This window comes from Ananas comosus, linkage group 10 (genome assembly GCF_001540865.1).
Source record: "Ananas comosus cultivar F153 linkage group 10, ASM154086v1, whole genome shotgun sequence".
NCBI classification, from domain to species: domain Eukaryota; kingdom Viridiplantae; phylum Streptophyta; class Magnoliopsida; order Poales; family Bromeliaceae; genus Ananas; species Ananas comosus.
This window is the reverse complement of record NC_033630.1, coordinates 386,181-447,128: the sequence shown is the minus strand read 5'-3', so window position 1 is coordinate 447,128 and position 60,948 is coordinate 386,181. Positions and strand designations below refer to the sequence as shown.

Sequence of the window (60,948 nt, the reverse complement as noted above, 5' to 3'; positions counted from 1 at the left end):
TCTTGTGACTTCAATTTCAGCCAATTAATCAAAACGCAAGACATAAAAATAACAAACTTAATTTCTACAACTAGAGATTGAAGAGGAATATTATACCACCCAAAATGTACTTATATTTTCTTTTTTCATTTAGTAGGAACTTTTGGAGACTTCTCCATTCTCGATCAGCTACTTAAATTCTATTTCTATCAAGAAACAACGGGAACCTTTTATCTAATTTTTTTAAAAAAAACAAGAGAAAGTAGAAAAAGGAAACTGTTAATTACTACATCTAAAATTATCACGTGCTATTAGAAGAAATAGGCCCCCAATTTGACCCCTTTTTTTTTTTTTTTTTTGATAAAGAGGTAGATTGCTATCACTTCATTTATTAAAAAGATGGACTAAGCTACAAAGCGAGACAGTCGAGGCTTCGATCGAAAAAAAAAACACACACACACACAAAAAAAGTCCCAGAGGGCACGGAGTAATCTAGCGTTCATTAGGAGTTGCCTTAGGATGGTCTTTTTATTTTTGAAGATTCTAGTGTTACACTCTAACCAAATAGTCCACCACGAAGAAGCAATTGTAGATAACTCCCTACGCCATAGGACGCTGCTTTTGGACCTGCTTACGATCCAAAGACTATTCATCAAAGAGCTAATGTGTAAAAAATTCTTATTTGGTAGTTGACTCTCCAGTAGAAAAGTTGACTGCGTTGCACCCCACAAAAAGGTGGTCTACCGTCTCAACCTGCACCCTACAAAAAAACACGCACTCCTCTTCCCCCTAGCCAACCCCTTTTCAGCAAGTAATCCACCGTAAGCAACCTTCGTTTCAGCACCTTTCAAACGAAAATATTAACTTTCAAATTAAGGGGCTTTAATAGACCACAGCCGAGCATAACTTGTGTCTTTCCAATTTGAATTGTACATATATAGATTGTAAGGACGTATTCGTGCGTGGATGCCTACATACAGGCTTGATTAATTAAAGGAAAAACCGCTGAAAATCAAAGTGAAAGGATGAGACCAATGATTCAAACCTTGGAAAGGGTAATTGGAATTTGGTTATAGAAAATCAAGCTTCTAAATCTCCCTAAAACGTTTTTATTTTTTTAATAAAAAAAATGTCTAAATTTATTCGACGGACTTAATTAGTACTCGTTTGGTCCAAGTTCTAATGCGCCAAACAAGCTGCAATCATAAATATAATAAAAATAATTAATAAACACAAAACAACACGCAAAAGAAGGGAGGCCGAGCGGGTGCTTGCTTATAAACCTGTGTAAAAGCTTACGCATCGACGCTCACGTGCATCACGCATGCAATTGGTGGGTTATCATTAATCCTATTAATTATCAATTAAAAGACGTGCATTACGACAAACCTTTTCTTTTATATATATATACATACCTTACCACTGCACCTAGGTTTTCGCCTATGTCGGTCTCGGCCGGTGCAGCTGCGCAGTATCCAAATATAGAGTGCATGCCCCCACAGAGTGACTGCACGCCCCGGGCGTCGCACTGTAACTTGGCAACGCACCTCACTAAGGTACCAACTCTGCGCTCTCTGCATCAACGAGGCGACACCACTCTNTTAGTTATATATGGTTTTGTTTTATTTGGAAATAGATGAATGCAGGAATAAGTTAAGGAAATCTAAATTTGAAATCAAATCAAATCAAAAGAAAGAAAGTGTTAATTGCTGGGTCCCCGCTTCATCTGCAAGGCATTAATATTTTCTTCATCAAATAGAAATAAAAATAGAAATAAAAACAAAAAGAGAAAAAAAAATTAAGGATTGCTCACGATTCCCACAACACCACTGTATATTTCTTTGAAGAAGCATTCGTACAGCTAGCGCTCGATCCATATATATCCACACCGTCACATTGCTTGTGCTGCGGTACAATGTACACGCCACTTTGCGCACTCCCCCGACCCCCTCTCCCGCGATGCACGACCGTTTCTTCCTAACTGAACATTCTCCTTTCCTATTTATCCCACATATTTTGTCCTATATACCGATACTTTTTAATTAATTTAATTTAATTAATTACCCACTCCGGCTCCGGGCCTCCCCCACCCACACCACCACTAACTAAATTCAATTCAATTAATAATTTAAGCAGTGGCTACTCCCCCCCACTCCCCAGTCCACAGAATCCCGTCTATATAAACACCCAAAATCTCATTCCCCACAACCGTCCTAGCACTTCCTTTTTCTTCTTATTATCCCCGCTCTCCTGTACCGACCCAAAATGCCTGCTCTTTCACAATCCCCGCACCACTTCGACCTGGGCTCGGCCCGCGACGTTCCGGAGTCGCACTTGTGGTCCGATTCGGCCGACGACCACCCGGTGGCCGGCCCGGCCGACGACGCCGTTCCCGTCGTCGACGTGACGGCCGGCGATGCCGCGGAGGTCGTGGGCCGGGCCTGCGAGGAGTGGGGGGTGTTCCAGGCCACGGGCCACGGCCTGCCGGCCCATCTCCTCGACCGCGTGGAGGCCCAAATCCGCCGCCTCTTCGCCCTCCCGGCCCACGACAAGCTCAGGGCCGCGCGGTCCCTGGATAACGTCTCCGGCTACGGCCTCGTCCCCATCTCCTCCTTCTTCTCCAAGCTGATGTGGTCCGAGGGCTTCACCATCGCCGGCTCCCCCCTCGACCACGCCCGCAAGCTCTGGCCCCACGACCACCGCTCCTTCTGGTGCGCTAGCTCCCCATGCATGCACAGGCGCATGCTTCCCTCCCAATAACCTTGCCCTACATGATAAATAATAATAATAATATTTTTTTAAAATATATATATATATATATATATATATATGATGAGTCAGCATTTTAGTAGATAATATAATAACAGTAAAAATAAATAAATGACTCGATCGAGTGCTATTTTTTATGCAGCGACGTAATTGAGGAATACAACAAGGCAATGAGGGATCTAGCCGGGAGGCTACTGCAGCTGATGCTGCTCTCCCTGGGCCTCGCCGAAGAGGACGTCAATTGGGCCGGGGCGACGGGGGAGTTCGGTGATATGAGCACTGTGATTCAGCTCAACTCGTACCCGGCCTGCCCCGACCCAGACCGGGCCATGGGCCTCGCCGCGCACACGGACTCGAGCCTCTTCACCATCCTCTTCCAGAACCGCGTAAGCGGGCTCCAAGTCCTCCGGCCGACGGGCCGTGCCGGGCCGGCCCACTGGGTGACGGTCCGACCGATCCCCGGAGCTTTCGTCGTGAACGTCGGGGATCTGCTCCACATCCTGTCCAACGGCCGGTTCAAGAGCGTCGTCCACCGGGCCGTTGTTAACCGGACGGCCCACCGGGTGTCGGCCGGATTCTTCTGCGGCCCGCCGCATAATATTAAGGTGGCGCCGCTAGAGAAGCTAATGGAGCCCACTAAGGGCCCGGCTTACCGGGCCGTGACGTGGCACGAGTATTTGGGGCTGAGGAGGAAGCTCTTCGACAAGGCGCTGCAATCGATAAAGATATCCGAGGAGAAGTGGGAGGATCACAGTAACAGCAGCAACAACACCAACACCAACACCAACACCAACACCAACAGCAGCAAAGCTTCCTCTGTAATCACTTGTGTTTAAGGTTTTTGTATTTGAAAGGACTATAGGATTGAATATGGAACGGAATAAGATGGATCGAACATTTGATTGATACCAGCAAATGGTATTATGGTAGGTAGAGAGAGAGAGAGAGAGAGAGAGAGATAGAGAGGGGAGAAATTATTGCCTGAACCTGGTCCACCGTCGGCAGGTATATATTCTTTTAAAATGCAGTTTTAGGAGCCTCTGACCTGGTATAAGTCCCATCCCCATTTAGAAAAAGTTGCACCACCCATCATAGTATATATATATATATATATATATATATATTTTAAATGAAATAATTACACCTTTCTTTTTCCTTTCAAATGAAGCAATTAGATTGGTACAAATAGATGATATGATGCTACTACTACATTGAAGACCGTCAATTTCGATTTGAATGGAAAGAGATGAGTTGTATTACTTTGTGGTCTAAATAAATAAATAACAAAACTCTAATAGATATGATCTAAAATAACAAAACAAATCAGCTCGAATCGTACAGTACCTTCAGTATATATAAAAATTTCAGTTATGTACCAGAGATAAAACTTTGAAAATGTAAATTATACAAATTATATAAAATTTTTGAAGACTTATTTTTCATACGAAAAATAATTGCTTTCTTGTAACCCTTCAAGTTCTCAAAATTTATAGAGGTTGCAAACTACATGTAGCAAAGTTATATATAGTCAGATCTTAAGAACCTTTAACATCAAGAACTGGACTGGCTCTTGACTGATGTGGTGGACCCTGTCCAAACAATAATGTACGGAGAGGCGGGGCTACTAGGGGAGGCAATAAAAAGCTAGCCCAACAATCACCTTTTTTGTTGTAATATCACAACCCTCTTAATCAATAATCAATATTTATTTTTACTAGTTTTATCATTCGCTTCTTTTAGAATAAATTATGTGAAATAGAATCACACTTTTTTAAAAAAGATTGTAATTTTACAACTTTCTTAGATCGTGAATTTAAAATTTCTTGGTGATACCGACCGTCCCTAGAGCAAGTGGCAAAGAGCTTGCTGGTTGGTACCTGAGACTCAAGTTCGAATCCTAGTTGATTCACATTTCTAGCTAAGTTTATTTCTAAATGAAATAAACGAAGCGGATAGTGTGCTACCTATCTCTCAAAAAAAAAAAAAAGGATAACTTCAAAAATCCCTTTTGTGGTTTCGCACTTTCTCACTTTAGTACCCAGTGGTTTAAACTGTATCAATTTGCCCCCCTGTGGTTTCGTTTTCTTCTTTTTTTTTATCAATTTTATTATTTTTTTTCTTAAATCAGTGACAAAATTAAAATTAAAGGATACTAAAGTAAATATTCGATAAATCTAGATAAGTATATGAAGTTTTTTTTGTATATAATTTAACAAAATATTTTAAAAAAATTATAAAAAAGATAAAAATAAAACCATAGAGAGACAAATTAATATAATATAAATTACAGGGTAATAAAGTGAGAAAGTGCGAAATCACGTGGTGGGCTTTTGAAGTTATCTCAAAAAANATGACTGCATCAAATCAAAATGAGAGAGAGAGAGAGAGAGAGAGAAAGAGAGAGGAGGGGCGGGGACGCGGGTAAAGGGGCCGAATGCGGACAAGACGTCGTTGTCGGTACGTTGTCTTTGTTTGCGGAATAAAATAAGGGGAGGGGGTGGGGACGAGATTTGAAGGGATATCGCGTTTGAAATTGGGTGCAAATGGGACAGCAGAAGCGACGGTTCACCCATGGTCCCAGATCGCCATACAACAACGATTCTCTTCCCATCGGAAGGAGACAACAATAAATGGTCTGCAAAATATATATAAAAAAAAAAAACATTTTATGTTTTTTCCTCCCTTCTTAGACCATTCGACAAACGAAAAAGAATCCAAGGAAAAAAAAAAAAAAAACAAAGACATTCTAAGGACGAGTGTAATTAAGAACATGCACGGCGCATAAGCCCGCATTTTCTTCTCTTCTCTTCTTTCTAAAAACACACTTGCTGAAGTACTACCCACCAGCTAGATGTATCTTGAAAAGACATATCGAATAAGATATTTATATATTCAAATAAAACTTATAAAATATTTGGTAGGATAAAGAGCGGCGTACTATTATTCCATCATCATTCTTCAACCAAATGTATAGTTTCTTGATCCATGACTATATATATATATATATAAATGAAAAATCGACGGAGATGATTGCATAGTCCTTTTCGAACTTCTTTAGCTAGGGACAAGGCACTAAATAGTTAGACACTAATAATTGCCATATGAATGTGTAAGACTGATGTTGGGGAATCAGAATGTGATAATACCATAAATGCGAAGGTGCATGGTGCGAGTCACAATAATTCATGTTTGATGGATGATTAGGGCCGGGTTGGAGCGAAAGTAACAAGATGTTGGAGGTGTGATGGGATGGGTTTCAGGGGGCTGCGTGGGGCTTGTGGATGCCTTTTTGTCTTGCGCCTGTCCCGGAACTGTTCGACTCACAAAAGGGACCTCTCTCAACTCTGGCCGTCTGGCCCACAAAAAAAGAAACAAAAAAAAAAAAGATGGGGCCCCGCTTGTGTGTGCTCATTAAACATCTTAATTTCTTAAGCCGACAGTTTCATTTTAATTATTTTTACGCCCAGTTTAGCTCGTTATGTGTTGCAGTGATGCAATCTGGATATACGGTGTGAGCCAGCTGCTGGAGAAAGTAAGTATTGCCGCAAGTTTTCTCTGGACATCAAGTTAGATTTTTAGTTCAATCTTCTAGTGCAACAGAAGTTCTATAACTTTTTTCTTTGACAAACGTAGGTACGTTTAGGAGTGTAAACGAGCCGAACACGAGCTGGCTCACGAGCTGGCCAACGAACAATAAATTAAAAAGGATTAGATTATATATATAAAGTAAATTTATAAAATCTTATTCATTAGACTTTGATCTAATAGTTAAAATTTTACGTATAAATAAGTCTTTTTATAATTAAGATCGCATTTATATTTTTATTTTGCTAAAAATTAAATAATAAAAATAAATATATATAATTATTTATTTATATATATAACAATATAAATTATATAAATTATATAAATGTAAAATATATGTATTCGAGCTGTTATCGAGCCGAACACGAACGAGCCGATCACCCCAGCTCGTGTTCGGCTCGTTTATTAAACGAGCTGAAAAATCCAGCTCCTGTTCAGCTCGTTTACTAAACGAGCGAGTCGATCTCGAGCTCATTTCGAGCTAAACACGAACTGGCTCGCGAACAGAAGTTACAAAAGTTGGAAAATTAAAATTCATATATTTAGAAGCCATAAATAGTGACTGCTTGATCTCTTGGTGCGGCAGAGAGTATGCAAGAGTGAGCACACGAGCGACAATGAAAGAAAAGAAAGAAGTGGTGGCCGGTGGCAAATTAGCCACCATATCTTAGACCAGAAATTATTAAACGGCGAAGGATTATCCTTCCTACGTAAGAGATGCGGAAAAGATTGATATCATATATATCACTGCACATCAAAAGAAATAAGAAAGCAAAATTTGTGTTTGCTAATTGTCGAGCTCTCACTCTCATGGCTCTCCGCATAGCAATCCTTTCGGACTTGGTCGTATATATAGATAACCATTTGGGAGTCACCAAGGGCCAAAATTGAAAGTTGATAGCTATATCTAATCCAATGGACGGTGATGTGCGCGCAAGGACGCGTTATCCACCATCCAATTCCCCATCAAACAATTGACATGTTTTTCAGAACAACCAAAAGCAGAGGCGAAATGTCTATTAAATTTTAAAAAATGTCACCGATCGTACTTAGCAAAGTTGGCTAAGAATTTGATAGTTGTCGTCCGAAATTTCAAAGTTCTAGCTACAAGTACTTGCTCCACATTTCTATCTGTTTCCTTTTAATGTACGCTAGTAATTAGAAAAATTCAGTAGCAGCAACTAAATAGATGAAATGAATCAAGTAATAGCTTGTACTGTATTGACCTTTAGATCCTATTGATTTTGCAGCTGACCTCTGACACACTTGAGAGCTCCGAATAGTTACAATCAGGAAAACAGAACATATATACTTGTGAAATAACCATTGTATTCTCAAGTAAATAGATAATATGAATCAATATCTTAATAGCTTACTATTGAGATTAGATTCTACTGATTTGCCAGCTAATCTCTGACACACTTGGCGGCTCCAAATAGTTGCAACCGGGGATACAGAACAAATACTTGTGAAGTAATAGTTGTACTCTAATAAACTAAACGATGATATGAATCAATTAATAGCTTGTACTATACTGAGATTAGATTCTACTGATTTGCCGGCTGATCTCCAACATACTTGGGGGCTTCAAATAGTTGGGGTGAGGGATACATGACAGACACTTGTGAAATAACTATTGTACTAAAAGATTAAGCCGTTAACGAACGTGTTTAAATATTTTTATATTTAACACTCCTAGTATCTGGGCACTAGGCCCATGACATGGACTTGCATTTATTAAAAAAAATTAATAATGCTAGAATTTTGGCATCACACGAACTCAGAACGTTATATTTTGATACTGTGTGAAATAACAATTGTACTCTAATACCTTAAACTGTTAGAAAATGATGTTTAAATATTTTTATATTCAACAACACTATTAAGAAAAAAAAAAAAGAAAAAAAGCTTCATGTGTCTCTAAGTATATATATTTCCTACTATATATTTTTGGTAAAGTCAGTTTTATATGCAGGATAATTTATAATTAGCTAGTCCGACTTTTTGAATGTCGAAAATTCAAAAGCTATATAATTTAGCAGTTGTTTTGTGTACAAAAATTGGCCTACTAACTAATTATATTTTGTGTAAATTCTGAAATATATAAAGTATTAGTTTATCCAAATCTAAGTTGAGTGGCTTAATAAGATAGGAGTAGATGAATTAGTAGAAAGCTATTAGTTTAAAAAGTTGTATCTAGGTACAATTCATTCAGTGAATACAAATCATTGCGAATATGACAACGGAAGTGACAAAATATCGAATGAAACCGATTATCAAAGCGCACGTTACTAGGGAAATTAAGATATGACCAAGACCAAGCTCCGAATATAGCACTTTTTTCTATATTCCTTTTGCTATACAGACTTTTATATATATATATATATATATATATATATATATATATATATATATATATATATATATATATAGCACCTGAATCAGCTCTAAGCAACTTTTTGTTATTCTCATATGTATTATTTANATATATATATATATATATATATATATATAATCCATTAAGAAATTGTAAATTCTGCACATTGTCATCCATCCTGCTCACCGAAAACAAAAAAAAAATCGAAAATAGCTTACATCTCTGTTGGCTATCATTTCCAATTGCTTGAGGACAAGAAGAAGAAATGGAGCAAAAAGAAAGAAGAAGAATTCAGTCGTTGATCAAGTGATTATTTATTTTATAAATTTTATGCTCTCGCGCGTACCTGAATACTTATTTAGAGAGGAAGGATTAAAAAAGGAAATTTATAGAGGAATTTAAACATCATTCCTTATTCATTCTGAACGATTTCTATTCTTATCCCTATATTTCTATTTTTAAAACGGGTCCGTCGATGACAGACCGAAATTTGAAATAATTCATATATATATATATATATATATATATATATATAAAAGTAAGTATTTTGAATTTGGATTAGTTGACATATCTATTTTCTTGGCAGAAAAAATTTTAGTTTCCTTTTTTTTCCTATTTTTGGCAGAAAAAGAATNCATTATTTTGTTGTGTTTTTTTTTTTAAATCTTTGTGGTAAAAAATATATAAAATAGAAAAAATATGAAAGTTAACAAAATAATAAAAAAAAAGTAACGAAAAAAAGAAAAAAATCTGGGAAGACATTCCACTGCGTCACTTCCCAGTTATTATGTTTTCCTAAAAAAATATAAATGATTACAGAAAAAATAGAGCAAAATAGTTAAAAAATAAACTTGATAAGGGAGCCAATGGACTCCCTTCCCAAGATGTATTGTTGTTTTTTTCCCTAAAAAATGTGAATAAAAAATAAATCTAAAATATATACAAAAAATAAAAAAGCAAAAAAGTAAAAAATAAAAACCTAAGAAGGGACAAATTGTTGGTTCTTGAAAAGTGTATATATATATATATAAATAAATATTAAACAAAATAAAAATTGAAAGTTAACGAAANCTTGAAAAGTGTATATATATATATATAAATAAATATTAAACAAAATAAAAATTGAAAGTTAACGAAAAACGAAAAATTCGTAGTGATATAAATAGAAAACAGAAAATAATAGAAAAAAAGACAAAATCTCTTTCTTTTTAAAGATGGATATGGATATGAATATGGACGTGGATATGATCTGATTTTGTTGATAGGAACTATAATCTATATTATCTCATTTATCATTATTTGATACCTTTAATAGATAACAATAAGAAATGTTTTTTTTTTTTCAGTAGTACCATATACGTACATCACTTTGATATATATGTCGAAGGTAATTGAATATTATTTGATTTAATTTGTTGTATTTATTTGATTGTTGTGAGAAGTTTTACAACTTGTAGCAAATAACCCAAAGCAGAAACTGGGAAAACTGCTAAAACATTCCACTTTGGCGAAAAACTGATTGAGAAACTGAAATTGAGGTCTTGAACAATGTTACAATTGGTAGGAGCTCAAGGTATAGCAACTGTCTTAGGTGTTGTATGGATTGAAAACACTCATTTAAGATCTATTCTTCCCATATTTCATGTTTTTACCAGAATACGAAATGAGGCCCTCAGGAAATTTTACCTGAAAGCATGCTTTTGTGACATCGTTCTTTGCCTCAGAACCCAATTTGATCTAGCCTTGGAACCAAATTCTATATTTTAAGGAGTAGTTAGGCATTTGGCAGACAGAAGTTAAAGGCTTTTGCTATGCTGCGAAACTGAAATGAAATTTTGTGTCGCAAAAGCTGGAATCATGTAGCTGTTTGGTAGGTACATCATTGTTCGCCAAATTCATATGTAGTAGTCTATTCTCTATCCTGCTTTGAGTGGCTTCTTTCTTGGTTTCCTTTAATTATATACTAGTGAATTACCCGCACGATGCTGCGGATATAAAATTATTTTTATAATAAATTATATATTTTTTAATATTTTTATATAGTTTTATAAGTCTAATTATTAATTAAATAAAAAATTATATAAAAATAATTATGCGCAAAGTAAATTTATACAATAATTTATTTTATAAAATTTATATGAAAAAAATTTGAGATAAATCTATCAAAATAATTTAAGAAAACCAATAAATAAAAAAAAAAGTTGTAAAAAAATTATTTAATAAAATTAATTATATATATACACATATGCACTATATATCTAAAATTTTAGTCCTGAAATTTAAATTTTATATATTTTTTATACAGCGATATTTTATGTAATTTAAATTGTATTTATTAGGTTAGATTTTATTACGCGATTTATTACGCGTATTATTAGAATTTAGAGATTTAAAATTTTAAAATTTGAAAAGTTTAAAATTTGGAAATAAATATTATAATTTAAAATATTAAGTATTAAATTTAAAATTTAAAACTTTAAAATTTAAAAATATCAAAATTTTAAATTTTGTATTATAGTGTGTGTGTGTAGAAGGAGAGAGAAGAGGAGGGTTGGCGGGACACGTGTCACTCTAAGGTCTCCCAAACCCTCTTTTAATGTAGTTAATAATAATAAATAGATTATGGTTTTTGTTGCTAATTTACTTGGTTGTTTAGCAGGCGAAAACTAGATCGTTCGATGTGTCTTCCGAGCCTGAACAGAGCTCAGAAAATTGTGAGACTGACTGAGCTTATGTAGGATTCCGGCAGTTGTTTGTTGTGACAACTTCATGCAGGATTATGGAATAAGGAATTTCTGTGATGAACCCAATGCTTTCTATGGGGGTAAGTTCTTCAGCATGATAAAATGCCTAGGGATTTTGTGGAATGCTATGCTAGGAGAATTTTCCCTGCATATATAATTGTCTATTCACTTACGTAACATGTAAACTCTGAATTTTCATGCATACCCGAGAAACTGTAGCTTTTTATGCGCGCGCGTGCACGCACACACATGCACCCTTCTTTAAGATGGAAAGTTGTGAAATTCATGGGGAGGAACCTCTTTCATTTCCTCCTAACTTTTAGATGCATGTTTTACAAAGTTTAGCTCGGGTAAAACTGTCCCGTTCGGATTCGGGTTCGGATAATATTTCGGGTATCCATACTCATTGACATCCCTACTTCCTATCAATGAAACTTCAACTTAAATATTTTTTACATTAGGCCCTTCTAGGGGTGTAATTTGGGCCATGACCGGCCGGCACAGCCTAGATTGTTTCGAGCCAAATCATGCCACAAGGTGGCGCGGCCTAGCCCAAATTTGAATCTATGCCCGGCTGGGATGGGTTACCTTTTATTGGACCATGGCCGAGTACAGACACAACCCATGCTGGGTCGGGCCATGCTGGGCCACTGGCCGGCCCTTTACACTATTTGTTTATTTAAATTTTATTTTTTTTAAGTTTTTACCACTAATTTTATAAAAAAAATATATTAATTTTTTAATTGAATAAATAATTTTTAGATGAATTTATTTTAAAAAATTAAAATTTGATTATTTTAAATTAATATTTGAAAGAACAAATTTTAAAAATAAAAAAAATAGATAAAGAGGTCGTGCTGGCCCTTGGGCCTAGTCCTAAATGGACTGAGCCGCACCAGGCCGCATTCGGCCCTGTAGCCCGGCACTGCCGGCATCTGTATGTGGGCCAAGCTGATGGGTTACTATCGTAGTAAAATATAAAGGGCATTATTGTCTATGAGCTCAAGCTTTTTAAGGAAATGGGAACAATCACACTGCGGCAAGATTTTATGATGCATATATGCATGTTTCTACTCAAAGGACTTGGCTACTTGCCACAGCAAAAATAAAGTGGGCATATCCAGTCTCATATCTACGAAAGAAAAAAAAAGAAAAAGAAAAAGAAGGTAGTGTATCCAGTGCCACAAGGATTTTCTACAGTACCTCAACTTCTCATTTGACTCAAAGATAGGCATGGGCCACTGAGATCTTTACAGAGCTCATACAATGCAGTTCGAGGCCCTCCTTTCTTCATTTGACAGTAAATGCTCCACAAGAAAAGGCAGACCAGTTAACTTGATACAAATTACTTTTACGACGAGTAGTCCAACCAGGAAAATACAGGGTGCTATCAGTGAAACAATGTGATATCTGCACATTGTTCAAACAAACCTTATCCTGGATTGGTTGCAGCAGTTTTATGCTAGTGCAGAGGATTTGCAATCTGCTAACAAATTTTTAAAAAAATTTTAAGGAGAAGAAATATGATTGGAACAATAATTAAAGATGTAACCAACAATCTGACACTTGCTGGAAAAAGAACTATTTCGAAAGAAACATAATCTTTGTTGCTAGCATTCCATTCATGCAGTTTTAAAGTTAATCTCGAAAAGATTAAAATCCTACATTCCTTGCCATGTATCGTCCACATAGGTATACTAAGTTTTCTATAAATCCTTACTAATTCTAAGAAAAAAGAACTAAGGATACCAGGAGCACTTAGGTCAGAAGCACCCCTGGTGTTTCTTGAATCAGTCAACTCCTTCTCCCTTAGTTGTGTTGGTTAGTCTATATCCATCTCCAGACATCATTTTCTTCGGATCGCCTCTTCGACGTATACCTAGAGAGGTGTAGTTCTCTTTCCTGCCAAAAAGAGAAACTTTCTGAACTTAAGAAATCAAAATATTTAACTACAAATGACATAACTTGCAACTTCAAAAGGCTTCTAATGATAATGAACAGCAAAAAAACTGCTTGTTGTATATACATGCCAAACGGTTGAGACATAGTAGGAGAGCTGTATTATAACAATTTGCTAATTTACAAAGAAGCAGATAAAGGAAATAGACAAGCGACAAAAGATGCAAAAACTAACCTCCCAAAAGCAAAACTTGATATCTGTCGATGTTACAATAGCATCTCATACTAATCTCTGCCAACAAAAAAATTTATTATTTTTAAGGATAAAAATATTATACTTATATAGTTCAATATTCCAAGAAAAATGAAATGACATACCTTATAATAGGGTAACCGACTGCATGTAGAATTCCGCAGGCACCGCCTTTGTCATTAGTATAAAAGATTAAAATCCATTCATGCAGTTTTAAAGTTAATCTCCAAAAGATTAAAATCCTACTTTCCTTGCCATATATCGTCCACACAGGTATACTAAGTTTTCTATAAATCCTTACTAATTCTAAGAAAAAAGAACTAAGGATACCAGGAGCACTTAGGTCAGGAGCACCTAATATAAGGGTTGCTAGCGGCAGCTCCGCTAACCTAGCCATGCCGGAGGAGGAGAAGGAGGAAAGGGTTGCCAGCGGCAGCTCCGCTAACATAGCCATGCCGGAGGAGGAGGAGAAGGAGGAAAGGGTTGCCAGCGGCAGCTCCACTAACATAACCATGCCGGAGGAGAAGGAGGAGGAAAGAGTTGCCGCTGCCATGCCGGAGGAGGAGGAAAGGGTTGCCAACGGCAGCTCCACTGACATAGCCATAGCGGAGGAGGAGGAGGAGGAAATGGTTGCCAGCGGCACCTCCGCTAACCTAACCTACTAGAGGAGGACACAGGAAGTTTCAAACCCTAAGAGAAGGAAGAAGGTTCAAACCCTAAAGAGAAAGAAGAAGGTTCAAACCCTAACAAGAGAAGGAAGAAGAAAGAATCGGTTAAGGTTTTTGATATCGTTGTACAATTGCATGGCCAAAAGAGGCGCCCGTCTGGCACAGCAGCCGCGCATTAATCTGAAAATGTTTACCTGCACCCTGTCTCTTGGAATATGAAATCTGTTTCATCAATATACGGGGGATTTCAAGTGAGCCTCACATGAAGGGATGGATGAGAAAAGGTCTATCGCTAATGTGGTAAACCATGTTCAGACACCGAAAACATGGCCCTCCTGCCACCACCACCCAAGGTAAATTATTGCATGAGGTTAGTGCACACGAAAAAGTGAGTGAAGGGTAAGGATTGAGCTAAGGGTGCTGGATGGATGGGCCTCGTGCATCCATGGATACACCCGATGCACACTAATTTCTCCTGCCGGGACCACGCATCGTCTCCCGTACAACGATACGTATACGACGCCTTATTGCATGAGTTTAGTGCACACGAAAATGTGAGTGAAGGGTAAGGATTGAGCTAAGGGTGTTGGATGGATGGGCCTCGTGCATCCATAGATACACCCGATGCACACTAATTTCTCCTGCCGGGACCACGCATCGCCTCCTGTACAACAATACGCATACGACGCCTTATTGGAAAGAAAACGCGCAATTTTATATCTGCCCCCTTCTTTTAATATCATTACTTTGGGTTTTTTTGCATTTAGCCCCCTGGCAAATTTTTTTTTTTAAAATAGTTCCATCAAAATTTAATTTGTAAAAATGGTCCTAAGCCTGCCACGCAGGCGCCATGTCAGCCCCACGCGGGCGGGGCTGGGAGTGGTAGTTAAGTTAAACACGGTGAACCATTCACCATGTCTAAACACGATGAATGGTTCACCGTGTTTAGTACGTATTTTTTGTATATTGAAAAAGGAATAGAGAATTTGTATTTATTTTTTTCTCTTTTACAAAAATCCGAACTCGAACCCAAAAATTAAATTAAAATCCAAATCCGAATTCGAACCCGACGGAAATCCGAACCTGAACCCAGCGGGTTTTAAAAATCTATACCGTTGGATGAAGATTTAAGATATAAAAATTATTAAATATTTTATATATTGTATAAATAAATAAAAATATATATAGAAAATTATATATATATATATATATAATTTATTCGGATTTGGATTTGGATAATATTTCGGATGTCCATATCTATTGACATCACTACTCTTTATAAAAAAAATACGTACTAAACGCGATGAACCATTCACCGTATTCAACTTAACATACGGGTTTCGGCCCTGCCCGCGTGGCGCTGACGTGGCAGCCATTTTTGCAAATTAAATTTTGACAAGGTAAATTTTAAAATAAAAATTTGTCAGGAGGCTAAATGCAAAATAAAACTCATTACTTCTTATTACCTTAGATATAATAAATCTAGGGCCCAGATTTCTTGATAAATGCATCGTGACCGTTACTACTGCGCCAATCTCTATACGGCATCTCATATTCCGCATACACGGTCGCACCGAATATTGTAGAATCCTCCTCCTGAGTCCTAACCTAACTCCCACCGAAATCCCTCACGTTGTACATTAATGACAGTGTAACTTCCGCTGTCTAGGGCCATGTAAACTACAGCGAAAAGAACAAGTAACTAATCGAAACGTGGTTTAGTTCAAGCTCATACACCGCAAATACAAGTGTCTTCTGTTTCACTCGCTTCGAATCATCAAAGCCGTAACCCGATCTATGTTTCAAATCAATCAAGACCCCATCATACCCTAATTGCGTAATTAAGCTAATAATTAATAGTTAATTAATAATTATTAACTAATAATTAATACCGCACTTCTCCTTCCCTCTGTATTCAAGCCACTGTTCACACTAGAGCAGAGGAGTTTTTTTGCTAGCCTAGAAACCCTAGGGGTGGAGAGAGAGAGAAAGCGAAGCGAGCTTCGTCGCGGCGGGGCCTTTGCGTGCGCGACGAAGAAGACGCGCTCTCGAAGCGATTCTTCGTGTGTTGGGTTTCGGCGGGGGAGGAGCGGCGAAGCGCTTCTTCGACTTCTGCGGCGGTTTTCACTCTTTGTTGTTCTCTATTGTGCCGGCACGGGATTCGGTTTCTACGGGGCTCACGCTGTCGATCTATCGCCGATCTTTAGGGTTTTCGGAGTTGGTGGTACGCAATCTTTTTTTATTTTTGATTGGAGTGGTGAATTGGTAGGGTTTGGGGATGTGAATTGGGGAGAAATGGAGGAGGGGAGCGTGAAATGTGGAGAGAATGTGAATGAGAGCGCTAGTGGTGGGAGGCCGCCGAATCCGCTTGCCGGTAGTTTCCGGCAGACGCCGTGCAAGCCAACGCTTGTTCGCCATAGTTTTGTGAGTACTCCTTACATTTCTCTTCAATATTTTACTTTGGAGTTTGGAGGTTTTGTAGTTTATGTTTCAAATTTCACCATAAATTGTGGTTGTGGTGTTTTACAGTAGATCGTGGATGTAGGCAGTTTGTTTAAGATCATTACTTTAAGGGCATGTTTGGTTCATGATTGGAATAGGAATGAAAAATAGAATTGGATTGCTTTGGAATAAGAAATGGAATAACGAATCATTCAAAAATGTTTGATTCATTATTAGAATGAATATCGGAATGGAAATTTAGAATTTTTGAGAGAGGATTTTAGTTAAGAAATAGGAAAGTAATGAAGAGAGAGGAGGAGGTGTTGATGAAGAAAGATTTTGAGAAGTTTACTTTGGAACGGACCAATCCGAGATTCAAAGTTGGATTGGGCCATAAATGGATTTGGTCATTCCCATTCCAAAATGGAATGAGATTCGGAATCTGATTTCTATAAAGAAAACAACAACAATCGAAATCAATGAATCCCATTCCGATTCAATAGTCTAAAATAGGTGAATCAAACATGCCCTAAGTTCGTTTCACTTTGTGTTGCTTTTGTTGCTGAACTATGATTCAAGTTCATTTTTTTGTACTCTGTTTCGCGTGAGGGTCACTCATCCTGCTAGATTTAATTGCCATGATATCATTTGTTTATATTTTATACTTTATTTGCTGCTCAGTCTTGTTGTTGACGGAGAGTAGGTGCTTGCTTGTGGAAACTGTGAAGCATTTTACTTTTATTCAACAACAAAATGCAATTTAGATGAAAAGTCTCTGTTATGTTATGTAAGATATTAGTTAGAAAGATGCAAGAAGTAAGAGAGTTTGATTTTATCACTAGGGGAGTTTTTTATTTATATACAATTATTGTTGAAGTGTGGAATTGTATCTGCTTTTTAGTTCAGTTTTGAGGATTTAGACGAGCAAAATAATTTTTTAACACACAATTTTTGGGGTATGCTGCAAGTGCTGTATACGATAAGTTACAAATGATACACATCTAGTATATTAAAGGTTCTCAAACTTTTATGGCAATCTCTCCAGCTGCTTAAGCTATAATGCTCTCTTTGAACTGTGCTTCTCTCATAAATAAATTGTGCTTTTTAACGGTTATGAATTATGGCTGTAAATGGTTTGAGTCTAGGCTGAAACTCCAAACTAAAATGAAGGTCCCACACCAATCTGAACTGAAACACTCCAGTTTCAGTTACACAGAGTCCAAAGATGGTTTCTAGGAATGTTGATCCAATTTAACCGAATTAGCTTTTATGATCTAATCTTGTTATTTTTTGAATTTTCTATATTATTTCATTTATCGTTGTTTGATACCTTTAATATATGACAATACAAATCGTGTTTTTTTAACAGGTACCATAAATATCAGTTTGATATGCTGGAATGTTGGGTAGTTTAGTTTCATTTTGAGTCTGTAGATTCCTTGTATTTATTTGATTGTTTTGAGAAGTTTTACAACCTTTTGCAAATAACCAAAAGTAAAACTCAAGACTGCCAAAACTGCGGAAACATTTCATTTTGGCGAAGAACTGATGCTGAAACTGAAACCTAGTTGCTGAACCATGTTACAGTAGGTAGGAGCTCAAGATAGCGACCGTCTTAGGTGTTGTATGGATTGCAAACACTCATCAAGGACTAAGATCAAGTCTTGGCCTAGGACTTTTGGGCCCTTGCATCATGCCTGAGTTAGTAGTTTCAAGTAGTCCATTGACAATAGATTCTTAAAGATCTAATACTTCCCTTTTTAGCTGAAGTTTTATTATCTCTTACTTTTATACTACGGGTGGAGAGCAATGTGTTTTATAGGAATGATGTCAGGGACATGTATTTCATGTTTATCTGCATATGAAATGAGACCATAGGAAATTCTACCTGTGAGCGTGTTTTTGTAACATACTAACATCATACTTTGTTTAGAGTCTTATTTGGTTTGGCTTTTGGACCAGCTTATTTACTTCAAGCAGTAGTTAGGCATTTAACAAACAAAAATCAAAGCATTTACTATACGGTGAAGCTGAAATTAATTTTTGGGTCCCAAAAGCAGGAATCATGCAGCTGTTTGGTAGGTGTTTTTTGTAGAAATCTGTTTGTGCTGCTTTGAGCACCTCCACTCAAATAAGTTTTTCATAGAAGCTCCAACGTGGTTCAAACTGGCCCTGCGTTTGACGTCATTGGTTACCAAATTCATATGTAGCAGTTTATTCTTTATCCTGCTTTGGATGGCTTCTTTCATGGCTTCCTCCATGATGGTTTTTTGTTACTAATTTGGTTGTTTAGCAGGTGAAGACGAGATCAATCAATGTGTCTTCCGAGCCTGAAAACAGCTCAGAAAATTGTGAAACTGAGTTTATCCCTATTGTACGCTCTGGAGGTTGGGCTGATAAAGGATTCCGGCAGAGTATGGAGGATGTATATGTTTGTTGTGACAACTTCATGCAGGATTATGGGCTAAAGAATTTCTGTGATGGACCTCATGCTTTCTATGGGGTATGCTCTTCAGTATGATAAAATGGCAAGACATGTCTGTAGATTGATGTGCTTGGAAAATTATCCCTGCAAATTTGTCTTTCTACATATATGCCTCTGTAAAATCTAAATTTTCATACAAACCCCAAGAAACTGTAGTCTCCCCCTCCCCCTTGCACCGTCGCACACAAAACCTTACCTTAAGATGGGTAATTCTGCAGATCATGGGGTAGGATCTCTTTTCTTTCTGTTAACTTGTAGATGTATGTTTTACCAAGTTCGATGTCTACAAATGTTTCTGTTGTAGGTGTTTGATGGGCATGGTGGAAAGCATGCTGCTGACTTCGCTTGTAGCAATATACCGAAATTCATCACTGAAGATGTGGGTTTTCCTATGGAGATCGAGAGGGTGGTTTCCTCGGCATTCTTGCACACTGATACTGCTTTTGCAGAGGCTTGCTCTCTCAACTCCTCTCTTGCATCTGGTACTACTGCATTGGCTGCCCTTCTCATTGGAAGGTAGGCCTAATTCCACAAACTTAGTTGTGTAGTAGTGTTACTATTGCTCTTTACTCGTGAAATACCATGATTTTCAGGTGGTCTTTGGAGTTTGGTGTGTTCTGTCTCAACCCCTCTTTTTGGCATAAGCTAAATAAGAAGGCCTTGTGCATAGCTTGTTTTTGAGCCAATATTAGCCTGCTCTGAGTTTTAAGCTAGAAAAGACCGAGCTATCTATTATATTGTTCACTTTGGTGATCTTCCTAGCTATTTTGTGGTCATTCATTTGTTTTTAGGGAAAACTTCAAAAACCCCCCCGTGGTTCCGCACTTTCTCACTTTAGTACCATGTGGTTTAAAGTGTATCAATTTGGTGCCCAGTGGTTTCATTTTTATTTTTTCGGCAGCTTTTTCGTTAATATTTTGTTAAATTATGTACAAAAAACTTCAGATATCCACCTAGGTTTATCGAATATTCACTTTAGTACCTTTAATTTTAACTTTGTCGCTGATTTAAGGAAAAAAAAATAGTGAAATTGATAATAAAAAGAGAAAAATGAAACCACAGGGTACCAAATTGATACACTTTAAACTATAGGGTACTAAAGTGAGAAAGTGTGAAACCACAGGAAGGGTTTTTGAAGTTTTCCCTTGTTTTTAACTTTGATTCATAACTGAAGTACCCTATGGGCTCTCCAACGGTGTTTTGAGTACCCCAAAATGACTTAATTCTACCCAAAATGACTTAATTCTGGGGGCATCAGCTATTTACTTTTTTCCTGCGTCAAATATAGATTTTACTCCATGAAGTTCAACCTTGATTTCAATTTTGTCCTCATAGTTTTAATTGTAATGATGTAGTCCTAGAAGTTTGTTCTGCATCGATTGGTCTATTATCTGAAATCATGCCACGTTAGTACAATCATAAGATCTTGCTTTGTTGAAACTGCAACTCTAAGTAAGAAACAGAAACCGAGTTCAAATTCTGGGGACTAGATTGTTAAAATTGAAACTATCGAAAGCAAACTACATGAAGCAAATTGTTTTAATTGAAACTTTATAAGGATGAAAATGAAACCTGCTCACACTTTGACTTAATTTGTAACAACCCTCTTTTTTCTTCATTCAATTTTGCAGGTCTCTCGTAGTGGCGAATGCCGGTGACTGCCGTGCTGTCCTCTGCCGCAAGGGCAAGGCCATCGAGATGTCACGGGACCACAAGCCAGCCTGTAGCAAAGAAAAGAAACGCATTGAAGCTTCTGGTGGGTACGTGTATGATGGCTACCTGAATGGCCAGCTGAACGTGGCCCGAGCAATTGGTGATTGGCACATGGAAGGCCTCAAGGACTCCAATGGCCTTGGGCCCCTGAGTGCAGAGCCCGAGGTAATGGAGGTTAAGCTCATGGAAGAGGACGAGTTCTTAATAATGGGCTGTGATGGCATTTGGGATGTCTTCAGGAGCCAGAATGCTGTGGACTTCGCACGCAGGAAGCTACAAGAGCACAATGACCCAGTTGTGTGCTGTAAAGAGCTTGTCGCAGAAGCGCTTAAGAGGAGGAGCGGGGATAACTTGGCAGTGGTTGTGGTGTGCTTCCACTTGCGGCCACCGCCACCTTTGACTGCACCGAGGCCCAGGGTGCAGAGGAGCATATCTGCTGAGGGGCTTAGGGAGCTGCAGAGCTTCTTGGATAGTTTGGGTAACTAAAGTTGGAAGGAGGATTATGGGATTTAATTCGGTGGCTTTTCTTTGTTAGTCTTGATGATGTTGTGTTTCTAGGTTTAGGGGTCTAGCTGCTATCTCTTTGCTTTTCTAGTTTTCTTGCTGAGATGGTGTTGAGTAACTCAGAGAGAGGTATCTGCCAAATTGTAGCATATGCGGCCGTCGAGGTTCCTTTTGCCATTACAGTCAAATATTGCATTGGATTTTAAGTGGTGCTTTCCTTAACCAGTTCTTAAAAATAAATTACTCTTAACTCGTGTTCATGAAGCAGCAACCAAACTCATCTGATATAGCTGTAATCTTTGATATGGATGTCTGCAGCATCTACGAGTGTATAGACTGGGGCGTGTTGCATGCTGGGTACTGCAAGTTGTATAGCTGATGCAATGGTTGTGATTTGTGAACAGCAATCACGCTGAAATGGTCTCGAAGAGTTTCTCTAGCATCCGAGAAGGCGTTTGGCAACTAAAAGTAAGACACCTTTAAATTTCCTCTAAAAAATTTCTCTACTCCGAGAGGCTAGGTGTTAGGCAACTAAACTGTCTTAGTACCTTGGTCGTGGCTGGAACAAAGAATTAAGATATCAAAAATTGTCTTCCGAGAGGAAGCCCGTGGGGAGGGTTTTTGCGGTGAAAAATTATTCGCTCTTCGGACAAAGAATGACTCGAATTGCCATGGGAAAGTCGGTAAAATTGGTGACTAACGTTGAATACGAATAGAATAACTAGAAACATTGAAAGAATGACTCGAATTGCCATGGGAAAGTCGGTAAAATTGGCGACAAATGTTGAATGCAAATAAAATAACTAGAAACATTGAAATAGGCAGCAACTGAAGCAGCAGCACCAAGAGCGAGAAAATCACGGTACTGTCCACCTCGAACAAACAGAACCACCAATGAATGAAGCGGGCAACAGAGATTTACTGCAGGGTTAAGAATTCGGCGATCTAATAAGAATTCGGCGATCTAATAGTACTTCACGTCACGTCACGTCACGTCCCTTTGACTTAGGTAATAGTCGGCGACTTCAGCTTTTTCGTCGCCGACCTCACTACTCTTTTTGACCGCTCAAAAGGCCGTCTCTGCGGAGGCTGCACCCTTCATCCATCTTCCTCCCTCGATCACCCATCCTGTGAGTGCATCATCTTCGTCTTCTTCTTCTCTCTCCCCCTCTTGTGCTACACGTATCAAAATGAATCCCTACTTTCCTTGCTTTGAACCATCATGTTCCTTGCTCTGTGAGCAATGCTGCGAACCTTTTCTTCTTCTTAGGTACGTCTCGCGTTCTACATATGTTTTGTTTTCGATACCTGTTGTTGGATTAAATAGCAATATCTTTGCAATTTCAAACTGTTCTCTTAGTAATCTATATGCGCATACTGTGATTCAAAGTTGTTGTTGTTATTGTTTTTTCTCTTTTTTCTTTCCTTTCGAATTTACGGTACTGTCTTGTTCGCGAATGCTTTTAATCTAATCGATGTTCCTCTTGGAAGCAACAAAAATGAAAAGTAAAGGTTGATCTCATTTTTCCTAATGGAGGTGGCTACTTATTTTCACCTCTTTAAAGCAATCCGAAGAAGCCTATGTCGCTGACCACATAGTAAAACCTCCCAATACATTGTTTTTTTGCTTTTAGGAGATTCGGTAGTCACATTTCCTGTCTTTTAAGGAAAATGGATGTCTTTATTATTGTATATCTCATAAAACGTTTTGATGCTTCCACCATATCCGGAGAGAGCGCCTTGGTTTTTTGCCCAATCTTCATGAATTTGAAACGAAGATCTTCAATGCACCCATTTAGTAATAATGAAACTCAAGTGTATTTAGTTCTTTCCCATGAGCATTGTAATAAACTACATTGCCCTTTTTTGGGGACTCAGAAGCCTCCATAAGAGTCTTAGCCCTACCTAATGCAATTCTCCATTCTTAATAACCGTTAAAAATGCTTATTACTATGCAACAAAGGATATCACTAACCACTGCAATAAGCAATCCAAACATACTATTTAACCATTTAAAATTTAGTATAACGACTTATGAACTCCCAAAACAACATAGTAAAAAGCATAGGACTAAAGAAAGTTGGGATTCAAACGTTTTAATAGGATTGCTATGCTTAAGCAAGCTATCTCTCTTTGCTTATGGTCTTAAGTTTGTTACGACACGGTGACCCACTGTCACTGAGAAGTGAGAACCCTCATCTCTTCTGGAAGTTCAGCACCTTAATTCCAAACGCAAAAACAACGGCAAAGAGCACTGAGAACCCGACCATTGCAGCGGCAACTGCTCCCAAGAAGTCATGTTTGTATCCGAAATAGCTCCTTAGAAATTCCTTTACTGTTTCCCCACTGTCCATGATATCCTCCACATCTCCAAACTGTGAAGCCAATAGGCCATATAGTGTCCATGATACTGGGCATGCCCAAAAATACCATCTCCACCATATGGGCAACCTCTGCAACCAATTTAGATAACATTCAGTGCCTTAACTTGATAGGAAACAGAGTAGACTGTCAGTGGAGTTAAACTTACAGGACGAGGAATCACGAAGCTTGCAAAGATGTTCCATATTGCATAAAACGCGGTGGAAACTATTGAAGCGATTTGTGCGTTAGGCGTCAATGCCACTGCCATCATCCCATAGTACGTGAAGTACAGAAGTGTGAAGAACATGAAGAAAATGTACCAAAAGAACTTTGCAGCTGTCCAGTCAAACTTTATCATGCTGTACACCATGACACTGTATAGAACTGACTGGGCCAACGTATACGGTATCTCAATTGCAACCTAAATACAATGGAATCAAGTTGAACAGTGAAATAGGGTAAGGCGGCTGGTAATCTTTGCCTAGCATTAGGAAGCAAAATTAGTTTAAAGGTGAAAGGAGAATCCCTTTACTGGAATATCATATATTCAGTAGGGCCTCCTATATTTACATATATATCCCTGCAATTCATTTTTACCCCTAAAAAGTGTAGTTTCTTATAAAAGTACCTTAAGTTGGGGGATCATCCAATTCATCAGGGAAGTTGGTTCTGTATCAGGAAAATTGCTTTAAAGAGGATCCTTTCTATATGTTCAGTGATACAAATGTAAGAAACTAAGTTTTTTTAAAAAGGCATATGTGAACATTCAGATTTTGCAGGGTTATATAGGTAAGATTATTTTGAAGGGGTACACACACACACACACACACACACACACACACACACCCATTTACATGTTAATATCTATTTTCTGTGATAGAAATCTGACAATATGCTCACCTGTGCATATGCATATGGTAAAGCAGAATACATTCCTGCAGCCCTTTCTCTGTAAAATACACTCCTTTCTACATCCACAACAGGCTGGACAGTTTGAGCATTTTGAACCCCCATGAACATAACTGCTGCATACATTGAACCCATGGCATTGAATAGCTCCTGTTGAGTTGTCCTGTATATTTCACCACATGCAAGTATTATATAGTTATTTAAGAAGTGGAAGCTACTTTCTCTGAAATCAAGACAAGGGGGGGATTTTTTAATATAGCAGAGATAGACTAGGAACATACGTCTTAGAACCTAGCCGCCAGAAAATTGTCCCAAATATTAGGGCAATAAATATCGTGAAGACGAAGCGTATGGCGTTATATGATGGATTCCGCCAATATGAGTTATATTGTTTCCAGAAGCAAGCAATGCATTGAGTAAGGAAGCTCTGTGAATATTGTGTAGGGAAGTAAAGGTCCTTTGAACCTGGCGGAGGTTTACTGAGTTCGGCAATCAATGCTTTGTTTCTCCTGGAAGATTTAAAATAATTTTATTTGATGTAAAATCTCAATCAGTCGATGAAAATAGCCATGTATAAATGTACCTGTATAGATCTGAGTTCTTGTATAGTTCAGCAAAATTAACCCCCAAGACTTCTTCTTGTGCTATGGTTGTGACTTCCAACATCCACGTTGCTGGATTATAGCCATCTTTTATCTTTTGAACTCCAGGAACACGCTGATAACGAAATACATGGGAAGGAAACGCCCTAATAATGTTAGTCTAAGTGATGAGAACTATAGTTCTTATTTTTTATGGTTATGTTTCTCAGCATTACCTCAAAGTACTCAATTAGATAACAGGAGTTGCGTCCAAGAGGGCCTACATATATTTCCTCGCCGCCTCTTTTCATAAGGAAGAGCTGCATTTGAGGTAGAAAAATATTAGCACATCATTTGGTGAGAAAATTCTGCTAAATAGTTAGCGATCAAAAGGGCATCTTATTTTAATATGTAAACATTATCCAGCCTTATCAGAATTAAATTTTCTTGTGCCTTACGCCTTTTCTTACCTCATCAAATGCCTCAAAGATGTCAATGCTGGGTTGGTGAATTGTGCAGACAACTGTTCTTCCAGTGTCTACCGTGTTTCTAACTGTTCTCATCACTATTGCTGCTGCCCTAGCATCTAAACCTGAAGTAGGCTCATCCATGAATATTATTGAAGGATTTGCTACAAGCTCAACAGCAATTGTCAGTCTCTTCCTTTGTTCGGTTGAAAGTCCGTTCACACCAGGCAAACCAACTAATGCTCCACGCAGTGTCGTCAGCTCAACTAGTTCCATAACCTCTTCAATGAACATCTAAAAACCATCATATCAGCTTCTAAGAGGTTAAGCACAGAACTTAGTTATACATTGATATATCAATACAACATGATACAATTTAAATGTTCAGTTTCTCAAATTATGGTACATTTATATGCAAGACATACATGGTTGGTTAGTGGTGAGTTGTCTGTGGCATTTTATATTTTTGATTGTACAGAATCATGACAGTTACAAAAGTTGATTTCATTGAGATTGTTTGCGTCTTGTTATTATTGCATATGCGGTGGAAATCTGCACATCTCAGAATTAACAAATATGAAGTTTTATATTTTGATACATGAATGACTAAATTATATTTACCTGCTGAAAACAGTGTGCAGGAGTAAGTTATATTTGTTCATAACATGTAGGACTGTAAAATCACTAGATCAGTAAAAATTAGTACCAAGTACCAACCTTTCTTGTTTTGGAGTCTACATCACTTGGTAATCGAAGCCATGCAGAATAGACGAGGGACTCGTAGACTGTCACGTTGGGTGAGTGTATGTCATTCTGCTCGCAGTATCCCGATATCCTTGCAAAAGTTTCTTGTTTTTTTGGATAGCCAGATATAGTAATATTCCCCTCTATATATCCCCCGGTTTTTCTTCCCGCCAATACGTCCATTAGAGTTGTCTTACCCGCTCCACTTACACCCATTAGTGCAGTAAGAACACCGGGCCTGAACGCTCCACTTACACCCTTGAGAAGGAGTAACCTGTTTTCTGTAACCCCTTGAGCTTTCATTTCCTGCAAATCGGGTGCAGCAATTATTTATGGTTCCTTCTCTCGCCAATTTGAAGAAGCTTTCATATATATATTCTTCGAAATTATCTGCATTCCTATGTACCCTTGTAATAACCCAATTTTTTTGACTGTTGAAAGTGCAGCTTCTTACCAACATGCCCTTTATCTTAAGTTGGGGAGCCTTCCAATACACTGGGTGACAGAGTCAATTTTGGAATTGTGCCGGTATGTATGTAAGAAATCAAGTGTTTCAGGGATATAGATTCAATAGATACTTTTGTAGGTGTATGTATGTGAAGATCTCTAATTTAAATGAGAAAGGCTTGAATAGTAGTTACATGAACCTATAATTCATGGAAGCTAAGGTATACCTGTGGCATGTCGACGGAATACTTGACATTCTCAAAGGTTATTGAGAGTGGAGCAAAAGGAAGCACCATGCCCTTCTTTTTATTTGCACGAGGCTCATTGTCATTGCTAATTTCAGTAGTTCTCGTCATCTCACTGCTTCTTTCTGCAGTCATGCAGATTTACCAAATCATGCTATAGTCATATTGCTGGCAGGTAACTGTTCTTTGGAACTAGTTGTGTTTGCCAACATGTAATAATTTAGATCAAGTCATTTAACAGTAATAACATTTAGCCAAATTGAACCATTTGCACTTTCTAATTACAAATGAACTTGGCCTTGACAACTGCTTTTGTTTAAGTAGAATAATCTCGTGCTTCCCACTAACTTATATTGGTCAACTATTTTTGCCAATAATTTCTCGAAATCACTTTGTATCATACTGTATCTTAATTTGGAATATACATGTTGTATTATCATTATGCATTAGGTTTTCATGGTGAGATGGATATTCGACATTCTTACCATGTCGGGAGAGTTCAACATTGTCTACTCTATTTGCTTGTTTCTCCTTCAATTCCTCCATAGAAATGACTATCTGGCCTTTCCCAATTGCTGCATAATAAAAAGAAATATTAAAATAAACCCTTGAAATGTTATTTTAGGAATTTATGGCTGTGTGGGTGTAAACTCTCACGGTCAAGAAAGGTTAGTGCAGCTATATAAAAGATATTGAAAACCACAATAAATCCAAGCAGCCCTGCCACACCAATCCAAAACCATTTTGCTTGAGCAAATATACCACGGGACTCTAAAACTTGGACTCCCAAGAAATCCATGCTGGTAGTTGTATTAACAACCTGAATTTAGTAACGAGTATAGCATTAGAGGATCTATGTGTAACATATTTCATTTATTTTGAGAGATATAAACTTACATGTCTCCATTTACTGCCTAGGAACTCGTTTACAGCTATTGCGTTCTGTGCGTACATTAAGGGTGAAGACCAATAACCCCATTTCCACCACTTCTTGATATCCTCTTCAGAGATTGAAGCAAAAAAAAAAGATCATGTATATTACATTTTTGCCATAACTTTTTTTTAGGGCCTAGGGATGTAATACGGGCCGGGCGGTCTGTGGGCCGACCTGGCCCATCATTGCCGAAGGCTATGTTGGGCCATATCTAGTCGGCCCGCAGCTAGGCTCGATATAGTCTGCAACAAGGTGCAAGCCATGCTGGGCCAAGGCTTACTGGCATATGGCCTGGGACAGCTTGGCCCATATTCGGATACCGGCAGTGCCGGCCCACAGGGCCGAATACGGCCTGGTGCAGCTCAGTCCATTTTAGGACTAGGCCCAAGGGCCAGCACGACCTCTTTTACTAGGCCCAAGGGCCGGGCCGGCACGACCTCTTTATCTAATTTTTTTTTATTTTTTAAATTTATTCTTTCAAATATTAATTTAAAATAATCAAATTTGAATTTTTTAAAAAAAATCATCTAAGAATTATTTATTCAATTCCAAAATTATATATTTTTTTATAAAATTAGTAGCAAAAACTTTTAAAAAATAAAATTTAAATAAACAAATAGTGTAAAGGGCCGGCCCGTGGCCCAGCATGGCCCGACCCAGTGTGGGTTGTGGCTGTGCTGGGCCATGGTCCAATGAAAGGCAACCCGTCCCAGCCAGACATAGATTCGAATTTGGGCTAGGCCGCGCCACCTTGTGGCATGATTTGGCTCGAAAAAATCTAGGCTGTGCCAGCCCGTCACGGCCCAAATTACACCCTTAGAAGGGCCTAATGTAAAAAGTATTGAAGTTGAAGCTACATTGATAGGAAGTGCATGTGTTCAGAAAATGTCATACTTCTTGATATGACGAAACCACCAAGCACTACGAGCACCATTTCAGCGAAAGAGCCAAAGGTGTTTGCCACAACCATATCTCTACCACATGCTGCTAGGAGCCTGAATAGACCCGAAGCCATTTGGCTAACCAGTGAAAATAGAAAGAACTGTCTAAACATCCTGCGGGCAAAAGATCTTTTTGGTTACTTTGATATTTTTGGTTATTATGACTGGAGATTAATATACCAATATTTACCTTTTGGCACTTGGGTCAAAGCCAATAACATAGTACGTCACGACAACATAGAGACCGCATTCCACAAATGATATTGGGATCTTCAGTATCCACGTTGGCAGTGCATAAGCCCATGCTGGGAAGAAAAGGAGATCTCTTTGTTTGTAGAAGACTGGAAGCTTCTTAGTGCTCAATGGCAGTTCTGCCATCCCATTAAACGTATGCGTAATGAGTCCGATAAACAAAGCACCCATGTATATTAGCCCATCACTTACTGAACGATGGTGCATCTTGGTTCGGAAGAATACAGTCATTGCAATGAGGGCAATTAGTGTGAGCTGAAAGAAGCAGACAACAAGCAGAAGTCATAACTTGTGAAACTTTCTGGGGATGCAATGTATTTAGTTAGGCCCTGTAGTACCCTGATATTGTGACTCAGTCCCTGAACTTTCTCATATAAATCAGTTTCATCTTTGGCCGCTAAGAAGAAAAATCTAACATGTGATGTTTTCCTATAAACTGATCTTTTTGACCCTGCTCCAAGTAAAAGGCTTGTTTAGAAGAAAGGGTATATAGGTAATTAACTGGAGAAAGTTTGCGGACTAGACGTTTGAGTGAAAAGTTGAGGGACTAAGCCACAGTATCAGGTTAGTACTGAGTCTGGACATTTTATGTAATGCTATGAACTTGATCATTGCCTAAGTCTAATGAATAGTACCTGGAATAGTTTGAAGATGTAGACGAAAGAGTTTCTCTTCATCAACAAATACTCCCTAGCAAAGCAAGCTTTCAACAATTCCTTCTTTGCTATGCCATACTTAGAAGTTGTCAAAGCAGCAGGGTGGTTCTTGCTCTTGTCAAAAGGGGTGGAGAGTTCCTCTCCCAACCTACGTCCCACGTGGAATGACTGAAATGCATCTGAGAATTCTTTGACAGGAACAAAGCGGTATGGCTCATCTCTTCGTGCCCAATACTGTTGCTGATCTTTTCTCGATGTAACCTATTGATCGGAATGTTTTTGGTGGTTATGTATTCTACGGGTGAAATGTGAAGTTTGCTTAGGGCCTCTTTGGCCTAGCTTCTGAAACAAGAAGCTTTGAGAACAAGGTGTTTGGCTAACAAAATGCCGGAAGCTTGGTATGTTGGGGAGCTGAAATGAGCTTTTACCCAAAGCAGATGCTCCATTATGTAGCTTCTGCTTCTACACACTAATGAAAAAGCTACACGTGCTTCTTTTAACAGCTCCATTGGAAAAATATTTTTGGAGTAGCTTCATGGTCTGTTATAATCACTTCATTATACATTCAAGATGTTAACTGCTTACTTCTTGCAGGAAGTCGGCAACGCCTTTCCTCTCAGGGCATCTAAAGCCCATGGATTCAAAAAACTCAAGAACATGTGCGCGGGGGCCTTGATATACAATCTGCCCTTCTGAGAGTAGAATTATGTCATCGAAAAGCTCATAAGTCTCAGGTGCTGGCTGAAGCAAAGCTATCAATGCGGTCCCACCTAGGATGTGGTTTGACTGTCTTAGTGAGTTGACTATCTGGTAAGTTGTAGAACTATCCAAGCCTGTCGATATCTCATCCATGAACAAAACCCTAGATGGTCCAACAAGCATTTCACCTGTTCCAGTAAATTTTCAATTGATTAGCTAATGAAATGATATGTTTTTTTAACAAGGATAATCTCAAGCATTTTGTTCCTCTTGTTGTAGAACACTATACCTGTTGTTACTCTCTTTTTTTGTCCTCCAGAGATTCCTCTCAACATTGCATCCCCTACCATGGTGTCAGCACAAACATCTAATCCTAAAATCTGCAGTTTAACAGGTAAAAATTCATATGTGAATTCTATGGTTTCTACTGCAGCAATAAGAGATCTTTAGGTAGATTTTCACCCAATGAAATTGTTCACCCTGTGAATAAACTCTTTAGTCATAGGTTCATTTAGTTTTTTGTCTATAGATCAGCTAGTTTTGAGGGAAGAGAACGATCACAACAAAGGAATTAAAAAAAAAAAAAAGAAATCATTCTGAAGATCGTATTGGGTGTAACATGCCTATCTTCATGCCTTATACAGTTATACCTTCAGAATATAGTCCGTGACAACTCCTTCTTGTCCACCCAGGGATGCTGCCTGCAGAAAGAGTGAAAGCAACAAAAATGAACTTACATCGACGTAACTGACAATTTCATAATAGTATGTTGGAACTGCAGCTTAATATCATTCATATATATAGGTTGCACATGTTATATATATATATATATATATATAGTTGAGTTAGTATACTATTGATAGTAAATTGTTTACTATCAACTTTCAAGCCCTTGGATAAATACTAGCATAACCACCCTACAGGGAACCCTAGGCAAAAGATAAAAATTTGGTAGTAAACACTACCACTTAACTGTCAAATATCAATAGTATTCTAGCCTCATTCTACATATATATATATATATATGGATAGAATGTGTGATAAATCGTTTATTGTTCTTCTTTTAACCTTCATAAAGATGTCAATATCAGGATCGGGCTTGATGTTTGCTGCCTTCTCTCTTCTTGCTAGCTCAGTCAACATATCTGAATTTATCACATGTAGGTCCAAAAGACAGAAAACATGCCTTAGATTCAAGCTCTAAATATCTCCCATTATTGCAACTTAAAATTAGCATCTCCCTGTTTTAATTGAACTCACCATAACGGGTTCCAACCCCCTGGCATCTTGCTGAGAAGGCCAATGTTTCTCTGACAGTCATTTCTCCTATATGCAGATCATGCTGGCTTATATATGCTGAGGTTCTTTGCGGAATAAACTCATTCATCAAATGTCCATTGTAAGTAACTCTTCCAGAAACCTGGTTTTACTTGAGAGTCAAGAAGGTCATCCTTTGGAATAGTAAATTTTTTAGGGCCCAAGTATTTATTTTCAGCAAAATCATCTATTTACCTATATACCCGTGTAAATGTAGATTTTCATATACACCACTTGAAATTGCAATTTCTTACGAAATAAGCTTTAGCTGGGGGATCATCCAATTCAAAGAGGAAGTTGGTCTTGTACTAGAAAAATGTTTTGAAGAGGGGCAATTTCTTACGTACACTGGTATATGTAAGAAAATAAATTTTTGAAGGGTATAATATAAAATTCAGTTTTCGGAAGGAAATATAAAATATATGTACATAACTATATAATTTTCAGGTGTATGTTTATAAATATCTATTTTTTTATTCACCTTAAGTGACTACTAACCACAGTACAAAGGCTGACCTTTAGTTCTGAAGGAAGTTTTCCTGCTAAAGCCAACAGTAAGGTAGTCTTTCCAGATCCTGGAGGGCCTAAGAGCAAGGTCATTCTGAAAGATATATTAAGTTAGAATAGCTTAGTAGAAAAAATAAAATCCATTTTTGAATCATTTTGGAATCATGTGCAACTTAATTCATTTCTTTCACCTGCTTGGCTTGATAATCCCACTGATACTATGTAGGATGGTTGTCGGTATCTTTCTACTCGGTAGAATATAAAGGTAGTTGAGGAACCCCTTTAAGAGAGGAAAAAAAAATGGTCAACACCAAACTCCGCTTTCTAGGCTATTTATTCATGAATGCAATTCGCGCCATAATTTTTTTTATTACCTCAACTTTATTAAGGAAGAAGTTCAGAATTGTAGGCATGCCTCTGTTTCCAACATAAGCTTCTGCATTGATTTCCAAATTCTCAAATCGCACTTCTATTGTTGGATTTTCAATCCCAACCCTGAAAGATCAATCAAATAGGAATAGAATGCATATATGATCAAATGATACCTATAAATATAGGGTAAATTGATGAGGTCCTGAAGCTTTTAATGTAGCTTCAGTTCGGCTTCAACCTTTGAAAATTGTTGTAGTTGGGTCCCAGACCTTTACATTTTGTTGCAGTCATATCCTTTAATTAAACTTTTTATCAAATTGGACAGAAATTACTATGTAATGGTCATTTAACTGCGGCACCAATGATTTTGGTCTTATCTTTTGGCGATTACATGTTTTTCATCCAATTCAATTAGGATCTTAAGAAATGATCAAAGATTGCAATGAATGTGAAGGTTAGGAATGGAATTGTAATAGTTGAAAGTATGGGGACCGAACTGAAAACTCAACTGAAGAGACTTACCGATCTAATCGATTCTTGAGTTTCATCAAGAATCTCTCATTATCATCCTCTGCTGTTCCTATGAGCCGCTCCACCAGCTTCTTCCTTTCATGGAATCCGAGGGTCTCGATATCGACTGCCTCCCTCTCACCTCTGGACCCTTTCAGTATCCCTTTCCTGATACGGTTATAAGTGGGCAGCTTCTCAAGAGCTGCCCACTTAAGTGCTTCTTCATCATCCTCCTCTCTAGATGACCGTGAGAAGTCTCTCATGCTGCCTTCTTTCCATGCAGAGCTGCTCCGTTGTAATCCTGCAACTATGTTGCCTCTTATCGTGTCCATTTCACCCGTCAAAACGTAGCTCACCGTTGTGTTTTATGTGTCTCAAGCTAAAGTTTGCCTACATAGACAGGAAACCTGAGATAGTTTATAAGTTTTAAGGACTAAGATCCTGGAGAAATTAAGTAACAGAAAATGACAAAATGCTGGTCTTACTAGAGAAAAGCGAAATCCCACTTTATGGATGGTTGGGAGATGCTTAAGCTATAGGATGGCAATAAATAGTAGGAGATCAGCTGTTCGAATGCCTTGGAATTAAAACATGGAGCAAAACGTGAATTTCCAATGTATATTTCTGCCTGAAAAGGACACTTCTTATAGCGATTGGAATTCTAATATTGCAAACGACTGATGTGAACCATTTACAAATTTTTCACTCAGCAGTATCCACAATAAAAAAGGATGAATAACCCGGAAACGACAGCTATAGAAGACAAGTGAGCACCTTTTCTGCTAGAACATGACTAATGAGAGCGAGAATTCTTACCCTCTGGATCAAAAACTCAGGCTTGATGAGATATTGGCTTTTTGCTTGTGCTCTTTGCTATACTGAACAAGAATAATAAGAGTGTTTTAAGAGAAATGTTGAGGCCACAATTTTAGTTGAATAATGGGTGAACTAGAAGAAGTACATTAGTCATGGTACAGAATTGGATTCACTCCTGCAAATTCTAGAGGTATGTCCTTGTATAGATCTCTGTAAACTGTTGGGATCAGATTCTGATGAGCTTCAATGCTTTTGTCCTATTTACGGACCATCTTTGATTTATCAAGCAGTTCATGTGAACGCGCTGGCTATTTTAAAGCTTAATCTGCTAGAGAACAGCATTTAGTATTATCTACAATTATGAGTTTGTATTTTTTTTTCCAATAAAATAGTAGATTTAGTTTGATGAGCTTGGTCTTTTTAAGTTTTGTATGTTTTGTATTGCATAATTATTATTATTATTATATTATATTTCAGCAAATACGTATCGTTTTTCAGGGATGACAAGCAATTGTCTTAGCAGAAAATTAAATCTTCTTGTCAATTCAGTTGATGGAAAAGCTCTTTTTTTCGCATTTGACGTTGTATGGCTGATTTAAGCTCAATTTTTGCCATTCGTTCGTCCAGGTTTTGATTCTTATCGTGTGGTGTGATGTGGTAATAAGCTCGTCCACGACCTGAAAAATGTGGCTGTGCATGAAAAATGTGGCCGTGCATGTGTCCTATCAGGGTGGTTATATCATCTTCTTAAACATAATAGCAGACGACTCCATGTAACAAGGTACACTGTTGAAAAAATTGCATGCATCTCCCTTTCATTTATTCCAAATGTTAAACGTGGATATTAATGAAGGTAGATTAAAGCAGGGCCATTGCACACTTTGACTTTGACGTTGACGTTGATTTGAGATTGCAGTTTCCTACCAGGCTTAATTTTTCACCGACAATTACTTATCAAAGTGGTACAGTCCTGGAAATGGCTCGCATTTCCCTTTCATTTATTCCAAACGTCAAACGTGGAAATTTGGTGGATTGATGATGCACGGTCGTTGCATAGCTCACCTTTGAGCTTGAATTGAGATTGCAATTTCTCTACCAGGCTTAATTTTTGCCGGCTTTTGCTTCTAGATTGTGCGAATTGATGCCTCAGAGTCTTATTATAGCTGTTTGGGACCTTCGGGTTAAATTAACTAAAGAAACTTCAAAATAGGAACTTGTGATGTAGTGTACTTCTCACGTTGGCAACTTCTGGTTCTATTTGTATCTGAGGCTACTTTTTGTTTTTTTTTTTATTTGGAGGGAAAGGTGGCAAGTAGGCTATTTGTTTTGTTTGTTTTAAAAAAAATGAATTTAATTGAAAATGTGAAATAATTAAGCTTCAAATTTAAGATCTTAGATATTAATTATTAAGTTCTTTGCCACTTGCGCTAGAGATGGTCAGTTCTGATGGTACAATTTTGGTTTTTTAAAAAGTCTCTTTAGAATAAAGGCTTAACGGGGCTTTTTATCTTGCTTGAGTTGGATATGATTTAAACTTGATTTTAAATTATTAGAATTTGGGTTTTGAGCGTGGTTCTAGTCGAGTTTGGATCAAAATCAAACTCGAAACATGCTCCAGTCCCGATCAAATGTAAATTCTAACAAAGAACTGATAGAGATATCTTTGGGGAAGAGCCAGCTAGCAAACTAAGACCACCCAAGTGATACAAACTAAATCGCATGACACTGGTATGAAAATGCGCTATATTAGAAGGGTCGCCGTTCAAGTCTATCCAATCATCTTACATAACTAATGGTCCATTTCTGGGAATATTTAGCTATCTCACTCGCCATACTATTTTTCTTCCAATCATGGCTTTCTAGATGACTTGTTGCAGTTGGAAATTAACTAATCAATCCGTGATCATTGTTCCAGAATCAAAGCAGGGGAAGTGCATATCTCCTAGATGCCTAGAGGATATAGATAAATAAACAAACGGTTAGTTCCTTTTTCTAAGAGTGTAAATATGATATTGGACTTTGTCAAGAAAGTGTACTTTCTCCATAGCCAACCCATTAAAGCCGGAGTATAATGGCCCAACCCTAATCAACCAACATGAAAATGGCTTCAATTTCTCAAAAAAAAAAGAAGAAGAAGAAAAATGACTTCAATTCAGACCGAACTTTGCTGATTTTGATTTTAAGTCCTCACGATGAAAATATGACTTAATATGATTAAATAAGAGCAGCATAAACATATACTTAAACTCATACCACTTGAAGATTTATTTTGATTTGATTGTTTACGTCCTAATTCGCATTCACAAATGTGAGATAACCATTAATGAGGCAATTGAACTAAACAATCCTCATCGCCAAGTACATTGATGTTTAACTCATTTGTATCGTCAACATTTATCCGTTAGGTCGGGAGGAGGGGTGTAATGCTAATAGTTTTCCACTAATGTTAATGCACAACTAAATTAAAATTCATATTTTAAAATTGATTTTTTTTAATAAAATTTAGAAAAAAAAAGTTATGTGCAAAGAATAAAGAAAATAAGACACGGGTTTAGACAATTATTTTAGAATCTTTTTTTATTAGATTCAGCCAAACACTATAAATTTTAACTAAAATTAATTTTCTAAAATAAAACTAGTATTGGAGAAATTACTTTTAAACAGATCCTTACTGTAGTTAAACGGCAGTGAAATGTGGCTGTGTATAATTTAGCCCAGAAAAAAAAAAAAAATGAGGTAATGCCTTATCTAGCTTTATTCCCAAAAAAATTTCAATATAGCCTTTTTTTTATTTTTTTTAATTTAAACTTTATTTGTACTGATCTTAATTTTTTAAAAAATTGGCTGAAAGCCCGACCCACAGCAAACTTTAATTTCTTGGGCCGGACTTGGGCATAGTATGGTCCGACCCAAATCCGATCCTGTTCCTGCCCTAGTTACCTATGGGCCGACCCAAATCCGACCCGGTTCCAGCCTGTCAGCCGCCGAAGTGCAGTCCGACGTTTCATAATTTAGCCGAGAAAAAAAAAAAAAAAAAAAAAAAAAAAAAAAAAAAAACTGCCCTCCGACGCCTTGAGGACTCCAACCCTAGAAGCTCGTCGTTCGTGCAGCGCTCTCGCTTCCCTCTTCGGTTTCGATCTCTTCAGGCATCCGAAAACCTCCTTCCAACAATCTTCACATCTTTCTGTTAATCTATCACACTGTGTATGATGCTTCAATATATATTTTTTTATTTATTATTTATTTATACGACCTAAAGAATCGCTTCTTTTAAAAAAAAGAAAGAAAGAATAGTTTTAAGTGTATGTTTCATCTGTTCTTCTGCGTTGCAATCGTGTTATTGTTTTACTGACCGTCTCTAGAGCAAGTGGCAAAGAGTTTGATGGTTGGTATCCGAAATTCAAGTTCGAATCCTAATTGATTCACATTTCTATCTAAGTTTATTTCTAAATGAAATAAACGAAACAGGTAGCGTGCTACGTATCTCTCAAAAAAAAAAAAAAAAAATCACGTTATTGTTTTTCCTATATCAAACAACTTTATCTCGTCGCTTTCCTTTGGTTTTAAATCAGAATCTTGGAATCGTTTCTATTATCTGCCCCAGGTTTTCTCTGATAGAACTGTATAACATATATTCCGTCACTCTTCTAGATGGTTTATCAGATTTACAGTTCTGTCCTTCCTGCATGGATCGGATATGTATTGCGACTTTGATTTGTTGACGATGATGGGCTCGGTGGATTGAGCTCCATCCTGTTTTTCCTTCTCTATAATGATTTCGATTTGAATTCGTGCGTTTCTTCTTCCTAATTAATTCTAGGATTTATGATTGAGTACAATCATATGTCTTGCATGCATATGACTTTTATCCTATCATTTATCATTTAATGTACATTATATATTGATCTATTTTTCTCCCAAATGTTTTCATATTATTTTTCTTTCTTTTGAAATTTTTTTTCCACCCCCTAAGACACTGCATGATGTACTTTGTCATTGTGTTGGTTCCTTTCATTATTGTATTTCAATTTGTTGTCTCAGGGGTATTATGTCGACTTTCTGGAAAGCCCTAACTGAAAGAATCACCTGCAAGGCGACGCCAGATATGGGCAAGATCACCATGAAGGATGACGCAGAGCTCCGCCGTATGCACAAAAAATGGATGGTGAAGATTGGGCGTAGATATGCAAATGCTGAGGAGGAGGAGCGGCGTTTTCCAGATCTTCAAGCAGACAGTGGAGAGGTGTGAAAGGCACAACGCAAAGAAGAAAGGTCACATTGCAGGGTTGACCTGCTTCGCCGATCTCACATCCGAGGAGTTTACTGCCAGGTTCCACCCAATTGAGTATCCCCCCTGGGTTTATGAGAAGATGCGGGAGGAAAGGGAGAGGGAAGCCTTGCGATATGCCGGGCCGCCCGAAGATTTGACTTGTTTCGGCTGCGGTGGCCCTTACTAGAACATCAAGGCACAAATAGTCCATGCGGCGGTGTTGGTCTTGCTAGCGACTTGATAGGTTAGGCACCTAGAAGAAAATTTTATGCTGCAACAGTTGTAGCGTCTACTAATTTTAGTGGTGTGATGAAACTCGTTGTTGAGCAATCTTAGTGGTGTGGTGAAATTCTCTATTGAGTAATCTGTCTACTACTAACCTTTTGCTAAGTAATTTTGGTGGTGGTGTAGTGAAACTCTCTGTGGAGTAATCTATCTACTATTAACCTTTGGTTATTCTCTAAAGGGCTATCCAAATTTGTGGCTTGCTAGTTTTAGTTCTAATATCGATCTCATTATTTGCTCTTTAAATTACCAAAAGCACCCGTTTCCATGCTTTGGAGACTCGAATATCCACAAATCACTTTGAAGTCCCCTCCTCCAATGTTGTAAAATCATGAAGCCAACCGCTAGAGGTGAAGTGCTGGGTTGATGCTTCTCTGGTTGTAGTTACCAGCACCACCCTTGTAGCATCAGAGGGGAACTTCAAAGTGTTTCGGGATTTTGTAGGCACTGCAAAGCACTAAATTGGCCAAGTTGATTTAAGATGGCAGATTCTCATTACACACTAGTAATCTGTGCTATATCTTTGATCGGACTGCGTAAACTTCATCTGTTGCTGCTCTTGCTAAATGGAGCATCACAAAGAAGATCGCAGAATGTTGAAAGCCAAGTTTTGACTCACTGTTTTGATCTGCGGCTTCGTCTGTTATGTAGTCAAGATAAACCTCTTTCCTATTTCCTATCCTCCCGATGCGTTGTCTGCTGAGTGTTCCCCAAGTTTGTCGTAACATAGTGCTGTTCTGGTGAAAGATATTTTCAATACATTATTTTAATTAATTCTATAATAATTAATTTTAGTTATTAGATCAATAATTAGCTAACAGATGTTTGGATGCATCATTAGTCTCTTTTTTTTTTAAAGCTCGTTGTTGATCGTATATTGCATCGTTTATCTTATTGGGCAGAACAGGAGAAGGGACCTAGAAAATCTGCACGGTCCATCCAGATGGTTGGTGTTTGAGAGACTGAGAGAGCCTTTTGGATGCAATAAAGTCATGCTGAGACTAGTTCTTTCTTTTGTCTTTTAATATGGTGTAATATAAATGATAGCATGATGGTTTATCAATTTGTCACTTTGCAATGCTACGGTAAAATCAACAAAAACTAAGTTTTGTTTTTTGTAAATTATATTTGCACCATCTTTTGTCATTATTCTTCTTCCCACAAATTTTCTGTCAGACTTTTATAGGTTCGTACCAGAAAAGAGAGGATATATTTAAATACTCAGTGAGCCCAATAAGTTATCCAGCAAGCTCTCTTCTGCTCGGTTTCTCCTTCACGAGCAACCTGGGCTTAAATTTTAAGGCTTGATGGACGGAAGATGGCTTATTTGCAAAGTTTGTCATAACCTCTGCTCGGTCATACTATGATAGCATCATAAGGATGACTCCTTAACTTGCTCTCTTTTTAAAACGTTTTTATACAGGTCCTCCAAGGAGAGGGATGCCTCGACATTTTTTGGAGAGTAACCTATCATTTCAAAATTGTTACTTGTTTCCACTCGCATTTCATTTCATTATGACTTTCCTATAGTCATGGGGATGTTCAGTTATTCTTATTCTGCTTCCTTTGTTTGATGTTTTATGCTCTACATATTCGATTTCTTTTACTTACTATCTTGTTAAAAGACAACTGCTGGCTTATGCATGGGGATCATTTTGTTTGTAGAAATTTCTACACATGGGACTGCAGGATGGTAGCTTACCCAATCTTCTTTCTCTCCATCAAGAACAATTCCAAAGCACCAAATATATCCTCTGATTTTCGAAAAGAAAAAATATCATAGTTCATAACTCCTAGCGTGAGGAACTGGAATTTGTTTTGTGTGGTTGAAACTTTCATAGAATTGTAATTGAGCAGGTCTATTGGAAGATGCTAGCTGTAATAGATTTATTTACTGTAGTCATATTAGTATCTTTTTGGTTGCAACCAGAAGTTAAAAATCTTAAATATGAAATTTTTACGCTCTAGACTCAAATTTAAGCTCTCGCAAATCTTGCAAGCAAATTTGAATTTTTCTTGATGAGAAAAGAGAAGATTTTCCAACTCGATCATGTCTAGGTAATGATAACAGCAAAAATTTAAATAGATAATCCTTGCTCTTTTCTTCATCTTCATTGTTAGCCAGTGAAGAATATTTTCGAGATATTGCCTCGAATGTATGCCTGCAGTTCCTGCTGATATTCAATGCGAGACTAGTATACCGCACACAGCTCGAGAACAAAGTAATGAGCTAAACAGTTGCTCTATGTTTGAATTGTGGAGAAACTAGCCCACAATATTATAAATGATAATACATCAATAATTAACCTTAAAAACTCAACAGTAATGTATATTTCAGAGTCCTCATTGAAAGAAACAATCAGAACACTGATCAAAAAATACAAGTTCAATTCAGAAAAAACAGACAATTTAGGATACAAACCAACCCTTCCAAACACCCAACAAGCTAGAAGGGCTTAAACTTTTATTCCTTTTCAGATTTTTTTTTTCCATTTTTCTGGTAGTTGAGAACATGTAACTTGTCCTGGAAAAAAAAAAAAAAAAAAAAAAAAAAAAAAAACAGAAATCTGACATCCAGAAATTATAATTGAAAAAAAAAAAAGAAAAATTATCTGATCCTGCGAAAGAGAACTTTATCACAAGAAAGAATGGGTTAAAGAGAATCACTTATTCCGATCTGCAGGGTTGCAGCGAATATAAGAGAAGCATTTCAATCTTTTATTTTCTTTTTCTTTTTTTTTCTTAGGAGTAATTTCGGAAATTACCAAAATCGCTAATTATAGAATAGTTAGATCAACACTTTACTGTGTCTTAGTTCGTAAAGTATAGCACTTTGCCGTGCTAATTAATAAAAGTTACGTTATTACAACAAAATGAAACTAAAATCACAATATAGTCAAGTGCAATTTCCCAGATAATATGATATGGTAAAGTGTGAACAGAATAAAGCACGCAGAGGCTGACCTAAGTTTGTCTTTAATTTTCTTCACGTTTATTTTTCATATACCAATTTATCTTCTTTTTTTTTTCTTTTTTTTTTCTTTTTTTTGAGAAATAGGTAGCCAGCTACCTGCTTCATTCATTAAGTAAAATGAATTAGGCATACATGATGGAAGCAACTAGGGCCTCCTAACCGTGCCAACGAAACAGAAAACAGAAAAACCGAAAATGCCAAAAGCAAATCCGTACAACGGAAAACGAAAAAACGAACATAACCTAATTAAAAAGGAAATCAGAGGGAACCAAAGGTAAAAAAATACGGATTCAGGTAACGTCAGTCCAGTCCCTGATCAGAGCCGCGACACGTTCGATAGCCCGGTAGGCGTTGGGAGACCCATTGCGAAATATAATCCTATTTCTCTCCGTCCAAACGACCCACTAGATTGCCGCCAACTGGGTCAGACTATTCGATCGCAAAGTGATGTTATAGATGTCGGATATCCGTGTCCATAATTAACCACCGAACATCCCCCGTGTCCAGCTCGACCGCCACTGAAGCTCTAGCATGGATGCGGAGATACCTGACGAAGATACATTCCCCGAACAGGTGGTCGCAGGTTTCAGGTAGTGACCCACACAACATACACTGCGGGTCCACTAGACTCCCTCGGTGAATTAATCTGTCCGCTGTTAGTAATCTCTTTCGCAATAGGATCCAAATGAAGAATTTTTGCTTGAGCGGGATTTTTAACCCCCAAAGGTGATCGTACAACGGATCAATCTGACCTGAGTCAGTGACGAAGTCATAAAGGGATTTAACGGTAAAATTTTGATTATCGGTCCATCGCCACCTAAGTTTATCATTTGTGCCCGACGGACTATATTGGTTGAGGAGGTTTTTGAGCAACGTGATCTGTTGACGATCTGCGATGTGGTGTAATTAGTGAGGCCGCTGGTTATGAAACGCCACCTCCACCCTCTTACGTTCCAGCATTGTGCAACAGTGGCCTCCTGATTGATGATTCTGCAAAATAATCCTGGAAACCGGGTACTAAGAGGGGTTTCTTCGATCCAAATATCCGACCATCACCTGATGTTTTTGCCATCTCTAAATGCATACGATACTCCGCAATTAAGTACTTATCAATTAATCAATTAAGCGACTAATACTGACACACTCCTTCTTGGATTTTGCACACCAGTTGAGTAATTCGTTTGCTGTTACAAAAGAGACAATTAAGTCCATATACCAATTTATCAATTAAGTACTTAGTATTTTTGTGCTTTTATAGACTATTGATATGTTGGCATATGTAATACAAAAGGCTTTAGCATGTTCATATTTGCGGTTCAAGATAGAAAAATGTATGGTCTCAAATTTCTTATGATCGTGTCTACGAATATTTTCTACGGAAAATACAATCCTTGTGGCTATCCAAGATCAAAATACGGTCGCTAGATGGTCTAATAACTCTCATGCACCCTGTCTCAAGTTGACAGCAGGTAAGAAAAAGAAAAAAAAATTGTATACAGAGTTGTAGACAATCTATGCCATAGATTTGAGGGGGAAATCTGTATTTCCATTTTCAACTGTAGTATTTCATTCAGGAAACCACGAGTCCTCTGCGGAGCCGTCGATACAAAAGCAACGACGGTTATATACACAGTAGTAATTTTACACAAGAGAATCAAGCAATGTTTTGTATTCTACCCTACTAGCTAAGAGGCCACGCGATGCGGCGAAAAAATAATATTTTTGTTATTTTTTATAACATCTAATTTTTTATATTTTCATAATTGAAAATATAACTGTTTCATATTACGATCATCATTTCTTCGTATCTGGAATGGAATGGATCTTCTACTATTGTAATATAATGTATAGAATTTTCTAAAAAATAATTATTTTATTAATATTTTTTAAATTTTAATATTTATATAGTTAAAGTATTCTAATAATTTTATTTAAAATTTTAATTAAATTTAATAGTTTTAATACCTATTTTATAAATAATTTTTTTTAACTAAGAAGTTAAAAGTTTGAGGTCTTATATTTGATAGTTTTAACTTGTTAAAGCTAAATTTTATTTATGTTCAAGTTAAAATCAAATTAATGAATATATATAAGAATGTTTTATACACCGGGTGTATAATTTTGTAAGCACCCGGCTACAGCAATAATTTCTGTCTACATGCTAGCGATAGAACAATTATATAGAGCCAAACAAATATATATTGCAAAACATATCTAAAAAATAAATTAAACAACAATTTGTATCTAGACTGCAGCAATAATTTTGAAAATGTTCCTATTTTATTAGACCCAAACAAATGTAAAATTGAGGATATAGAATAAAGATAAAAATCTATTAATTTTTGTTTATAAATTTTTTAATAGGAAAAACTTCGAATACCACCCATGTTGTCTCGCACTTTCTCACTTTAGTACTTTGTGGTATAAAGTGTATCAATTTAATACCATGTGGCTTCATTTTTCTCTTTTAATTATTCATTCTATTAATTTTTTTTCGTTAAATTAGTGATAAAGTTAAAACTAAAGAGTACTAAAGTTAAAACTAAAGAGTACTAAAGTGAATATTCGATAAACCTAAGTAGGACATCTGAAGTTTTTTGTATAAAATTTAACGAAATATTAACAGAGGAGCCGACAAAAAGAGAAAATGAAATCAAGATACAAACTTATACATTTTAAACCATAAAGTATTAAAGTGAGAAAGTGTGAAACCATATGAGTAGTACTTGAAGTTTATTCTTTTTATTAAATATACATTGTATATGAGCATATCTTATATACTTGGTGTATAATTTTTTTATACTGTATAAAATTTTATTTTTGTTAAATTAACTATTAGAAAATATGATTTATTCATGCGATAAAATTTTATATTTGGTGTAGGGAAAAGCGAATTAAAAAAAAATGTTGAGAGACCAACTGTTGAAGGAGTGAGATCTTCTGCTCGAGTCACATTAGTTTTGTTTTTTTTTGTTGTTTTTTTTTTTCTATCTTTCAGGGTCTGGTTGCTCCACATCTGTAGCTTAATTCACCGAATCAATGAATGAAATGGGTAGTGTGCTACCTTTCTCTAAAAAAAAAAAAAAAAAAAAAAAAAAAGGACTGGCCCCACCGAAGGAGGAGGCCGCCATAAACTTGTTGGGTTCTCCTTTCATGTACGGTATAAATAAATAAATGGTGGTCGTCTCAGTTGTAACTGTACGGCTACGTAGAGAATGATGGGTCCATTTCTCCCACTGAACTCTGAAGAGTTTTAATTATCCTGTTCCCAAAGTCCTAATTAAGCACAAAATTCGTTATTAAACATCAATTGTTTAACGAGTCAAGATCTTAAAGTGGTCTAGCATAATAGCTAAAATTAAAAGTTTCTCAAAATATAGTAACTAAATTAATTTTGAGGAATATCTAAAGAATATCTATTTAACAAAATGTAAGTGTCAAAAAAAAGTTTGATGATCATGAAGAGATTGTGATATATACTTGAACAATGAAAAGAAAGAAGAGCAAAATGCTTTGGTACTATTTCCTTGTCCTCATTGTCTTTCCATGTCGCCGTCCAAGCAATGATTCGATTCTTTATATGGAATAAATTTTGAGTATGTATTCAAATAGAAAACATATATAATCGACATATATACATAGTGGGTTTAAATTCAATAAACCAATATTTGAAACTTTTTTTTTTGTGAATGTTCAAGTACAGCTTTTTTAATTCCCTATTGAATCCGGTTGCATTAAATATAATCTCAAAAAAGAATTCCACTAATTAAATATATACAACCTCTGTTAGAGGAGATCATCGATAATCTGCCACCTAACCTCTTCATAGAGATTATGTGATTAACTATGCATGCACATGCTTTTCTCTCCTATAGACCATGCATCTAATTTGTAGGGTTTGAAAACATGTGGCATGCACTACGTTTGACCAATTAGGTTACTAATTAATCCTTAACTCCGCTATGCGATGCCATGCATGCAGAGTTAGCCACGTACGTGGCGAGGAGGAGAGCAGTGGCATTTTCGATAATTTAAGGAGGAAGCAAATTAGGTACCACCTGTGGAAGAAGTGGTTAAGCGGAAGGGGACAAAACCTTGATCAAATGATTGGGTGGATTCTCCGAACATAAAATGCCAAAGATAGAAGAGCTAAAAAATGCTTCCTCTTTCTCCACCCTTATTCCCATTAACTTCTTTCTAGCCAAAAGGACACCTCCTATTCTTGGCAACATGATCAGTAAACATTTCCCCCTTCTCTCTCTCTCTCTCTCTCTCTCTCTCACAATACCCACCTGATTCATGATGTGTTGTTCAGTAAGTTTCGAGCCAACCAGTAGAGAGCTACATGCCTCTCTCACACTCTCCTCCTTCTATCCTCCTCCTCTACAAATATGCTGTGTGCCAACCATGTGTGTGTGTTGTGTGTGTGTGTGTTGTGTGTGTGTGTGTGTGTCTGTTGTGTGTGAGAGAGAGAGAGAGAGAGAGAGAGAGAGAGAGAATGGAGGAGGAGAGAGTGGAGACGGTGAAGAGGAGGGGATGCATCAAGGACACTCGAGGGCCATGGATAGTGAGGAGGAGAGGGAGGGGCGGGAAGATGACGGTCTCATTGCGGAGGCCGACAGAGAGGGAGAGGGAGAATAACTGCGAGAGAGAGAGGCGGCGGCGGATGGTGACTGCACGGATCTTCGCCGGCCTACGAGCCCACGGCAACTATTGCCTCCCCAAGCACGCCGACCAGAATGAGGTTCTCAAAGCACTTTGTGACGAGGCCGGATGGCACGTAGAGGAGGACGGCACCGTTTACTGCAAGGTAGTCATCATAGCTTCTTCCATAAACTTTTTATTTTTTGAGCGAGAGAAGAAAAAAAAAAAAAAAAAATAGCAAGCTACTCGCTTTATTGAATAGAGTGATATATTTTAAACCAATAACCCAAATCATTTAAACTGACCGGTGGTGGTGCCGGCGCGGCTGGGTGCTGATCATCGGCATCGGTCAGTCGATATTGAACTTTATTTCTCCCATGCAATTGACATATTTATAATTATATGCGTTAAAAGTTTTATTAAACTTAATAACAATTTTGTTATATTTAGCAGCATTAATGCCTTTTTTAGTTGATGGAAATGTTAGTTTTGTTAAAAGTGAATATTTGATTGTTAAAGGAATTGTTAAGTTTAATATCTCAATTGAAATAAAAACACTAATTTAGATTAAAATCAACTAAAGTTTAGAAAATATCAATCAAATAAAATAAAGTTGATGGTCTATTTCCTTTAATACATGATTTAGGGAAGCACTTTTCAATGAGAAAGAATATTTCATCTGGGCCTACAGTTTAATAATTTAAATTGTATAATTCAAATACTATTCCTGGTCATCTTTTTTTGGCGTGACAAAGTCTATGGTCTACGCATTTTGGACAAAACTTGATAAAAGAACAGGTTTTTCTAGTTAATTCATCTCTAATAAGAAGTTATTTTGTTAAAATTATGCAAAATCTCGCTAAAACATTTTTGTTGCATTTTTCAACAGACTTCCATTGAAGGGCCAAGCAATACAAATTGCAACAATTTATATCCAGATTGTCACGCTGAAACAAGGAAGGAGACAGAAGAAGATGAGTTGTCACTTAATTTGACTCTTTCATTTAAATATATGTAGAAAATATTGTAATGAAATGTAATTTTATTTAAACTTTTATTTAACAGATATGTAAGTAAAATAGAATTAGCTGGTTATGAGGTTATGTATGAAAAAATATAAATACATAATCAATTACTTAAAGATATAATTATATAACTTTACTATGTTAAAATTACTAAAAATAATATTGTTCAAATTTTTATAATTTATCAATTTATTAGAACATTGGATGGATATGTCTATCAATATTGTTGTTTAATACATGTAAAAATTAACCAAATATGTTGGTAGATGCCCTCCCAACCAAAAAAACACTCTCAATGAACGAGATATGCGTTTTAAAGAGTTCTCTGGGTAAGGGTGTGCCTACACGTCTCCACAGTAAATTTTTTTAAAAAGAAAAATAATACTATTCAAAATCAAAAGACGAGAACTGAGAATGGTTTCCTCACATTCAATTAAAAGACCGGAGATTAGGAATTTATAATTACCGTATTATCAAAATTAATTGGATCAGTTGAGATATTTTGTTCTTGATCCGGCCTCTATTTCATAGTTATTTTGTGTTTGAACGTTTATATGGAAATTTATACTTAATGATCACTAGTATACATTAGCCACTATAATAACAATTGTAATATACATCGATATAGTTTAGTTAGCATTAGGAAGAAATTAATTAGAAAAAAAACAATAAAATATTGAGTCCCAAACACATTTGAGATTAACTAATTACACGAGACAAATTTATCTTTAACTGATCACTTTAAATTACCTTTCATTTGCTTAACATTAATTCTACATAATTATATTTCCTTTAAAAATTAATGGATAAAACGGACCGAGTGCACAAACTGTAGCTCGTTGAGCAGTATGGAGGGGCTATCAAGTATAAAACTAGCTCGAGATGCAAAGCTAGCTAGCAACTCAAGAAAGCAACTTTAATTAATGGTGAGTATGTACAGGAAAACGCGAGTAAATGGTGCACAAACCATGCCAATATTTCCGATTATGAATTACAAGCTCCTGTGCCAACTTGTAAGATAAGCGTGTATATTTAGAGAAAAAAAGAGTGTTGGACTACAAACTGTAATTTTTATTTTATTTTCTTTTCTTTACAAAATAATTAGTTCTGTTACTTCCAAAGTTGAATGCTACTGTCATTCGTTGTGATTTAAAACGGGAACTCTTACAATTAAAAGCCTTTTCAGGACAGAAGATATCTAATTATTATATACATTTTCCACTAAATCTCTTTTTTTGTTTGACTGGTTTTCGGTGTACAATATTTTTCACTTAAATTAAACTCGATGCTAACCGGAGAATTAAGTTTTAAACTGGGAAGAGCAATGATCAGGAGAGTATAATTAATTAACATAACAAAAGTCCTTATAGCTAACCACTAAATACAAACAATTTATAACACCATGCACAATCTCTTTCGCCTTTCTCTCTCGGTTTCTAATCTCCGCAATGGGAACGTACGGAAGAAGCACGCCTACCTCCAAAAACCTCAACATCAAAACTACCGAAAAGTAGAAACAATTGAAGCTTCAGAACTTGAGAGCCACGTCGTCGCCGCCGTCGCCTTCCCCCGCCTTCATCGCCTCTTCCACCGCCACTCCCTCGTCCCCTTCCTCTTCTGCTGCTCTCTGCTCCCCCCCCTCCTCCTCCTCCTCCTCCTCCTCGTCCTCGATGCTTTCCATCGACTGCTCCCCGCCGCTCCTCATGTCGGACTCGGGGGACCCGCGATGGCCCCTGTAGGCGGTGGGGACGGCGGAGACAGTAGCGGTGGCGGCGCTGCGGTGGAGGGCCGGGTGGATTTGGTGGTGGGGCAGCGGCGCCACTCCGGTGGCGGTCGGGTAGAAGTCCTGCGGCACGGGCGCTGTGCAGTAGTGGGCGGGGCCCGGGTGCGCGCCGTAGATGGCAGGACCGGCAGCTGTTGTGGCGTACTCCGGTGGGACCCAGATGCCTCCGAGCACCACCAGTTGCGGCGCTGCTGCCGCCGATGCCGGTGGTGCCGGGATCGGCCGCCGAGTGTGGAGCCTATATTTCTGATTAATAGAAAACTTTAAATAAAGTTCAAAAACTATAAACAAAATTGTTCTGAAAACCTGAAATAGGAAAAGGATGAATCTTTTATACGTGCTTTTTGGAAAAACTTGAGCGTATTTTTAAATAAATTGAAATAAATTGGCTTCTTACTGAGATTGAAATAAATTAATCTAAAATTTATGTTATATATATTTGGTAGTAGGGAGGGTGCATGCGTGGGTAAAATTTAAGTTAAATTGGCTTAAACAGAAGAGTGAAATTAGCTGTAAAGGCTTATTTGTTACCATTAATTGATCAAGATGTGAGATTAGCTAAAGGGCAGAGATCTAGAGACAGAGAGACACAAACCTGCAAATGACTTTTCACCTCATCATTGGTCAATCCATCAACCTTCATGAGCTCTCTTATCTGCTTTGGTGTGGCCACTGTTTCCAAAAACATTAAAAAAAAATAAAAATCCAAAGAATCATTTTACTTTACAAAATCTTAATAAATCAAAAGTTACATATCACATAAGAAATCGATACAATATTTAACAAGTAAAGAAAATTAAAAACCATGATAGAGTAATTAGCTTAATTATCATGCCCTAACCTAATAATGTTTGTAACCTAATATATATATATATATATATATATATATATATATATATATATATATATATATATATATATATNATATAGTTACCTTGAGAACCACCGAGCATCTGAAGGGCATTAACAAACCGGCGGTGCAAGTCCGGCGACCAGCACCGCCGAGCCTTCCGATGAGTTTGCGGGGGTGGCGCAACTGCAGCTGCTGCCGCCGCCCCCTCGGCCACGTTTCCTCCTTTCGCTTGCTCCGTTCCTACACCTTTTCCTCCGTTCTCTCTCCTCCCTCCGAACCCTCCATTCTCCATCACCGCAACGCCGCCCTTCTTCTCCTCCTCCCCCTTGTCCGCCGAAGCGAGAGCCAACTCCGGAAGCCCCCTCGGCGTCACACCACCACCGCCTTTTGCCTTCTCCTTGGAGAAAGGGAGGAAAGCACCACCACCGCCGTTCCGCTGCTTGGCATCGAGCAGCCCCAGCTTAGGGCTGACGTCACCGCCACCCTTCGGTGCTTGCTGCGGCTTGCTCTCTGCTGGATTGCTCCACAGTTGGGCCGAGATCATCCAGCTAGCCTTCTCGGACGAAGGCCCGTTTGGCGTCTCGAGCCCGTCGACGCTCATCTGCTTGACAGGTATGAATTCTTCGAGAACTGGCCTCGGCCCCTGGCTGGTTTGATATGCTTCCAATTGTTGCCTGTATGCCTCCACGGCTAAATGAAAGATACCCAGTTAAAATTACATACATCTACTTACCAAAATATATTTATATATGTACATAATTAAGTTGCACCAATTTGATCACGCTAATCCAATTTTTCATTTACTGCATCAATCATAATGTGCATAAAATACTACCTCTACGTCTCATCGAATACTGCACAGTATGATGTAGTAGAATAAAAGCGGTGCTTATTTTTGAGAAAACATTAATTCAAACCATCGAGTAACGAGATAAAAAGCTGAAAAGAAACGGCCTGAAGGGTCAAGGTGGAAATTAAAGTGGAAATTAAAGTTGATAGATTACCATTGTTGAGGAGCTGCAAACAGAGAGGGAGCTCGCGCTTGAACGCTTCGATCTTAAGCCGCTCCTCTTCAAGGCGGGCGAGGAACTCCTGAATCTTCTGCGTCTGGTTGGGGTGCTCTCCGACCGGCTTTTGGATTATCGGATAGTTGTTGGGCTTGTAATCCAAGCTAAGATCAGATGGTGAAGCCATAATCAAGTTACGATCGATGCTCTTTCTTGTTGAGTTGGCTAGCTAGCTAGCTAGCTTTCACATGAGAGAGATGTGAGTGATTATGGAGGAGGAGGGAGAATATGGTTGGTTATGTTGTGTGAGTGAGCACACAGGGAGGATCAAGGGGGATCACCCTTCTTTTTAAGTGAGTGAGTGAGGGAGGGGGAGGGAGAGGAGAGGAGAGAATAAAGTGAGAATTTGAGGGGAGGGGAAGAAAAAAAAGAAAAGGTGGTGAGATAAAGTAAAGGGATGGTAACTTCTTGCGAAGATCAAAGGCGGGAAAAATAAAAAATAAAAAATAAAAAATAAAAAATAAAAATAAAAAGCTTGATTAGGGCTCATGAGAAGGGAATCAAGTGTGGGCAGAAGGGTCATGTGCTTATGCCCCTCCCCTGGTTCTTTGTACCTTTGGACACTCCTTGTACTAATTCATTTCAAAATATTACCATAACCCAAAAAGTACTCTGCCTGTCAGCTTCACCCATTTTACTTCTTTTTATTTGTCCTTATTTGTGTTGGGTATTCTAGCCACCTACTAAGCTTCTAATTAACCCTCTAATATATATATATATATATATATATATATATATATTGGTCGTAGTTACACACAAATAATGCCGACTAATTGATGTAACTCCGAGAAATGACATATTAGTTTTCTGTAATATTGCTTTCGTACGTATACTCTTTTTACTTGACAGAAGATTTTAGATTGAGCCTATTTATTTGGATCGGCTGAAGGTTTATGAAGAATCGTTGCATTCTCTTTCAAGAAAAATTGCGGCCGCAGCTTTTTGTATAATAGTAGAACCATTAAATCGAAGGTTATCCTATTGAGATTTAGTTACAGCAAAAGAAGCTTTGTATTGATAGCATAGCTTATACTATTTGATTGTTGAAATTTATTTTCAACTTCCCAGTGCAACAGAAGCACTAAAAATGACAATTGCAAATGCTAGACTTTCCTTCCTAGGTACAGCGAAAATGACATAAAAACCAACCAAAAGAAGCATTTACTCCAATTTAATATTAAAAATGGTTTATACACAAGATATACCAACGAAAGAATCACATGATGTCTTTTAGATAGCCCGGAACCCTATTTGCACTTTAAAATTTTAAATAACTATTTAAAAGATGTCCATAGATGCCGAGTTAATAATTTTATCAGGACCATGATTCTTGTATGATTAATCAATGAAGCAAATGATAAAGCCATAAAAGCATATACCACACATAATTCAAGCAAGATATGCAGAGATTCTCTCTCCTCTCACACACAAGGAGCCCATTTTTTTTATTAAAAAAAAAAAAGAGGAAAAGAAAAGAAAAGGAAAAGGGAGGTCCTTTCTTTGTTGTCAAAAGGTACACAATGGAACCCTTCACACACACAACACAATTTGCATTCACAAGGAAGGCAAGATAGGGTATCTAATCAAAGCCCCAAAGGATATTAATGTGTTAGGGTTTATCCTAAGTAAGGAATATCTTAAATGGGTGACCAACACACAAACATTGTGCTTTAGAGTATCCCCCTCTTGGTTTAAAAAGAACATTAAAGAAGGCAAGAGGAGAGCTGGGAATCTCCCTCCCTGCTACTACTGCTAGCTTTTGGAGGAAGTGGGTAGGAAGCTAAGAAGATTCCTCTAAACATTAGAGAGAGAAAAGAGTTTCGACAGAAAGAGAGAGAGAGAGAGAGAGAGAGAGAGAGAGGAAAAAAAAACAAAAAAAAAAAGGTAAACATGTCTTGAGAAATCATCAAAGGTACGTTAGACCATTTTGAAGAAGAACCTAAACTTGAAATCTTTCTATATATATAGTTATTTTAGTTAGTTAATTCAAAAAACTTTAATAAATTTAATTATTAGTATTATCGGTTAGTTATTCCAGATTCATTTGTTGATTAATGATTAAGCTGTCTCATTTCTTAGAATCACTAATAAATTTAATAAAACTTTTAACATTGGCACCTGATTTTAAGAGCATGCTAGCTAGAAATAATAAAAAGTAAAGTTAAGAAGGTCATTTAATTAGAAACAGCAGATAGGCTTTTTAAGAGAAAGGTAGCATTTTATATGGTTCGTTAAATTTTTTACAAAATTGAACTTAACTAGCTGAAAACATAGGACAATTAGGTTTTTCAACTTAAAATCTTGAATAATAATTATTAAGTTTTTTGTCACTTATGCTAAAATAATACCGTTTATATATATAGTTGGGGTTCCTCATACATTATTAACTAGAAGAATTTTAAAGAGAGAGAGAGAGAGTGAGAGTGTGTGTGTGTGTGTGGTTGCATCGAATTCGCTGTGCAATAATGAGGGTTGGGCCCTTTCACCATTCAGCTTCAGGTACAAGGCTCCAACCCATGCCTTTTGTGAGGATTCTCTTCTTCTCTCTCTCTCTTCGTCGTGTTTCTCTCTCTAAACTCTCTTTGGAAAGGGAGAGAGAAAGAGAGAGGGTGGGATTCTCCTCGTGACACGTGTCGGTCATATTCTCCCAAATCGTCCTGTTGAATATCCCTTTTGTCTGGTGCGCGGGAAGGGAATATTCCCATCGGGCCGTGGAGAATAAGGTGTGTGTTATCCTCTTTTATTCTATTCTTGTGGGATAAGCTTATAGGTTATCTAAAGTGGTGGGATAATTCGGTGCTTAGCACGTAAAGAACGGCCGTGGGCTTGTGAGGAATCGAAGAGGATGCTAAATTGCCAATTAAGATTGTGTGAGAATGGGACCACCTGTATATTATTATTATTATTATTATTATTATTATTATTATTATCATTATATACATAGAATTTGGTTTCTCAATGTGAATATATATATATAGGCTAGATTTGGGTTATTGATCGATCAGTTTGTGTCCCGAAACTGAATAGTTAGTCTTAAAAGCATGACTTGATGCAACCACTTAGTCGCATGGTTACTCGGAACAAGTCGCAGCCTAATTAGACAACTAAACTGCTATTTGAAATGAAGATTAATTAAGTAACGTGATCTTAATTATTTCTGAGCAAAGCAAAAAAGGGGAAAACTTGAGATAACAAAGTTAGCCTTACAAAGTAAATTTTCTTTAAATTAGCAAGCAATTTGAAAAAAAGTAACTTATGAGAGCCATATTAATTAGGGCTTTAATTAAAAGTGATCTGTAGAAAATGCAGAAATTAATATTAGTTGGTCATTATGTTTCAATTATCTCATGTTTGTTTTTTCCACAGAGCTTAATAATGCAATTAGGACTCTAATTGTTGTTGGAAGTGAAAAAGCAAATTGTCATCGCAACACAAGACATATCTATACAAATCTTCAATAAAATCATAAACTTGTTAGCATAAAGATCTTTCCTTTTTTTACATTCTTTTTTTGAGAAAAGAGATTTAAAGAGTTAGTTTTGCGGTTCGCAAGGTAATCTATAGTCAATTGAGCTCTGAAACATAGTCACACGCGTAGATCAACCAAATATGCCATTTATTCTTCTAATCTAAACTAGACAAAAGATGTCGCACCAAGTGCCATAATATTCAACAACTTTATCTTAAAGTTCTTTGATTTACCTTCTTTATTGAATGACGGTTTATGGCAATAAAATGAAAGGTTATTAAGAAAGGAACGGAACCTGGAATATAAGATTGATGAGAAGTCATTTCCATTCCTTAGCTCCCCACATGGCATCTTCACAGATGAGCTACTAATGCTGAGAATTTTTAGTGGGGTACAGAGAAGTGCTTCTCGAATTTGCTTAACGGGACTACTTCGACTAAATGTGATTTGATGTCCAAATTAACATCGAAGTGTGATTTCACTGTAGCAGTCTACTTCCGACTCTCTTTTTCAATTTTAGTAAAGATGGTAATTAAAGTATACCCTTCACAACTTTAAGACTCGATAGGATTCGTAAGTGCTCCAAAGTGCCGTGACTATCCATTAATTTGTTACGTTAATTATGAACAAGGCTAATGAGGCAAAGTTTCAGATTCTTATGTACTAGATCATGATAGGAAACCAGATTTTTTATCTTACCAGCTTAAGATATTCGTTACTACTGTTTATCACATCTTTTTGATAGACCCCATGTACATTTTAATATGATCGCCTTATTATTGTTAATTTTTTATTAGTTACATCGAAATTTATGAGCAATTATAGGATTTAATTAATGACCAACTTTCCGCGAGGTTCTTACTTGCACTTTTTTCTGCTTCTAAGAAGGCGGAGAAGATGTCTAGAAGGACAACTCCGCCGCGAGGGCTAGCCAATGTTAAAAAAGTAAGTCCTCACCCCAAGCTTGAAGGTAATTATCTGATTGTATAGATCATTTATGGTTACATGAACCTCAAACTTTCAAATGTGTGGATAAAGTTATTAAAAATTTTCGTTCATAGCGAGCTTTTTTCTCTTTGTTTTGTTTTGTTTTGTTTTGTTTTTTATTTTACATTTTGTTGGCACATCTAATAGTAAGGAGAAATAAGTACAAAAGCAAGGGGGTGAGGAGGAGGGGAGACCTTGAGGACAATTTGTAAGTACTAAGTAGAACCATTTGAACAGTCAGATTCCTGGCTAGACCCTGCATCAAATGATCATTTTTTCAGTTGCAAGGCAGGCAAGTATTTTTAGGAGTATCTTTCTACACTTTCCTTACCAGGTTCTAAAAAACAAGAGGGTAGTTCCAAGTACCTGGAATAGTTCACCACTACAGGTTTATCAGTGCCAAATCAAAACCATGATTTTCCAAGCATATAGACTAGAGGAAAGAACCCAAAAAAGCTGGTGATCTATCTCTTGCAAATGGATAAGGTCACAAGTCATTTTAGGAGGGGATCTATGCCCTTGAGCTTTACAAGTTTAAGGACAAGCAAAGTGCTTATTGTAAAGCATCTGAAGAGCTAGGGAATCCCCTTTTACAGGAACTTTATTAGCCAATTAAAGTACCCTGCAGAGACAGCAAGAAGATGTACTCGCTAGCTAGCTATGTTGAGACACTTCTTAATGGAAATAATTTAACAATCATATGTAGATCAGAAAGAGAGGTGATTGATGTAGCTTGTCTTTCTCCTTGGCAATCTCATCTGAACTAGTTGGGTCAACTCGGTTCTATCATATGAGTTAGTACTAAGTCAAGATCACTTGATTCACAGGCAAATTGGGTTCGGTAGAAATGACGTGCCTAATAAAATATATAATACTTCAACCAGTTTGTCCTGTAAGATAAAGTGGGGTTTGAGTCGATAATTTGTCCACGTTTACCAATCTATGGATCACGGAGGAGTTAGTTTGGGTTCTTGACTCGTTCGTGCATGATTTGACCCTTTTGAACAGTTTTATTGGAAACGATAGGATTCTGAAAGAACTCTCATGCAAGCTCTTTATTTCATAGATTGGACTCTATAAATAAGTTAACACACCCACGGACTAAATATGTATCTGGTTTAATTGATTTTTTCTTTCTTTTCTTCTACTTTTTTTTTTTTTTTTTTTTTTTTCATCGTGACATTGACGGTAACAGCTGTAAGGAATAGGCATAGTAGTGAAGAATGAAAGGTTGGTTTTGAATCTGTCCTACGCAGTATGCGAACGCCTGAACCGAGTAAGAGGCCCATTGTGCGAAGCCTAAAGAGAGCCCGGGCCACCATAATGGCAAGCAAAAGTTATGGCCTTTTCGGCCCGATTGACGGTACACGATAAGTACCAACAAAAGGCTTCTATGGCCCGGCCCAGTGCAACAGTTGGTAAATAAGGTGGAAGTGCGCTGATTGTACTGGGCTCTCAATTGCGAGATGAAGCTGGATCACAAGAGGCTATTGGGCTGGGCCTCCTAGACCGCTAATCTATGATCTAAATGATTGAAGCGATGATTCTTATTAACTAGCAGTCCTTCTATAGTATAGACGAGTCACGAGCGGCAGGATAGTCACGAACTCACGATTCCACCCCACAGGGCTGTGTGTAATCTGGGCGCCCAGTGGTATGGTATGAATTGAGAGTTGAGAATACTATAGGTAAAGCGAGATATGTGGCATTTGGCATTTGATAAGTTCCATAGATAAGTACTGCCATTGGTACTTTCAAAGATTTTTTTAAAAAAAGTTTTTTTTTTTTGGAGATAGAGTGGTAGCATATTACCACTTTGTTTTTTTTTTTTTTTTTTTAATAAGTGAACTTAAGAAGACATATTAACTAATTATACTTCAAAGTTGGGATCTTGGATAGTAATTGTCAAATTCTTTGATTGAAATATACATATGTCGTGCAATGATTAATTTACATAGTGTGACCACCACATCATATAAAAGAGCCACCCTCCACATTAGGAGTACCCAAAACATAAATGGCTCATTAACAACACGGATTTCTACCCCCCGACAAAATTTAGAAATTGTAACTCTTCGGTGCAAAATCAGAAGGGAAGTGTACTATGCACGCATATATGCATGCACAAGGTTTAAATTCTAGAGTCGACCATTTTCCACAAAAATGACAGATTTTTTTTTGCATATGTTTGGAATCATCAATTTTTTAGTGCTTGATATATTATTACAGATAATACATATTTGCAAACCCCATGCGTGAACCTCACATGCTTATGACTTTAATTTGTCTCTTATGTATTTAACATGCGATAGAGATCGAATTCAAACTCAATCAAAAAACTTAAGCTGTTAGGCGGAAATACTTTCTATGGCATATATAGGTATAGATTTTTTTTTTTCGTATCTGATATAAGTTACGTATTCTTCTTAATTAACAATGTGTACATAAAATAATTATATATTTTCCAGTTTCTATCAAATTTCAACAGCCCATATTGTAGGGGGTCCACTGTTGTTACATCTGGGGTCACCCTTATTATTTTATTATATATAAAAAGCACCAAAGAATAAAGTGAGTGGGCAACCTATTCTGGTAGTAGTCTTTGTTGGTGTTCAAAGCAATTGCTGTGGAGTAACTGTTGCGATTTGCCTTTTAGTACATCAAATGCATGCAGACTAGGTTGATTTTCCAGCTGAGTAGCTGACCACTAATCCATTCCTCGCTATTGCCAGGTCTTACTGACTTGTTGCAAACATTCTCTCTTTTTCTTTTCTTTTTTTCCACTCATATGTACACTACTGTGTACATTAGTTTTGGCTGACATACTCTAAACTATTTTCCTATCAAATCAATCATGTGAATTGTGTTCTTCCGAATGCAGTTTTTAGATTTCAGAAAAAAAAAAAAGAAACCCAGTTTGAAAAGGGCAACGAAAATTAATAGTTCTTAAAAGGTTCCAAAGTTTATTTTAACTTGTTGCAGTAATATGCTTGTTTGCGTAATATTGACTAGTTATAGTTAATGCTAGCTATTTAAGGGAGTGGGTAGCTAGGATATATTACGCAAGAAATACTATAAATTAATAGGTTGATGGTTCGATTGAGAAGTGGGCATGGGAGACAACATTCTCTTTGGTACCAGTAGGTATATATAGGATCACATGGAGGCGACTAAGGCACGCATGCCACCATGGTGTGGAGGGGGAGGGGCCAAATGAAATGAGAGAGGTGAGTGTGACATGACATGCACCATACCATGCATGGTATTGAATAAAACGCCTGTAACCAGTGCAACATACATGCCTATCTATATACTCGTGCTCGGCTTTTATCAATGTAGGGGAGGAAAAAGTTAGTGGTGGAGAGTGAGAGAGGAGAGATCGAGAGGGAGAAGAGAGAAGGGAGAGAAATGGTCTGGCCCATTTCCTTTTGATCATCACTGACGCTACGGTCGGTCAAAGCACTAGCTCGTTGTATACATGCGTGCATGGCATTCCCTTTCCATCTCCCCGAGAGAGAGAGAGAGAGAGAGAGATCGAGAGAGAGAGTATTGCACACTTTTGTGCACAGTAATTTTTTTTCTAGTAAGCTCATATATATACGAAAGTTGCCGCCATTGCCATACCATATATATATCCGCGAGAGAGTGAGAAAGTATTGCATGCACACTTTTGTAGACAGTAATTTTTTACTAATAAGTTAATTTCTTTGAAAAAGACAATAAGTTATTCGATTTGTTTATTTTTATTTATAAATAAATTTAGCTAGAAATGTAATCTAACCATTAAAGCATTAGTCGACTGCGTTAGTTACTGTCGGTAATTTTTACTACTAAGTTGGCGTACCAAAGTTGCTGGCATGTAAATACGCATGTGTGAGATAATCACTCTCGATTATTGACAAAAATGGATTATATTAATTCTAGTTTGTTGACGATAAGTAGGCCTTGCAACCCTGTACTTATGGTCATTCTCTACACACACCCCTCTCTGAGGGGAAAAATGAAAAAGAAAAATGTAACTCTTGAGAGATCGACACACTTATTCATGTGAAAGACTCCATTATGCTGGATTAGAACTCATGATTTTATACTCTTACGTATTATGGTATCTAAGAAAAAATATACTATATATTTGTGTGCGCAAAAGTGTACGTGGTATAAATTTTGTACACAGCCATCAAAGAACTTGTACATTATTTTCTTAATTTTTTATAATAAAATATTGATAAAGTTAGTGCGAAAATATTGTTCCTCAAGGTAGTGTTTGGTTGGGGAACAAAGGGGGGAATAAGCCCTTGTTCCCTCCTTTGTTCCCAAACGCAATATTTGTTGCCCGGGAATAGTAGTTCCAGGATTTCAAGAACAAGCCGGTATAAGGCTGGAACTGCTGTTCCACCTTTTTACTGGAACAAGCTTGTTCCTTGATGAGAACAAGATTAATTAAAATCTAAATTTAATTTTAATGATAGTAAATTATTAATTAATCTAATTAATATATTTAAATTATTATTTATTACTTTAATAATTAAGTAATTAATTAATTTATTATTTGTAATTAATTAATAATAATTAGATAATTATTATAATTAATTTATTAGTGATAATTAATTATTAATAATTAATAATTAATAATATTTATTATTATTTATTAATAATTACTATCCTTAATAATTAGATAATCGATTGTATTAATAATTTATTATTTATAATTAATTATTAATAATTATTAATTAGACAATCGCTATTATTATTAATTTATTATTTATAATTAATTAATGATAATTAATAATAATTATTATTATTTATTAATAATTATTAATAATTATTATCCTTAATAATTTAGATAATCGATATTATTATTAATTTATTATTTATAATTAATTATTAATAACTAGATAATAATTATATTAATTTATTATTCCTAATTTATTATTAATAAATATTAATAATAATTATAATAATTAGATAATCAATGTTATTATTAATAAAAATTAGATAATCGATATTATTATTAATTTATTATTAATAATTAATTAATAATAATAATTAATAATTATTATTTTTTATTAATAATTATCAATTATTATTATAATTAATTAGGTATTCAATATTATTAATTTATTATTTATAATTAAATATTAATAATTAAATTATTATTTATTTTTAAGTAATATTTTGATGTTAATTAATTACATAATACAAATTTAATTTCAAATTATAACTTTTATTCCTCTTGTTCCAATCTAACCATTTAAATACTATTTATCTTATCCCTAGGAACAACCCAATTTTCATCCAAACGGAAAATTGGTCTAGTTCCTGCTTATACCTGAACTTGTACCTATCCCTGGAACTAGCAATTCTTACTTATACCCGAACCAAACGCAGCCCAAGAGTGTAAATTTTACATCC

General features: G+C 36.9%; 4 protein-coding genes and 2 long non-coding RNA genes across 9 annotated transcripts; 4 read left to right on the top strand and 2 right to left on the bottom strand.

Annotated features, from left to right (window-relative positions):
* On the top strand, positions 1,930–3,707 carry LOC109715956 (gibberellin 3-beta-dioxygenase 2-like). Its single transcript, XM_020241204.1, has 2 exons — positions 1,930–2,690; positions 2,891–3,707. Exons 1-2 carry the CDS (start codon positions 2,245–2,247, stop codon positions 3,582–3,584), a joined length of 1,140 nt encoding a protein of 379 aa, XP_020096793.1. The 5' UTR covers positions 1,930–2,244; the 3' UTR covers positions 3,585–3,707.
* LOC109716349 (probable protein phosphatase 2C 57) lies at positions 16,207–21,657 on the top strand. 2 transcript variants are annotated; one of them, XM_020241735.1, is made up of 4 exons: positions 16,207–16,698; positions 19,013–19,219; positions 19,506–19,717; positions 20,833–21,657. In XM_020241735.1, exons 1-4 carry the CDS (start codon positions 16,570–16,572, stop codon positions 21,398–21,400), a joined length of 1,116 nt encoding a protein of 371 aa, XP_020097324.1. In that variant the 5' UTR covers positions 16,207–16,569; the 3' UTR covers positions 21,401–21,657. The 2 variants fall into 2 exon arrangements, with proteins under 2 accessions (XP_020097324.1, XP_020097322.1); XM_020241733.1 differs by having other exon boundaries at positions 19,010–19,219.
* On the bottom strand, positions 23,345–34,468 carry LOC109716350 (ABC transporter G family member 39-like). Its single transcript, XM_020241736.1, has 25 exons — positions 33,849–34,468; positions 33,376–33,770; positions 32,856–32,976; positions 32,673–32,761; positions 32,491–32,575; positions 31,918–32,077; positions 31,726–31,802; positions 31,308–31,358; positions 30,947–31,037; positions 30,544–30,845; positions 29,938–30,219; positions 29,241–29,557; positions 29,004–29,164; positions 28,073–28,176; positions 27,833–27,995; positions 27,661–27,750; positions 27,158–27,300; positions 26,457–26,789; positions 25,743–26,033; positions 25,509–25,592; positions 25,275–25,408; positions 24,973–25,200; positions 24,683–24,854; positions 23,949–24,203; positions 23,345–23,871 (listed from the first exon to the last, which is right to left on the bottom strand). Exons 2-25 carry the CDS (start codon positions 33,693–33,695, stop codon positions 23,614–23,616), a joined length of 4,311 nt encoding a protein of 1,436 aa, XP_020097325.1. The 5' UTR covers positions 33,696–33,770; positions 33,849–34,468; the 3' UTR covers positions 23,345–23,613.
* Positions 29,532–35,462, top strand: LOC109716351. Of its 3 annotated transcripts, XR_002217903.1 has the most exons (9): positions 29,532–29,866; positions 29,947–30,165; positions 30,553–30,768; positions 30,977–31,051; positions 31,350–31,421; positions 31,749–31,817; positions 31,994–32,056; positions 34,807–34,960; positions 35,047–35,462. It is a non-coding gene; the product is annotated as an uncharacterized LOC109716351 (long non-coding RNA). The 3 variants fall into 3 exon arrangements; XR_002217904.1 differs by lacking the exons at positions 31,350–31,421; positions 31,749–31,817 and having other exon boundaries at positions 34,807–35,462; XR_002217905.1 differs by lacking the exons at positions 29,532–29,866; positions 29,947–30,165; positions 30,977–31,051; positions 31,350–31,421; positions 31,749–31,817 and having other exon boundaries at positions 30,749–30,768; positions 34,807–35,462.
* Positions 37,233–38,914, top strand: LOC109716352. Its single transcript, XR_002217906.1, has 2 exons — positions 37,233–37,383; positions 38,221–38,914. It is a non-coding gene; the product is annotated as an uncharacterized LOC109716352 (long non-coding RNA).
* On the bottom strand, positions 48,691–51,402 carry LOC109716348 (myb family transcription factor EFM). Its single transcript, XM_020241732.1, has 4 exons — positions 51,018–51,402; positions 50,095–50,703; positions 49,756–49,832; positions 48,691–49,406 (listed from the first exon to the last, which is right to left on the bottom strand). The coding sequence occupies exons 1-4, from the start codon at positions 51,205–51,207 to the stop codon at positions 48,906–48,908; spliced, it is 1,377 nt and encodes a 458-aa protein (XP_020097321.1). The 5' UTR covers positions 51,208–51,402; the 3' UTR covers positions 48,691–48,905.

Bases quoted from the DNA above. Each gene is read 5' to 3' on its own strand.
- LOC109715956 (XM_020241204.1), top strand. From the start codon at position 2,245: ATGCCTGCTCTTTCACAATCCCCGCACCACTTCGACCTGGGCTCGGCC. The intron at 2,691-2,890 runs GTGCGCTAGCTC...TTTTTTATGCAG, and splicing joins CACGACCACCGCTCCTTCTG to CGACGTAATTGAGGAATACA.
- LOC109716349 (XM_020241733.1), top strand. From the start codon at position 16,570: ATGGAGGAGGGGAGCGTGAAATGTGGAGAGAATGTGAATGAGAGCGCT. The intron at 16,699-19,009 runs GTGAGTACTCCT...TTGGTTGTTTAG, and splicing joins CGCTTGTTCGCCATAGTTTT to CAGGTGAAGACGAGATCAAT. The intron at 19,220-19,505 runs GTATGCTCTTCA...TTTCTGTTGTAG, and splicing joins GACCTCATGCTTTCTATGGG to GTGTTTGATGGGCATGGTGG.
- LOC109716350 (XM_020241736.1), bottom strand. From the start codon at position 33,695: ATGGACACGATAAGAGGCAACATAGTTGCAGGATTACAACGGAGCAGC. The intron at 31,038-31,307 runs GTATAACTGTAT...GTTAAACTGCAG, and splicing joins TCACGGACTATATTCTGAAG to ATTTTAGGATTAGATGTTTG. The intron at 27,996-28,072 runs GTAAGTTTATAT...TACTAAATTCAG, and splicing joins TAGGCAGTAAATGGAGACAT to GTTGTTAATACAACTACCAG.
- LOC109716348 (XM_020241732.1), bottom strand. From the start codon at position 51,207: ATGGCTTCACCATCTGATCTTAGCTTGGATTACAAGCCCAACAACTAT. The intron at 50,704-51,017 runs GTAATCTATCAA...TCTTTCATTTAG, and splicing joins TTTGCAGCTCCTCAACAATG to CCGTGGAGGCATACAGGCAA. The intron at 49,407-49,755 runs GTTTGTGTCTCT...TCTATTAATCAG, and splicing joins AGGTGAAAAGTCATTTGCAG to AAATATAGGCTCCACACTCG.